At 44.5% G+C, this 54,345-nt stretch overlaps 1 long non-coding RNA gene across 1 annotated transcript; it reads left to right on the top strand.

Annotated features, from left to right (window-relative positions):
- The first annotated feature begins 39,449 nt into the window (after positions 1-39,449).
- Positions 39,450-53,870, top strand: LOC130151796 (uncharacterized). Its single transcript, XR_008822717.1, has 2 exons — positions 39,450-41,856; positions 49,375-53,870. It is a non-coding gene; the product is annotated as an uncharacterized LOC130151796 (long non-coding RNA).
- The last annotated feature ends 475 nt before the right edge of the window (positions 53,871-54,345 follow it).

Below are 54,345 nucleotides of genomic sequence, written 5' to 3'. Positions count from 1 at the left end.
GGCCCTGCAGAGACTCGGCACCATCCGGTTGTTTTTACAGCAGCGTCCCCTGCGCGCTCAGTAAATCGATACTTTGCTAACCCTGTGGTATTTGGATTAAAAAGAAAAGAAGGGAATCAAAAAAACAAACCCTGACTGTGCTTGAAGCGCAGGGCTCAGGGTTTTGGTCAGATACTGAGCACAAAGGAACAGCAGCACTAATGCACCCCCGCGGGGTGCACCGGGGCTGAGGTGCTGGTGAGCAGGGCAGAAATGAACCGGTGCCAGCCAGAGGCCTCCATTGCTCACAGGCCTTGCTGGCTACCCCCATGCAGGGATAACTCCTCTGCTCTGGGTCTGCCTCCAAAGGGGAACACAAATTCTGCCCCCTTCTGCGCTGGGAATCAGATGGTGATCTCCAGCCCCCCTTTGCAGCCATCATTCTGCAATGCTCTCCACCTTGTCCCCCATCTTCACAGGGCAGAAAGGGGAATGCAAAGCAAGAGCAGCTGAGGAGGGTCAGGGTTTGCCCCTGACTTTCAGAGGCACAGAAGAACAGAGGAACAGTAGCTGTCCTAAAGCCACACAGGGCTTACTCCTGCATCACTTCAGATCCAAAGCTGCAGCTACAAACTTACAAGCTCTGCAGAGGTTAACAACTGTGTGGGGCATGGTGGGGGCAGAGAGCATGAAGCTATGGTGTGCCCATGTGCCCTCTGACACCAGCTTGCAGAATAGCCTGAAGGGCAAATGCAGGTAAATGACAACCACCTGCAAGCTGCCTTGTTTAGACCAGTTTTAGATCAAGCCAGACCATCAATGGGAATGAGAAGGACACAAAAGATCATTCATCTCCTTTTAACCCTTTCCCATTCAATTTTATGGTTTTTGCCAGTTTTGCTGGATAGCAGGATGTCAGCATAGGGCACAGAGCCATAACACTTGATGGTTTCAAATGAGGTCATAGCCAGACTGGTGTGACCTCAGCTTGCAGCCTGCTGTCCAGTATGCTGGTTTGAAGACACACAGCACTTTGGATGACAAATACTAGATCCAGCTTGGTTCCCTAGGCCAAACCAGAAGCCAGGCCTGATTTACATCTGTCTTTGGCCACTTCGTGCTGCCTGAACTCATACACATCCATGTTTATGATATATTATCAAGCTGCTTGCTCCACGCCTCTCAAGATTCATGTTTATAGATCAAAAATACATCTTATTTTCATTTGAGAAATGTTTGGAAAACTGACCAAAGCAACTGAAGGCTGTGGGGTGGCAAAGGGGAAAAGTATCTCTAGAAGCAGCCGAAAAGAAGTCAAAAGCCAAACCTGCTTCTCCTTTAGAAGGTGATTGTAGTTAGCAGAGAGAGGTTCTGTTTAGTCCTGGGCTGTTTATGACCACACCTAATCACGATAACCTTCTTCACTGCTTTTGGATAGCTCTTGTAACATCCCTGAGCATTTTCCTGTTCTTATGGTTTGCAAATAGTGGTCAACAACCTGAGGTCATATTTTGATATGTAACACCAGAAAACAATAAACCACTTATGGATTTGGTGGTCATATCCCAGTTACCATTACATTTTCTTCTCCTTGCTATTTTACCAAAATCTCAAGGATGAACAAATGTTTCCCAAGGTCAGGAAGAGACAATACAGCAATTATGTTACCTGTTGGCACAAAACTAGGAACAGGAATTGCAGTGGATGTGGCAGTAGGAGGTGGTGTGCTGGCAACTGATGTGGATTTATGCACATCCAGTCCAGTATATGGAGAACAAACTCAAAGTTACTCTGGAAGGCTGTTTAAGCCATTATTCATTAAGACTGGTGCTTCATTTTACTAGGTCCATCCATGCTTTCTTTTCTACATTGCAAAGTCCTTTCATGTCAGGATTTAGCTTTTACAGGACCTTAATGTGTAGAAAGAACAAGTTGAGATTGTATATAGTGAGGCTGTGAATACTGGGTCAGGACTTAAAGTCACAGCTTAATTTAAAGACAGATTTTAGCCAAGCCTTAACTGCAGCCAACAGCATCTGGCAGAGGAATTACACAGGAATATTTCAGGAGTGGAACTCAGGGTTTCTTGGGCAAGGGAGAGGTGAGGGTGTTCATTCCATCAAACCTTGGGCATCTGACCCAGAAAAGAGACAGGAGTTTCCTGACAAAGTTCCCAGAAGACAATGAAGACTACTTTGATGCCTCACTTAATACCACCATCTGTCCTCACAGAACATATCTTTAAAGCTATGTCACTGGCATGGGAATTATCTGTGCAATAAAGGATCAGAGTAAGTAAAGGAAATTCTGGACCCCAGTAGTATCATTCACCCTTTGGCACCACTTTTTACCTGGGCGAAGGCAGAGCATTCTGAACTCAGCATGGGTTGTAACTTGCATAAGGTAAACCCTTTTATCTAAGAGTTGTTTTCTTTTCTGTTAAGTATGGAGAAGCTCTACAGTGACCAACCATGTGTGGATTTGGGAGATGGTGTAAAAAACTGGCAGACTGGACTGGCTAGATCCTCCACAGGGTGTATGAGACCAGTGTGCAAGTGCAAATGCCCAGGAGAGCTCAGGGGTGCTAGACAGATGGGTGAAAGCCAAAGACAAAGGGTGAGAGGGCCAGTGTTATACAGTGGGAATGTATTTGCTGTTCACTCCATTTTATAGTACCCAATCACCAGTTAGAATTTAAAGTTAGCTACTGTGCTCCAGACCTCGCAAAGCAGATACATGTTGAGCTTTGCACATTGCAGGATCAATTCTGGCATTCTTTTCACCATAAGCAACATGCTCGTGCCCATGCTGAAGGGATGATCTGCAGAGAATAGCACTGCCCAGGATGACCCAGGCAAGGAAGCCTCTTTGCGTGTCAACTGCCTGGTGTAGGAGGGCTGCGGAGGGCACAAACCATACTACACCCTTAGACAGAGCCTCACTCTCCAAACCTTGATTTTTCACAAATCTGACCAGGCAGCCTGCCAGGGACGGAGAAAATGAACCACTGTGGCTCCAAAAGTTGGGAGGGTTTTGTTGAACAGATGGCTGCTGTAAACAGAGACTTCCAAACCTTGGTAAAACACCTTCCTTCTTATAACACAGATGGAATTACGGGGAACTTAATTGTGCTTGGTAATCAATCAAGCTGTTTAAAATAGCACAAGAAAACATCAGCTGCAATGTCAGTGAAAAACATTTGCAAAAGTGCTGATGAATATGATTTTAATCCCATATAAAATTGTGGTGAGAAAAAGGAAATTTCTACTGGATGCTCTCCACAGTAAACCTTACTTTTTGGTTGGTATTAAACTTCCCTGAATATCTTGTGGTCTGATTATATTCTACAATAATGTGGAAAGGCACACCAGGCAAGTCATGCACTGTGCTTTGTCCAGGTAGCTTTTCACATGAAAGAACAGGAAATTAACACTGGAAAAACAAAAATTTCTTGATCTTGATTGGACTTTCCTGATCCTTTTAAACATTTCACAATCCCAGAGGAGAAGGTAGTAATGAGTAAGCTGTCCCCCACTGGGATACTGTTACATTTCACAAGCAAGCCTAGCCCTGCCAAACCCTTGAAGGGGACAGAAATTTTGAAGAATAATTTAAGGTTCTGGATTGGCTTCTTTTCCTTGAGGGGGATGGTGGGGTGTAACTGAAGTTTCAACTGAGTTTTTGCAAAGCTAATGCAGAACTAAATATAGCCAGGGAGTAAATTGCAAGAAAGTTTTAGTCTGGCTTCCATTTTTGTTCTCCTAAGTCAGGAAATTAGATTTCCAGGGGGAACATCTACGTGGGCCACAATATGGTGCAGAGATACATAAACTTGCCTTGAACAAGGTGACCTGAGTACCAGAAATAGTGCAGCCATTGCAGCACGATGTTCCACATTGATTGCTTTGCAGATGCCTGGCTTGGCTGAGGTGAAGCTAACTGAGATGTCTTCCTCTTCCCCATAGGCTGTGGGGCAAACCTACTCCGCTTCAGTCCCATCAGCCTTTTCCTCAACAGCAGAGGCCAGTATGCAGACGTCAGTCCTTTCTGTGTAAACATCCCTGGGGACCTTACATTGAAGTTCCTGAAAAGTGTTGTAATTACAGGATGCAATGACAGACCAGGCAAGTTCCTTACTGCTAGGAGTGCTCTTCGGACCAGCTCATCTGCACTGAACTCCAACTACCCTGAACTGTTCATCCCCCTCCAGAGCTCTGTATTATTTAGGGGCCTTTCATTGACTAGGCTGGATCCTTCTGAATGTTCACCTGCTGTCAAACCTGCTGCCAAAGCTGCTGTCACCTGCTGACATAACTGTAAAGTACATGCCAGTGCCAAGGAAGTAATACAGAGAATAGGACAGTAATGACAAGCTGGAATTTTGTTATTATTTGGTCAATCTTGGGGGAAGAGTCATCCCTTACAAAATATGGTACCTTTCAATAAGTCCAAGTCCATACTCTATAGATGTCTGATGTGAAGAGTTGTCAATTGACTACAAAAAAACTGTTGTAAAACAGGCCAGTGATATCAATCAAGTTTAGGTAAATCCACACAGTGTTTTTATGGATATTTCATTATATGGATGCCAGGGATTTTACTGGACTCAAACTGACACAAACCAGGTTTAAACCAATGGTAGAGACTGAGCTGGAAACTACAGTCTTTGCCCCATTTAGTCTAAATGGAGCACCTTAGTGTGCTGATTGGGCCTACAGAGCAGACTGCAACATTTCAGTTCTTTTCTCCAGACTTCTGAGGCTTAATCTCTTTCTAACCTGGTTAGTACTCAAAGCCATTGACAAATCAGACCGCTACTCCTAGAATATTAGGCACAAGCTGCTGGGTCTGTGCAGTATATTACTTACATCTGTCCTTTACTTTTAAATGCAGAGCAAGGAAAGGTCTTACTCAAACGTACGCCATGGTCATAACCATCAAAAATGTTTTCTGCCATCAAGAAACATTTGTCAACAGTAACTTAAAGATTTTTTCCTGAGAAGCTGACATCACTAAGTCACTTAAGCACATTTGAATATTGGTCATCATCTCTCATTTTTGTGGCATTCACAGTCAAAACAGCATCATGTAGTTCACTAAGTTATGGATCTGACTTGTTTTAAAGATGTAAGAATCTCCATTTGCAAAGCAGTTAGGATTTGGGTCTCTAAAGCAAAGATGAGAAAGTTAAGTACACAAAACAAAAGAAACTGCTTTCCCAGATTTGAATCCTTCTCACTTTACACTTTGAATATGAAAGGAAAACTTGGAGGAAATTGGATTGGAAATGGCAGTGCTCTTTCAAATGACAAATTACATTTTGTTACAGGGGCACCGGAAAGACATTATCAGCAGGGTGTCTATCATTTGTTGACATGTACAACAATTTGGAATTATGCACATTTTTATATAGATACTTACTTTGATCACAATGTGCTATCAAGGATTTTCATGCTGGGATCTGACCTCTTCTGCATGAGAGCTCTGTGTTCCCTAGTACTGAAACGGTTTGTAAACACTTTTAGCTGCCCTTGTGGGTGGAGCTGATGATTCTGCACTTCAGTGGGTGGAAGTTCTATGAAAAGCCACATAGCCCTGTAGCTCTTTGACTCCAGGCATCTCTCTCCCTTAGATTTATTTCTTCATCTATTTGTGCAAAATTTCAGTTTTTCATTACTTCCCCATTTGCACTGGCTTTCCTGTGGGGAAAAATCAGGGTAGAAAAAAACCTCTTTCAAAATATCTCATTTAATTGTGTTCTGTTCTGTCCCTCTACAACACACTCTGTGACCACTTTAAATCCCTAGGACAAGCAGAAGTTTATCAAGTGAAACCACTGGTGTTTCTCATTCTTTAAAAGACTGTAAGAGAAGTTGAGAGAGAGATGTGCAAAGCTGCATCTCAGATTTGGCCTTTTTATTAGTACACATCTGCAGGAAGCTGTTGGTTTCTGCTCTTTGTGGTTGTTTCATGTTTTCACACACCACATTCAGCATTAAATCTAGTACTGGAAGGAGTAGACAGCACCCCATTTGATAATTTAGTATGGTTTAACTTCTACATTTGTGTGATATCCATTGAAACATGCATTTGGCCTAGCACTGTCCAAGCAGTGGGCACTGCAAGAGTCATGACTCAGCTTTAGGAAGAGACAGAGTTTCAAAAAGTCAGGTATGTGAGGGGACCGGCTATCAGTGAGTGACATGCTTCCAAGGCGGCACGTCACACTAAATGAAGGAGGTGAAATACACTACCAGTACACAGATCTGCCACAACTATGAATGATCACAAAATCAGCAGGGAAAAGCCAAGCAAAAAATTGTCTCAAGATCATGTTTCATTGAGATTTTCTTAGAAATAGGTAGGAAAGCAAAAGGGGAAATCTACTAGAGGCAGCAAAAATCCCTGCTTCAGGTGTTTGAGTTTGACTCAATGCAAACCAATTTTCATCATATTCTCCCAGGCAGGCAGAAGAGTCTGAAAACAAAAGATGAAATCTAGGTTGTTTCTAAACTACTTGAAATGAGAAATTGCTTTAGAGGACATTTCTAAAGAAAGCTGTGGGAGAAAAACAATGCCCTTTATAAAATTGTCTTCTTTTTCCCAAATGGGGATGGCAACAAGCAACTTGATTTGCCTTGCTTAAGTCTCTGGGGCAGCCCGAATTATTAGTGAATCCCACATCTGCTATTAGCTTGGACAATTAGGCAACACTGGGCTGAAAAGATCACCTGAGCTGCTGGGCCCTGTCCTTGGGGCTGGCCGATGGCCAGGGAGATGCTTGCACTGGAAGGGCTGGCAGGCCACATGTGCTGCAGACCAGCAGCCGTAGCATACTGCCCAAGACCTTACAGCACACTCCAGACCTTCGGCAGGTGAAGCCAGAAGCCAGAAAAATGACCATATGCCTCAGGAAAGCAGAAGGCAAAGGCAAAGGTACTGTCAGTGTCCTCAGTCCATGCAACAGCAGAGAATTTGTGAAGTTAAAATAGATATGGGCATTTCACCTTGCTCCAGAGTTGCAAGGAAACTGTAAAACAGCTGGAGTTGCTCTTCTGCCATTTCTAAGTTTGAAACCTGGAGGAAGCAAATCTGCGTTACCAGTGCTCGCTGAGCTGCCTGCCACATCAGTCTGTTCAGAAGGGGGATTGTTTCCTTTGCTTCACTTCAGAGGTCAGAAATAGTTGGCAGGGCTGTCCTGCAGCGATCAGGAGCAAGACTTTACTCCACACTAAAATGCCCCGGGGCAGGGTATGACACACACACTGTGTGCACACATGCCAGGCTGTGGCTACCCACAAGCAAGATACGGTGCAGATTTGCCATGTGCACCTGAACCTGCCCCCAGCCAGATGAACTGCAGGGTGGAGATACACACAGGCACAGGCCATCCCCAGCCTGCTCCCCATGGTTTTCTTCTTGCCAGAGGCATGCCGCATCTGTGTCCCTTGCATTCGAGCTCTCCAGGTGCCAGAAGTGAAGTGGGAGCTGCTGCTGCCTGCACACTGCCTGACATTGCTGGCACCCCTCCGCCTTCTGCTGTGTGGCCAGTGGGTGAAGTCATGCAATTGTCTGCAGCAGAGAGGAATCTGAGATACCAGCCCGGTTCCAGTCTGTAAACACATCTTAGTGCTGTTGTCACTACTGTGATTAAAAGGGGGAAAATGGAGAGGAACAAAATGTCTGTTGAAGACTAACTTGATGAAAAGGGAAAAAAAAGAAGAAAAAAGAGCTTGATTAATGGACTCATATCCAAGCCAAGGGATAGATACACTGAGAAGTGTTTTGATTCATTCCTCTTCACTTCCCATTTTGATGCACATTCAGTTCATCAAGGAAGGGCTTAACTACTTTATGCCGTGTGCACACTGCTGCTGTGCCAGCAGTGACAGTAAGGTGGTTACACAGATACATATTGCCCTGCCATCTGTCCTCCCATGGCTTTCACAAGAGGGATCTGCACAGGGATGGGAAGAGGGCCCTGGTAAACCTTAGTGTTATGTCCCCATTCCCGACATTCTTGTTCCCAGTTCCTTGTGTCCCTGAAGTGACTGTGACCCAGGATGAACAGACAACACTGCCACAGCAAATGATGAAATGAAAACTGCTTTGTAGTCACTGGAAACTGCTTCACAGTCACATTTAGGCATGATATTGTGCCTTTCCCAGAGTTATCATTAGTATGAAAAAATGGGACGCCCAACAATACCTCAGCAGCAATGGAAGTGCAGAGCTCTGAGCATTGCTTGGGAAAACCTTCAGCTCCACTGTCCAAAAGAAATGCTGAACCTTCATTTAGAGAAGCTTATCAATAGATTATCTCTTATGGTGGGCTCTCCTGCCTACCTGGATATTAACAGCAATGGATAAGGTGTGCTTTTCCCTGTGTAAGAGTCACTAAAGACTGAAAACAATACCACTGAAACGCTCCACAGGCAAAACTTGGCTGGATAATGAAGCAGTGACAATCATTGTCACAAAATTTTGGCTTAGTTCCCAGACAGCTGTTGAATACTTTTCTTTCCGGCCATAAAACATAAGGTTCTAGTGTTACAAGCTGGAAAACCATCAGGGTTTTATCCAGAGATTTTGCTTGCAGTTTTGTCTTGTTAAAAGTTTGATTTGTTTTCCACGTCAGAAGACTTTTTCTAACACAGATTTAAAGAGCAGCTAGGCTGTCAGCAGTATTCAAAACGATTTTTCCGACTTGCCATTTACTAGAAGGGCTGACTTCTCTACAGCGTTAGCACAGGAGAAGGCTGTGGTAGCCTTAGAGTGAATGGACAAGCCTTCAACCTACTTTTCTTGCAACATCATGTCACCAATACATTGAGGGCCCATTTCACTAATTGACTCCAACCCTGGAAGACATCCAGTCATTTTACAAAAAGAACATTTCATGGGTTTTGCTTTTAAAGAATCTGCAGATGGCCTGGATGCCCAGAAGAACAGATGCTGAGGCTCATCAGTAGCTTGAAATCAAGGAGCTACAACTGGCAGGCAGAGCTGTGAGAAGTTAACATAATGGAAAAAACAACACATTTTCCATGTAAACCTTCTCTGTTAAACAGAACATGGTTGCACAGATTTTTTAAGCATTAAATAGTCTTCAAATCCCATTCCATGTCCTGGAGAAGAGGAAGTATACACAGGCCAAACACTGGGAAAAGGGAGAAGATGGAACGGGTGACTTGCAGTCTGGTTGCAAGGAGACCTCTGCACCCTAGGCAATCAGAGATATGATGTTGAGTACACACTGTTGAGCATCTTATCTGGCAGGTGCAGGCCATGGGACCAGCTTCTGGCTGATGTGAGACTGGCTGAACCGGAGCGTGTTCATGCCAACACGCAGAGCTACCTATTTGCACATCTCAGTTATTCTTGGCATGACATATGTGATCGGTCCTGCCTTCCCCTCCCCACCCAAGGTACATAAAGCTATTCTTGTAGGCTGAAATGCCTCTGAAAGGCATTGCCTTGAATTGCCCAACCAGCCGCGCTGTCCAGCTGGTGTGACTGGAGGTAGTAATTTGGAGGACAGTTTCCATTAAAGTGAGAACCAGTTATACAAACGGAGGCTGTCTCACATGACCTTGCCATGCAACCCTAGGGAAGTTGCTGTTCCCAAATCTACCAGCCCAGCAGCTTGTCAAGCTTGAGCTACCACCCATGTTAGGCACAAATACTCCTGGCTTTGCCTTTCCAATACACATTCCCAGCCCATCACTAGAGCAAAACCCTACCTGTTTGCTGAGGCTGCTTGCAGCGTGGTTTGCACCAGGCCTGAGCCTCTCACTCTTTTCTTTAGATGAAAAGGCTTGACAGCTCTTCAGTCTGACAGCTCATTTTCACATGGCTTTAATGAAGCCTGTAATTGTCTTGGACTACAGTAGTTAATTTTGGACTGTAGAAGCAGCCAGTAATTGGATAGGAAAAGAAAGGGTCTTTATATTGCCTGCCAAACTGACCTCCCTTTCTCAGACACCTCCCAGTGTCTCAGTTATGATTTTCTTCAATTTCTTCTCTCCTCACTGGCTCCAGGTACCTCCTTGTCCTACCGTGGAGGTCCACATGGTGCTTTCTTCCCCTATCTTGCCATAATCCTTTCCCCTAGTCCCTTTCCCAGGTGGTGCCAGACAGCATCTCCACCCAGTCCTGGTCCATTCTTCTCGCAGCACAGCCCCAGGCCAGGACATGCAGCAGTGGCAGGGTGCTGGTTGTACCATGGCCTGCAGGGCCGGGTCAGTCGAATGAGAGATATCGGTCTGAGTACATTTTCAAATTGCCTTCATTTTTTAAATCTGACTGAATCACACGGGCACAGCTCCACAGCAGGGAAGACTCATACTGTTAAGCAAGCAACAGCCAAGGAAGGCCAGAAACCTTTCCAAGTGCAGAAAATGGTTTCAGCTGAATGAAGCCACCTCCCAAGGCTCAGTACAGCACTACACAGGTATTTTGTGTTAGGGAAGTTATTAAGTATTCTGCTGCTTCAGGGCTTCAAACTGTGCAACTTCATGAGAGCAAAGAAAGAGGTCTCAGCAAAATGGAGCCAACTTTCTTTTACAAAACTTGTGACATCTTGGATACAGTCTCAGAGAGAAGCTGCAAAGTATCAGGGCATGTATGACTTCCTGTTGCTATCAATGTGTTTCTGTGTCGAGCACATCCCCTCATGGGGATTGCTTGCCTTGAGATGAATTTGGTAAATGAGAACTCCTGACAGGAAAGACAAGTTTTGAACTGTTTGGAGCAGGTGATCAGAGCAGAAAAGGTAATTTCACACGCAGGGCCCACTGTAAAGCTGTGCTTTATTCTGCTCTGGGGTGGCAAAATGAAGCAGGTCTGTGTCAAATTTGTGGCTGCCTTGCATCAGAAAACAACCGGGGCAGTGCCGAGGCATGGGGCTGTAGGCAGAGCTGAGCAGGCAGGGTCTGCTCCGCAGTCAGAGGCTGCAAGCACCTGCAGCTTTCATGGTGTGTCTGTGGGCTACTGGTTTTATTGCTTGTTTTAATTTGGTTGGTGCTGGTTTCTGCTCCTTGCCTATGGGACTAGTGTTAAGTTTTGCTGGGCATGATGTTTTAAGGCGTTCTGCAGATTTCTTTGTTAAATTAAGCCCTGGCAATCTCAGTGCTGAGACCTGTTGTTGGTTTGCTCAGGCACTCTGAACTCAGCAATAACAACGCAAATGCATTAAAAGGCTGCTGCTCGCCACAGGCCTGCAGAGACTCCAGCATGTCTACTGGGCTCATGCAGCGTGCTTAATTCTGGTTTTTTTCTTCTGGGACTTTTGTATCATGACAGTGTAATGGAAATACCCCTGTGGAGTCTAAGCCCCCGGCAGGCTTTTTGCATTACAGCTTCTGCACTTTTGGAGCAAGTGGATCCATGGGCACTTTGAGATGAAAAGTGATGGCTGAGCTGCCAGGTGCAGCTGCTCAAGCCCCTGGGACTTCAAAGAACAGAGATGAACCAGGAGTCAGGGAGAAAGAGGGGATGTGGAAAGGGGCTTACTATCTGTCTCACTTGGCAAGGCATTTTACAGGCAGTGTCACACACAAGCCTGATGGTATGAAGCAGCCAGGATTTCACTGCTGTCCCATGCAGAACTTGCACAAGTGACAGGGTGGTTGTTTCTGGGATGTCCTGTTGGTGCTCCTGAGGTTTGCGGGGGTCCCCAGGCTGGCACTCTTGGCCATGCACAGAAGTGCCTCAGTTTTCAAGTACCAGCCATCCCACAGACCAGGAACAGACCATGTTTCTTCTTGAAATAAGCCCTTTCCACACCTGTCCTGTTCCACTTTGGTGGATAAGGCAAAAACCTCTATCCACATGCTAAAACCGTGAGTGTGCTCTTTGCATGCACAGTGGTGGCACTGTGGGCTGGAGCTGCTCCGTGACAGACAGGGTTGGAGCAACCCCCTATGCACTGGTTTTGCCAGTCCCTGTAAGCTTTTTTAATTTTTTTTGCAGTTCTCCATCTCAACAGGTACCTTACCACCAGAAAACAGAGATGGGGGATTTACTTTGAGGGGCAGCAGAAGGTTGCCTCCAGTTTCAGTTTGCTGGCTGCTGAGGTGCCCCTGGGGCAGGGCTGTGCAGGGGAGCAAAGCCAGCTCCGGTGAGCTAGGCAGTGGGGGGTCCCTGTGCTGAGCTGTAGCTGATGCTGAAACCTCATTCAGTGAGGTGCTCTGCACATCAGCCTGCCATGGTCAGTGAGTGAACACCTCAGCTCTGCAGGCTTGCACCACAACTTGGGCATCATTGCATGAGTGTTATGGGAGATGATCTTTCCTTCTGTTTTTAATTTGCTGACAGGTATGTTGCTACCTGTCAGCAGGACTTGTTTCAGAAAGCATTTGAGTGACTAGCTTTGCCTCTTAGTGACAGTAATTTATCACGAAGCAGTGCCTCTGGTGGCAGTTTTGGAGTCAGATCCCCAGTTTCCGAGATAAATCTCATGCATGGGTATGTCTGTTTAACCTGATTCCTTCTCAACAGAGCTGGTGCATCGTGAGCACTTTCCTGCCTCTGTCATGTCTTGTCAGCAGCTTTGCTGTACTGAGCTCTGTAGAGCATAATCAGATTTGACCTGTGCATTTTTCATGGTCATTTTCCAAATGGTCCAGAATGGAGTATTATGACTTCTTCCAGTTCTTCTCACAAGTACAATTTGTTGGCCACATTTGATAATGGGCTAATAGTTATCCCAGCAACACACCCATGGATCAGAGACACAGGGCTTGGATTCCTCACTAACAAAGGATGCTTGTTTTTGCAGAGGTGTTTCAGCATGGAGACAATCAATATCCAGCTCTTAACATTGGGGAATGGCTGGTTTCTGGATGAGCCTCACTTTTTCCTGCATGCTGTATTCTCATAGCTCCTGAACAGACAGGAAAGTTTGGACTCCAGAAGTGGAATTTTTTGCTCTGAGAAGTGTATTACTAGAGACACATGACATTGGATCAGAACATGTAAAGGGTAAAACATTAATTTCTGTTTTAAAAATGTGCTGTTAGAAATTGCTTTCCTAGCAACAAAGCACCTTTGTTTGCCAAGTGCTGAAACTTAACAACACCATATTTGTGCTAATTCCATCTGTTTGAGTTTAGTTCAAGACAAGAGTTACTAAATGAGTCAACAGCAAGTAATGTGGCAGTTTCAGAGATTTAATAAAAAGTATAATATCATTGCCATATAACCTGTCATCTCTTTGAAAAACTGAATTATAGTGATTGTCCCAAAGCTTCTGGATCGCATGGAAGAAGCATGCAAAGGAGGGAAAACACTGGTATGAAGTGTTAATAACTTTATGCTGTTCACTGATACACTCTTGGACTTAATGCAGTTATAAACCTCCATTTTTAGGTGTTTCCCCAAAGTCTTGGCTAACGTAAACAGAAGCAGCTGAATGGCTGTATGTACAGATGTAAATGTTTTCCTCCTCTTTATAGTGTTCCTTTAAATAACTTTGGATCTCTACTTGCTACACGTGCTTTCCTCAAAGAGAAGACACTGTGCTAAAGTTTCTAAAGCCTGCAGTAGTAATCATCACAGCAATTAACTTCAGCCATGGGCAAGGGTACATTGCCTACCTCAGTGAGAACCCGCCTGCAGCTGGGGGATTGGGTCTCACCAGAGGCAATTCATGTTTCTTCTAGAAATCCCTTCCATCTTCTCCCAGTTTTAATTGCTAATTTCAGCTAACAACAAGCAACTTTCTTTTCTTGCTCTGCTGTGGCTGGTGTCCCTTCTTAAACTGTAACACATACTGCTCTGAAAAGAAATGGGGATGGCATAGGAAGTAATTTAGTAATTCAAATTTTAATATTGACCTGGTACCCTCTAAACCCTTAGGTGCATCTTTTAATGCCTCTCTTCAAACCTCCTGCCTGCTGGATGTTTTTTGACACACAAAGGCCTAACAATGAATATGCTGAAAAAAGTTTTGAAGAGAAGTGCCAAGGCTAGAGATGGATCCATTGAGGACAGCAAGGGTATTCTCCCAGGGCTGCTTTACCCAGCTGCAGATTTTTCTCCTTGGGGTAAATCTATGGGACCAGAGACACACATGTTGAGAAAGGTCTTGGGAATTTAATTTGGGGTACAACACAAAGCATCTGTGGCTGTAGTGCGCTGTGCACCTGGGCAGCCCTGTATCAGCAACATGCGACCACATAAGAAGGCAGAAAGTCTCTGAGCACTTGCAGAGCTGAGGGAGGAAGCGAATGCCTGTGGTGTCTCCAGAGGAGCAGATTTCACTAATGTTGTCAATTATAAGCTTATGTTTGTTATTGTTGTTTGTTTTCTTTTAAAAGATAAAGGGTGATATTAAGAAGCAGTAGGAAATCATTATAAGCTTAAGAAGACTCCTTTTGCAAGTGCCAGCCTGGCACAAACAGGTTCAAATATTCCTCCTTCCTTCTTCCCTGTCATTGATTGCCCTTCAGGAAGAGGTGACTTTTTATATACAGACGAACATGTGTCCGTTTGGTGTGAATGGCCACAGAAGAACGTGCTAGAGCCTGTTCTCTTAACTTCTCTAAAAATGTTACTGTTAAAATTCACTTAAGAACTATTTGTAATAGTACCCAGGGAAAGTCATAGATCAGGGAATGATTTTCACATGCTCACACATTAAATAAACTGAAGATCTTTAAAATCCAAATGTTAAGAAGTGTCTTTTTCCATAGGAAGACATGGTCTTGGGCTTATTTATTTATTTATAGTTGGAATTGACATTTAGAATTGTACACAGCTGAAAATGTCAAGAGTTATAGGACTGTGTGATCTAATGCTGGTCGTGACAGAAGAATCATGCTTCTCACCCAGCAGAAATAGACTGCAACTGGCATAATAAAATAACTGCTTTTAATCTCATTCCAGATGAAGTTCAGTTTAGTCATATTGTTAGCTGAGCCTTCCATCATATGGGCACTAATGACTCCAAAAGAATACTTGCAAAGAAACAAAGCAAGCAGCTGGGTACAAGGAAATTGATTCATATGTTCTCCAGACAATTAAACATATGCACTCTTCACAGACTCAAAGACTATACAAGCAAAATGCACAGCCTTTGCTCCAGCCTCTGGTAGATAGTTTCAGTGCAGTAGTCAGCCACAGATTAATTCATCTGAGCAAGACTCCCAGGGGGCCTGCCTTGGGCAGTGCCTTACCATGGAAGGCACAGAGAGTCATGCCCTGCCTGGGAGCTCCCAGCCTGCGGCATTGTGGTACAGACCCCTATCACCTGCAGTAAAGCAGAGTCACCACCTGTGTTGTTGATAACCGGTACTCACTTCTCCAGTGTGGTGTGGGGAGATGGCCATTTACAAGTATTTCAGAAAGAGGGGGGAATAGGAGTAACTTCAGAGACTGTGGTTTGAAAAGAAAATATTGAATCATGATTATTGCAGTGCGGAAGACTCAGACACATCTTGCCTGTGTACTAACACTAAATGGCAAGGCTCACTGGCAGAGAGTCTACAGCAAGCGGCCTTAATGACAAAAGCATCAGCATCATCCACTCTCTGTATGTGAAGCTGCTGCAGAGATGTATGCTCCTTTTGTGGCCAAAGGTCAAAGTATTTTGTGTAAGAATAGGTGGACAATCAAGTACCAGCACAAGAAAGAACTGTGCGATGCAGCACTGAACTTCTGAACTTGCTCGTTGAGACCTGACTGCACAGTACTCACCTGGTTTTACATGATTTACCTGATTTCCACATGGAATAAAGCCACATTTTGGTCCTGCTCTGACATCTGAAAGCTCTTTTGTAGTTACCTGAAATGCAGCAGACTGTGACCATTTTCACTTTCACATTTCAAGTACCTTAGAGCAAGTTTTATCAGCAGAGCTGGTCCAAATGACATTAATTCTTTCTGCCACAGTTTATTACATAAACAAGGTATTAATTAGAGTGTATGATAGGAAAAGAGATAAAATGGGTTAAAGGAACCTAGCCTAAATTTATTCCCTGTCTAGACTGCTTGGTTTAGGCTCATCTCAAAGTGAGGAAATGGAGGTGGGTCGCAGCTCACTTTCAGTGACAGCAGCTTGTCATGACATACACTCAGGAGAGCATTGCTCAGTCGTGAGTGTGTAACAGGCACAGCACACAGCACCACCTAGGTGGGATGCATAGTGCTTCCAAGAAAACATTCCATCTCTATGAGCTGGAAAACAACTCTTCCAGATATCAGAAGGGCCTTGAGGCCAAACCCAAAAGGAGTTTAGGCAGTCACACCTGGGTTAAAAAATAATACAGGATCACATGTGCCTATTAAGGAGTATTTAATGTTTGTAAGTAATGGAACCTCTTCTGAATACTGTCCTGCACTACTGAACTGACAGCAGCTGTTTTATTCCTCCAGCACTTCTCAGATTTTAGGCCCCTGAAATAGATTTTCAGGTCTTTCCCAAATCTATTTCCTATTTTTTCTGAGTTTTCCTATGTATTTATAAAGCTGTTTCTAAGGAATATTTTTTTCCTGTATTTCCTGCTTTGTATCATCACATAGTGATTAATATCAGCCTCCATAAACTCCTTTTTTTAAGACACTCTATAGTTTACATGCAAAACTCCATACCAGCTGAGTTAATAGAGCGTATGTTTTTTCCCTCATGAGTCAGTTCCCAGTAGGCTGTAGGCAATAAATGTATATTTACTTCACAGTATGAAGGCTTCATAAACATCCTTTTAATCGCACACTGGTACTCAGCAGAGATCATTCAAGACTGCTCATTTTGGTCTGTGTGGCATTGCAGGCATAAATTTTTCATCTACTCCCATCTGTTTTCAAAATTGTTTTTTCTGAAAAAGTGATAGGGACTTTAATAAAGCCTGTGAAAGATCAAAACCCAACCTCACTAATTGAATGCACCCCTGGGAATTGATTTGGAAATAATAATACTCAATTTTTGTCTCCATGTCTGGCTGCCAGTATTGAACCACAGAATTATAGCAGCCCACTAAAATAAGACGGCTTGTGTGTCAGGTCCAGCCACAGCCCTCTATAAACCTTTCCAGTTGCTGATACCAGAGGAATAATGGAGGGGAAACATGCGGCTGGGGTGGAGTGTAAGGATGTGCTGAAGGTGGCTTAGCTGGATATGAGAAATGCCTTCCTTGTGGTAATAAGCTCCTGCAAACCATATGTGAAGGACCACAGAGTGAAAGGAAAAGGCAAAAGACAGTTGTTTCAGAAGAAAGCTGTGCAATTTGTTCCCCTATCTAGGGCTTGCAGGGTACAGCTTTCCCTCCAAGTGTCTCTTTTGGCCTCAGCTTGCAAAAACCTCAGAGACTGAGAGAGACAAGCATGTGGGGCTCCAAAACCTGAAGCAGTGGATGACAAGCAGTGCACAGCCACCACCGTCTCTGTTGGTGGTGGCTCTTGGCTAGGCAGGAGCAGGGCCACCACCATGGTCTCAAAGGGAGGGGATGCATGCAGCACCATGACTGACTGAGGCTGACCTTATCCTGCCTCTGTCAGGGGCTGTCGGCTCGCAGGACTGGTGCAGGGTGAGCTGCCAAGTTTGCCAAGAAGCTGCATAAACAGCAGTTAGCGTGTCTCCTGGTAGCTTATCTTACAGTGAATAAAAGATTGCCAAATCCCACACAATCTCCTGCAAACCATTCCTTCATCATCTTTGGCGCTCCTCCAGGCAGTGACAGCTATGGAATGGTCCTCCCGTAACTCCAGCCTCAGCGATGAGCTGACATCCAAATACAATGATTTTTTTGTCACCTGCTGACAAGACCCTTGAGACATTCAGTCACCCACAGGCACAGCCACGGAGACGCCAGCCTCTTTAAATTTCGTGCTGGCAGACCAGGAATGACATGCCATAAAATTAGATCATTTTAGGGTGCTGCCAAACTTGCTATTAAGCTGAAAAGCTTAGATCTGAGTGAATGAACAAACATCTTCAGATACCAAAATGGATTGTATAGGAGTATTTGAGATTTTCAAGTTCTAGGGAAAACTTATTTTTAAGAAGTGAGATTGGCCTGATGTGCTTTCCTTCAGTCAGTTTGCTCTCATTTCTAAAAAGCCTCTTGAGAATTTTGCTCATGTAGAAAAACCGGGAAGGATTAATACTACAGGAGTGCCAGATCCATAAAAGTCCAAGCCATAAATGAAGCCTTTGTTAATTGTAGGAATACAGGGATTCATACTTCTAAAGGCTGTTTTCTTGCACTATAGACTTAACTAGACACTTGAACATGGTTTTCACAGCCTTATCAGTGTTGTTGCAATGACTCAGTTTTATGGGATTTTATACCCTGTCACTCCTAGCAGCATGGGAATGGTTTGCCATTATGAGTGGTAAAATGACAGTGATCTGTATTCACGCCTTCTGAAACAGCCCTGACAGACGCTTCGACAGGCAGAGTAGGACCCATGTCAGGAAATAAATGAATTCTTTGTTTCCACAGTGACAAAAAGGAGTTTTTCCTGCATGGCAGAGCTCTTGCCGCCCCCCAGGACACAGGTCACTGATAATCTGCTGCTTCCAGGATTTCCCATTTGAGGCCACCTCACCCTATCAGTAAGGCACAGGCTTGACACTCCGGTGCAGAAACACCATTCCTCCAGAGCGTGAGACAGTGTAGGAAAGCTACTCAGCCAGGCACCACATCACATGCAGGGAATCATGCTATTTGCAGCACTTCTTTTGGGTGAGTTAGTTCCCAGCTCCTACAGCTGGTGTGGGCTGGGGCATCCCAGCAGGGCTCTCCCAAGAGCCAGCACTCAACACTGTAACCTGCAGTTGAGCTCTGCTCATACAAATGTGCCAGGAGGATTTTAACAACGTGTAATTGAAATAAATCATAATTCACCAATGAAGCAAAGTAGGACAAATAAGACTCTGGTCTTGCTCCAGAGATAGTTACGGAGAGCAACAGACACCTGATTACAACCAAGTGGGCATGGCTCCACTGTGAATTTTTTCTGTGCTGGGTCTGCCACCTCTGGAGGGATGGGACAGGAGGGATGGGAAGGTGACAGCTGTGGGGATTGTCATTTGCCATTCTTCCTCCCTTTTTCTCTACTGGGACAGGCATGATAGGCCTTATGGACTCAGACCTGTCCCTCCCTGGGGCAGCCACCTTCAATTTTCCTCCACTTTTGTGAAGCCCTTCACAAGCTTTGGCATGACTAGTTCAGCTAGTGAAAATGCTGGCTGAGCTGATTTGCTCTGGCTCTACAGCTCTCCTGTGTGAGAAGATCAATGGGGCACGCAAAATGTCCACTTCATTGCTCTTGACATGGCAACCAGAGGTGCCAGGAGCAAAGATACACACATGGACATGCCTTTGAAGAGTTTCTAAGTGAATACAAGAAGGTTTTTCTTTGACCAAAGCAGAGACGCAGCATGACTTGTTTGCCTCTGTGCAGGGAGAGATTGGAAATATTGTCTTTTAAAATCAAATCCAGGTGTAGATTTTATAAAATAGTCAATAGCTCTGGGTCTTCAAAAAACAGATGTCCTTGGTGCAGCTGTGGGATCCACAGCTGCTGTCTTAAAGTTAACCATAGCAACATGGGACTAGTTCAGTGCTGGGAGATCAGACCTGACAGATGTTCATCACATCTGCTCTTCAGAGCTTCCAGTAGACAAGGGCCCACCATCTCTCCATCACAATCTTCCCTCATATTGATCTGAAACCTCCTTTGCTGCAAAGTGGTTTAATTCTTGTCCTCCACTTTAAGCTATGTAGGGGAACTGGTGAAAGAGAAATGACAAGTGCTACAAGGCAGACGTCAAACTCACAGATATAAAGAGGAAAACAGTCAGCCAGACAGGAATGTTACAGACAAAGGTCAAATAGCTATACAAAATTAAAAATAAAAATGAGGCAATAATGCAATTTTGGTACTGTCTCTGTTTTATTAAAATAATTTTAGATTTGGTGCCTGCTCTTGTCTGTCTTTTCAATAAATTTTACAGGAGTTCTGCCTATGCCCAGGTCCAAATTGTAAATAAAAAAAGATATGGAGCAGATCTTTGGATTTCCTTGTTGGATAAATCTGCTGGGCTGGAGAGCATGACACACAGAGAACTGCTCCTCGCACATGGTTATGCAACCAGTTGTGCACAGTGGTTCCACAGAGACTATTTCACTTTGCTTCACAAAAGAAAACCAGAGTGGAGAGTGTAAGAGACTCAAGTCAAGATAATCTTGCTTGCTTCCCCGTTATTCTCCAGGTGAATTATCCCTTCAGAGAAAGAAACTAGATTGCTCCGAGGCAGTCAGTTCTTGACAAGATCATGCTGATGTTTTTTTATCCCCTCATTCTCTTTCAATCCTTATTAATTGTTTTGTTAACAGCCATGGTCCCATGGACATCATGCTGATGTCTGAGTCATTAAAAGAGCATATGACTGTCTGCTTCCCGCTGCTCTCTTTTGATGAAGGGGTCTGGGTCCTCTGGGGCTAAGACAACAGATGCTAGTGAAACACCTGCCAAAAAGCAGGAGGGGATGGAATGATGCATGTGGTGGTATCCAGCACCAGAAAATTAATAAACCCCAGAGCCTGACTGTTTCATCACTTCAACAGAAAGCCACAGCTTAAATGGAGATCAGAGAGGACCTTAACACATTCTTGTGTGGCATCCCAGGCTTACTGCAAGTGTCTTTCCAAACCAGGGAGTTCTCTCCAGAAGGATGCTGGTTTGGACAGTGTCTCTCAGTAAACACAGTTTTTGGTGCCACAGATGACATGTGCTCTGAGTCACCCGAGTACAGTGTATTTACCCAGCTCACCGCAAAACTCAGTGCACTGTACATTCCGATCTGTGGGGATGGCTGGGCACGCTTATGGCCCCCGCAGTGAGAGGGAAGGTGAGGAGCAGCAGGGCTGGGGCCGGGCCGCTGCCCTCTGCCCACTCAAGCTAGGCAGGCATGCTGTCCCTCAGGTGACTTTCACTTCCCATCGCATTGGGGTTCCTGGAGCAGCTGGCAGGGCAGTGGGGGGATGTTTCCTGCAGCAGGAGCTACTGAATACATGTGAATGGGGCTGTGAGAGCATGTGTTGCTGCCTGCGCCCTTCTCAGACCAAGGAGAGCAGAAACAGTGAATAATGGGTTTGTAGATGCCCCTTGGGGACACCCCAGGCTAGAGGGGACTGCTCTCACACTCAAGTCAACAAAAGATGTGAGCCATCTGTAACACCTTTTTATGCCATGCAACGAAAACTGTCTTGGTCCTCACATGTCCTCACAATTTCCCTGCTTTTGTGCTCTTAAGTTCAGCGGGCTCCATACCCTGAGTGGTTTGGACTTCCATAGCCTTATAGGTGGAAAATACTCTTGACACTGAACCTGAACAGAATTGTGGAGTTACATGGCTGGCTTTCAGGCTGCCAGCATCTTGGCAAAGCCCTCAGAGGATAAAGAACAGAAACTTTTAACAACTGAAAACCAGACTTCTCAAAATGACTCAGAGACAACTACCCTCACGGGTATGGAAGGAATGGGAAGGGGACCTAGAAAAAATGAAAACAAAACAAAACAAAAAAGTATGCCTCTAGGGGAAGTGTCAAGTCCTGCTACTGTGGGCTTCTGGAGACATGTCTCTGCAGAGTTCTCCAAGATTTGTTCCAGATTTATACATCCTCAAATGTAAATGCAATTGACGCAGTGTCTTTCAGAGGTGAATACTAAAATGAGGAAAATTTCCCAAACAAAACTGCTATGTTTCAAACAGTAGCTTTACTAACGGTCACTCCTAATTACTTAGTCATGAGGAAGCTGGAGGTCCAATTTGTACTCAGATTTTTAAAACCATTGCCCTGGAAGTGTTGCAATACCTTTCCCCTCAAATGCTAACATCAGCATATACATTTTCTTGCACAACTGTAGTAGAATATTCCTAGAAGGTGCTGCCTCCATATAATTTGGGTAACAATGTCTTAAACATATGAGCTACCTTCTTTCTGAAACAGTTTGCTGAATAAGCAAATTCTGGGCAGAGTTCTTCTCTGATATCATTAACTGTCCTATTAGCTTTAATGGGTTGGAATGGGCACAGTTCTGTCCCCTGTAAACCAAATTAAACTCTTGTTTTCGGGACATAGACTGCAAGGACAGAGAAATCCAAGCCTGTGGTACTGGCAGTTCCAGGAAGTTCAGGAAAACCACTCAAAAATCCTGTCTGAATATCTTATGCCTTATTAGCACCCTAAGCATGTATAAAAAGCATGGTAATATTTAAAGACGACTGGGAAACTGGGAAATCAGATTTCAACATGAAACTTAAGAAGTCCTTAAAGGCAATCTTTTAACAATGAAGAATGCTCAAATGTTTGTTTCGTAGGTCATTAGGTCCTGAGACTTGTGTAATTACCAAAAAGTTGTTTCATGTTTGTGGGTAAACTGGAGTGATATAAAGTAATGCTATAAAAATCTGGGTGAGGTTTTCAAAATTACTTGAACTGGATCTAACATAGTTCCTTCCTGTATTGCATTGCATCTTGACGCAAAATGAATTGGAGCCAGACAAGGCTTTTGAAAAGCCCTTCATACTTTCTCCAGCGTTCAGTTTCAGGGTTCCCATGTAGGAAAATAATAGACTTTCTTACCTTCAGACTATAAAATTGTGTATTTCAATCATTAAGATTGAAAACAAGTGTAGTTAGTCTGACAATAAAGACTGACTTGCACCTCCTAATGACAAAAACAGATGACATCTGCATGGAAAAGACCCTCAAAAAGTTGATAATTACTCAACATTTTACTCCAAACCTGTAGCATAATTTCTGAAACATAGGGTGGTCCACCCATACTTCAAGACCACATAGGTTCATACCTGTATTCCTTCAACTTCTGCTTACGGCACTTGAAAGGACCAGAAAGACAAATTACAAGATTGTTGCAAGATACATTGCTGAAAGTCTGTAAATGAGAGGCTACATGAAAAAATTATGTAAAGACTGCAGCATACTCAAACAAAAAAATCTGAAACTGAACATTTTTTCCCCTTCTAAATTAAGTCCACTAAGTTCCCACCTAGTTTGTATGCTGCAAATCTAGATGATTCATGCATTGGTGGGTAATAGTGCCAATGAAACCTAATGTCCTGGTTTCAGCTGGGATACTTATCCTCTTAGTGGCTGGTGCAGCGCTGTGTTTTGGATTTGGTGTGAGGACACTGTTGGTGGCACACTGATGGGTTTGGCTGTTGCTGGGTCATGTTTATACTCAGTCAAGGACTTTCCAGGTTCTGGGGCCCTGCCAGCGAGAGGGCTGGAGGGGCACAGGGAATTGGGAGGGGACATGGCCAGGACAGCTGACCCCAGCTGGCCAAAGGGATACTCCATGCCATATGACGCCATGCAGGGTATATAAACTGGGGAAGAGGAAGGAAGGGGGCGGGGGGACATTCAGCATTATGGTATTTGTCTTCCCAAGTAACGGTTACGGGTGATGGAGCCCGGCTTTCCCGGGGATGGCTGAACCCCTGCCTGCCCATGGGAAGCGGTGAATGAATTCCTGGGTTTGCTTTGCTTGCGTGCGCGGCTTTTGCTTTACCTGTTAAACTGTCTTTATCTCAACCCACGAGTTTTCTCACTTTTACTCTTTTGATCCTCTCCCCCATCACACCGTGGGGGGAGTGGGCAAGTAGCTGCATAGCGCTTTGTTGCCAGCTAGGCTTAAACCATGACACCTAATCTGCTTTAATTTTCTGAGGCTGAACCTTGGAGTTTCTGGGCTCTGATGTCTAGTAAGAGAAAGGCTGTGCTGAAGTCTTCCCTTCACTTGGCAGCACTAATAGGCTCAGCAGCTTCTGTACAGACATCTCTTTACCTGAAACATGGTAGGAACATAACATCAGCATCTCTCCTGTCAAATATGAGAACAACTGGTTAGAATATTTAAAACTTATTAAGGACATATGTGCAAAGATATACACCTATACACCGTGATTACAGAAACCTCAGTTCTTTATGAACATAGGCTAAAGGTACGGCAACTAGGCTGAAACCAGATTGAGTGAAGAATTCTTGAAAGATTTTCGGCAATCCTAAATGTGTTCTGATTTTATTATGTTTGGAAATATCAAAGTTACTGACCTGTGGGAGGAGGGGGGAGACCTTTTATTTTTTATAATATTTGCTGCAAGGCAGTGGTGAATAGTCATGTAAATACAGTATTTTCAACAAGCATTTTGCTCAAGCTGCTCTGTAAGCATTCAGAGGTGGCTGAAAAGATATGCAATAACATATGACTTCGGATAACAAATTGTATAGCTCAAATATTTGATCTCAGATATGTGAAAAAATAGCTCTGGTGAACAACTCGTGAGTCAGTCACAGACAGATGTTTACTTGTGGAAAAAATTCAGCTAATAGCAAGTATTTCTGGGGAAGTCATGGTCTGTTTACAGGCAATTTCTGGCATGAAATTCCATTCATCAATATATTCATCAATTAAAATGTTTAGTCTGAATTGGTTTCCAACTGTAATTGAAACTAAATGAAGAACTAGCTAATCTGGGTTGTAGCACTTTTCTTTTAAAAAGCTCCAACGCATATGCCTCTTCTTGATATATTGGTAACTATGCATGACTGTGTCCAACTTTGTCTTTTCTCAAGGGTGTGGTAAGCCTGCTGCTTGACCTTCTGTGATGGTTGACAGCTCCTTGGTGAAGTGTCTCTTAAAACTTAAGAAAGAAGGAAATTAATAAGAGCAGGGAATTGTAGCATGTCCGAATAATGCTGATTATATCATAGAGGTCTGCCAACAAAGGCAACTCATAGCTTGCTGCAAAGTGGATGCCCAGTTTAAGAAAGAGCATCCTCACCTTGTGCCTTTCCATGGACACTTTGCTCTAACAGGAGCCTGGGTGGGACTCTTTGGCAGGCTGTACCACTCACTCTGCTAACCATAGCCGTCATCCAGCCGGGGAGACCCTACTTTCCCTGGCACATTTCTTCAGTATCTGTTGCTGCTTCATGTTGGGAAGGAGAAACCTGATGTCCCACTGCAGCTATGTAACAGAACTAATCCACTGGCTGCAAAACCTCTGTAAGTACAAATACATTGCTGACAACAAGAGCCTTGGGGTAGGAGGGCAGAAGGACACTGCAGTTCATGTATGCTGCCAAAATTCCTGGCAATCTGTGGAATGAGAAGGCCCTTGAAAGGTCTGCCCCAAAGAGAAAAGGCATTTGGAGTATGGGTTAAACCTCAAAATCAGGTTAGAGGTACAAACACTAAACACTGCTGTTGCAGTCTGGGATATGCCTTGAAAACAGCATGCAATGTAAACTCTGCTGGTCCTTCCCCAGGGATGTGAACCAAGGATCACGTCAGCACACACTGTATGGTTCCCTGGATCTCAGGAGTCCCCAAGAATCTCAACCCACCACAGAGAAGTCCAAAAGCTCTTCTCAAGTGGGGCTGTCCATAGGCAAATGCCAGACTGGGGCAAAACGAATGGGTACCCGTTCCTCCCTGCTCTTGTTTTCATGCAAAAGAAACCCAGGCTGGCTTGGAGATAAATGGTGCACTCCCAAAACAGTTTAGGCTACTGCTCCTCAGATCCCTGCCTGTAAAACAGAAGTACCAAAGATTCATATAGGCTGGTGCTGGCAGCCAAATAAGTAGTGTTGACGAACTAACTATTGTGGCTGCTCACTCTTGTGATTTTCCAGGCATTTGAGAACAGCTGGATCTGTCTATAAGGGAAATGCGACACACTGTCTCTTAGTTTTATTGTTGTTTTTGGCAACATGGAAATATCTTCAGCATGGCCCATTACCCAATACCAGAAGACACACAGACTTCTCATTAAGAATATGGTTTCAGATTGTATCTTACAGTGTAATGAGCAAGACAGATTTGAAAAATATTACATTTAATGGCAGTTTAACTGTATATACAGTCTTTGGAAAGCATCAACAGCTAAAGAGAAAACCAACATTGGTACTCAAATGTCTCTAAAACCACAGAGCCTGTGACTGCAGCCAAGAAATAAAGCCAGTGTTCCCACTCCATAAGGATTAAAACAAGAATCATTTGGGAACCAGGGGTGCTGACTGGGCTGCACAAACTGTTGGAATGATAGGGTGTGCTGGAATAGTCAGAGACAAGGTAATCTATCATAGAGCAAAAACTAGTTGGTGCTTTTTGGATAAACTTGTTACTGAAATGCTGGAAACGTCTTTTTCTTTTGTTTTAGTAGGAAAGCCAGACGCAGTAAATTAGGTTGGTTTTCTGGGTGCAGCTCTCAGAACAAAGATTTTCCTTTTTGCTGACTTTATTCAGGTTTCCACCATGCTAATGATGTCAAATATCAGAGGTCTCAGGTGACTAGAAAAATGTGAGTAGTCTTCCACAAATGCGTCCCTCAACTCCACAGTGGAAAATGAATGGAGTAAAGAGAAAGAGCAGTCACTACTTTAGTGCAGTATCCAATGACATTTCTTCAAGACACTGTTCCATGACAGTGAGGAAATGCTGGCCTTGATTTTCATTAAAAAAGGATCCAGAACAACGCAGGCTAGTAAAACACAGTCTTGAAGGCTCAAAAACCTAGAGGCAAAAAAACCCTACCCAAAACCACAAAAACCCACCACATACATCATTTTTGAAATCCCATGATTTCCTAAACTAACTTGACTTACAGTTTCTGGGCACTGGGGCTTGGCTTGCACAGCAGGCTCGGACAAGCCACAGCAGTAGGAGAAAGAGGAGTGGAATGGGTGCTCATTTCCCTTGCTGGATTTGCAGCAGTGCTGGTTCAGCTGGTAACACAAACAGAAAGCAAAAAACACACTGAGCTTCTGCTGGTAAACAGTGTCGACTTATTTCAGTAGAAAGAGTGATCCTGAGCATAGTGAGCGATTCTGGGTGAAGACAAAAGCTTTCCAGGCAGAATTAGTAAACGAAGGAAAGTCCAAGAGGAAATTCCTGTGGGAGTGCTGTCAGGCATGACTGTGATGGATGCTGGTTGCAGTTCCAGGCACAGGTCCATACAGCCCGGACACAAACACCCTTCAGGCAAATACTGTCCAAGCAGTGATGCCCTGTGCCCCTAGAGAGCCCCAGTGGCTGTCCATGCAGAGGTCTGGCTCCACTGGTGTCCCAGTCAAACATTTCCATATCTACTGGTTTGTGTAGCCACCAAAATACTGCTGTAACCCAGAGCTGGCCAGAGGTCAGGCTGACTTGGAAGCAGGGTTCCAAAGAAGGGAGCAGGGCTTTTCTAGCTCAGGGGTTTAGAAGAGCACAAGTGAAACATTGGTTCTTGGAAGCCTGATCAACATTTGTCAGCTTGTTGGTAGCTCTCTGACAGAAAAGCAAATATCTGAAGCTCGATATCTTCTAAATTTTATACAATAATTGTGAGATTGGAGAGCCAGGCCACAACTGTAGCTGTACAGAGCTCTTTCCCAGACAGCTGGAAGTGTGCATGTGTGGATGTTAGAGACTTTCATCCCCTTCACAGCCCAAACACCTGCTTCTTCCTTGGGCTCAGCAGGGGAGGAGAAGCGGGGCTGAACTCAGCTCAGGTACAGCCTGTCCTTTGAAGGTATATGCAGGCTGTGTGTGCCAGGGGAGTGTGGCAAACCCTGTGCTCCCAGTACGCTTTCCCATCTGGCACCAAACTTCCTCATTAGTTTGAGTGACAGGGGCTGTGCTGCCAAAAGGAGATGGTCTAATTACCGTTTCCCTCCCTCCTCCCTTATGAAGTGACTGTAAAACTGCTCACTGCTGAACCCGAGCCATCCCAAGGAACTGAGTGAGTGAAATATTTAAGAGGGCTATTTATTTAGGCATCAGACCCACTGTCTTCCTTTGTAGCTGTCTGTATAACTCTGAAGCCACCAAGTATTTCCATAGCAAATAATATGATTTAGGACTGTCTTAGGTTCCTGTGCACAAACTCTCTCAACCATCTCCATGGATGGATAGTGCAAAATGGAATCAAATACCAGAGGAGCTGGTTCAAATCAAGGGACATCAACATGAGGCCACCGCAGACTGGAAGGCACTCAAGCATTTCTGGGCCGTTCTTGAACATAACAGCTTGGATAAAATGTTCAAGGGTGGGACAAGATGGCATTAGTTTATTGGGAGACAAGGAAGTCATCTTGTGTATACTTGCTCAGAGTGATAGCTTGATCATAACATCTCTGGAAATTTTTCTTCTCACTGAAAAGTCAGTTTAACTGTTGCAAGATTAAAATTCCCTTGCACTATCTGCCACAGTGTATGGAACATGCTGGTAACCACCAGCCTGGTGAGCCCCACCGCAGGGATGTGGGTATGATTAATGGACAAAGCGACAGATGGGAACAGACAGCATGAGATACACGGACCACCAAGAAAGGTGTTTGCCCAGATAAAAAAATACTGAAGCATGACCACACTGAAAGCAAGGCTTGGGTCTATTTATTGAACTTACTTTGCGGGGCCCGGTAAAGAAAATGCAAGGAAAGCGCTTTTCTATCTCCTATATGGGATGATCAAGACAGGGAAGTGAATGAAGCATTGATGCTTGCAGAAACGCTTGGAACACCTTGAAAGAGCAGATAGAAGCACTGGAGTGTTGTGACTTGAAACAGAATTCAGAGATGCAATCAGACTATTCTAAAACACATTTCTTTTTAAACCTTAAAGCAAGAAACAGAGATCAAGAATTCAGAAATTATCATTATACTTTAGCTATCATACCCATGCATATTTTGAATTATCAAAGCAGGATCATATGTAGGAGTGGGATTCCAGCCTTCAGGATGAAAGAAAATAAATCTAGCCCCATAGATAGGCTTCCAAATGACAAGAAGACAAATCCCAGACATGGTGGTCATATTGTGCACAAGGCCACAGACTCAGTCTGGAGCAACCCAGGAAGCAAGACAGAGACACACCAAACTAACAGAGCCTGAGGGAGACAGACTATATTCCTGGAGACCGAGGAAGAGCAAACATGGTGCCCTTCCTTTAAAGGAAGAGATAAGAGAGACAGAGAATTATAAACTAACAAATACTATTTTAGTTAACCAGGGGAATATGAAAGAAATTATCAAATTATTTATTTTCAGGCTCCTAGAAGGTGAAAAGTAGATGAAAAGCAATTGACACAGATAACTCAATATCAAGTCATTTCAAATCTCTCCTCATCCCTTCAAGAACAGAGTAAGAGGTCTTGAGAGCAAGGTGAAGCAGAGATGTGATACATCCTGACTTTATAAGGCTTTGCCCCAGTGTTTTGCAAGATATCCTTATAAGACAGCTTGGGAAACAGGAAATAAGTGGGTCCAAAACTGGTTGCAAAGCCATATACAAAGAGCAGCTGTCAGTGGTGCAGTATTGCATTGGAAGTCAGGTACTGAACAAAGCTCTCCTCGGGACAGCAGTATTTGGTTTTCCTCAATGACTGGAAAGATGAAAGAAAGAGCGTGCTTATTAAATTCAGATCTGCTGCCAAGTTCTCAAAATGCTGGAAGATAGGATGAGAGTTCAAAATGATCTTGACAAGTTGGAGCAGAGGTCTGAACTGATGGAACAGGGGGATAATTTGGGAAGGAAAATGTAAAATGCCATGTTTGGGTAGAAAAAATTGTCTGGTTCAGTACAGGACAGGATAAGCTGATAAGATAGTAGGCACGTAGAAGAAGACCTGGGGATTACACGCGATATCAGGTTGCCTGAATCAACAGCATCAGATTGCTGCAGAAAAAACCCATATATTTTACCGGGATGTGTAGGTAGAATAGTTGCAAGGCATGCAAAATTAGGCAAGGTTGAGAGAAAAGTGAGAGCCTTGCCAGAAGACTGAAAGGAGATGCCCTAGCAGTATTCAGATATGTAAAACTGCACAGAGAAATAGAATTGGCTCTTTTCTGTGCCCCCTCTAAGTAAGATAGGGAGTACTGGAGGAAACTGAAGGACAAGAAGTTTGAGGTTAGTTATATATTAAGAAATATTTTCTCAAAGCAAGGCCAGCAGCTACTGAAACAGATTCTCTAGGAGGGCTGTGAAATCTCCACCCTGATTAGAGGCCAGAAAGTAGATGGAGCTCATCCTGCCCTGAGCAAAGTGCGTGGATACGTGGTGTGGGAAAATCACCTTGAGGAGGGGGGAATTAGAGAAAATTGGATCCTAACAGAAGCGTAGTATTACAGAAAGCTTTTTAGGGTAAAATACAGCTATCACCTTCGGGATGGCTGGCATGCACAGAATCTGCATCGCCACAGCTCCCTAAGCAACACACCCTGCCAGCTCAGCACATGCTGGTGGGAGTGACGGAGGGTGGAGCGGAGTGGAGACCCCACGGCCAGGCTCTGCTGTGCTCCCTGCAGGGGTGGGAACCTGATGGCACCCACAGCTGAAACTGCATAGCAGCTGTCACATGCAGAATCCATGAGATGTCCACTGCTGAGCCAGCCATTGTGGCAGAATTACTTTCCTCAGATGAAATGATCTCACTGTAATAGCAACGCACACCTCCACCCCAAAGTTACCTGCCTCCAAGGCACTACCACACCTCACTGGGCACGTGATACCAGTTGGTAACAACAATATGTGTGACTAGAGCCACTCCAGCTCCACCTGAATGTGATGGAAATGGGTTAGTCCTGGTCTGAAATAAGTCCAAAGTGGGGAAATTGTTGTCTAAATTCCCAGCTGATTCAGTGTTCACAAAGTTAGGTCAAGCTGACTCACTCTCTAAAGTTGTTATGAAGGGACTTCTAATCAAGGTAGTCAGCCTTGGGGAGGATGAGAAACAAAGGACAGATGGTGGAAAGGACACCATTACCTAAGTTACACAGAAAGAAGCCTTCAAGTGAAGCAAGTTCTGGTTGTGAGAGAAGACAAGATGATAAGGTGTTGCAATCCACTGACATCAACAGAAAATTAATTGAAAATAAGATGAAAATAATTGTGGTATTGAGAGATCATAACCTCCAGCTCAAATAGCCCCCCCAGAAGAGGGCAAAACCCCACTTGAGCAGCATGCGCAGTTAGCAGAGAACTTCAGCAGTGCTATCTGAGGATGCGTACTGAGTTGCATCAGAAGCGAAAAACTTGTAACCAATCCTGTGTATGAAAAATGAATATGCAATGGAGTATAAGTGGACAGATGAGGGGAGAAGTTAGGGAAGACTCCATCGTAACTTCTGGGAACAAGCTGACGGGCTGAACCTGTCTGCTCCCCCATAAGGATGCTTACTGGGTAAGAATTTTGTTTTGTGCATGCTGAATAACTAACTCACACTAGCTGTTATTAATGATTATAATTTAGTTGTATGTAGTTTGGTTGTATACGATTTCAAGCTTGTTTTTGCAGACAGTCCCTGTCACCGGTGATCACTAACCTTAATTTGTCATGATTTTATATTAATAAAGAGTGTTATTCCGTAACCTGTTACCGTTAGCCCTTTGCGGGCGCTAGCAGCTGCCAGCGGTGGGTAACACATTCAGGTAAAGCGGGAGGACCCGCTGAGGGTCCCCCTGATGCAGCTGGGGTGTTTCCCTGAACAAGGCAGTCGAGTTGCCCTCCGACCCAGCGGGACTGTTCAGTGAAGGGTCCCTGTAACGGGACGCTGACAGACTGGTCGGGCACAAGGGTCTCGGCTTTCCTGGGGCGCTGACAGACAGATCAGACACCTGGGGTTGAGAGGATTTTGGCACACACACACGCACCCCAATGGTTTTATGGAAATGCCTTTTCAGCTTTGTTTTATGTTCTTCTGGGGGCAATAAAACAATGACCAAAACAGGGGCAAAACCAATTATCCAAGCTGAAGTGTGGTAGATAAGGTGCAAGATAGCTGCAGGTTTAGGATTGAGAAGCTTGTGAAACCGAAGACAGCAGACTTGGCAAGGCAAAGAGCCCACAGGCCTGGGAAGGTGGGATTAGGGGCAGCACTGGTAGGACTGGAAGGCTGGTGGGCAGTGGTGCAGCCCATTGCTTTGGCCCAGCGAGTATGCCCTGCCCACCTCCTTGCTTGCCACCCAGCAAGGGCTGGGGGTGCCCCAGCCCCGCCACCCAGCCAGCCCCGGGATGTCTGCAGGAGACCTCGGCCTGTCAGCAGGGAGGGGGCTGCGGTGTGCAAGGTGGTGGAGGCTTGACAATGCAGGGGACAGCAGGGAGCAGGGCATGCCCGTCCCTTGCAGTGCTGGCTGATCTCTGAACGCTTGCTTTGATGATATGGGCTGTCTAAGGTTGTCTAAGCTTTTCCACTCTTGAGACATTATCTTTGGTGACCTCTAACTTTCCAAAGTTATCTTCTGGGAGAAAAGCTTTACAGTCCTGAGCTCAGATAAGAGCAAATTCTCTGTGACCCTTTCGGAGTATTGAGGGGATGGGGACAAAGAGCATTTTCACCACTATGCAAGTTCAATAGTCTGCTTTGAACACATGCTTTGGTCTGCAAGGCAAGCATTAGTTTTGATATATGTCAGGAAGACAGGGAATAGTACAGGTCCTTGGAAGTCTACTGATAAATGATATGTAGTTGTCAGGCTATGATGTATGTGGTCACTTAGGATTTTAATAGCATTAGGCTTTAAATAAATCTCCAGCACCTTATCAAAACAGCACTTATGTGCGAGTGTAACATTGCTCAAATCAGCTTTTGTGTCTTAACTACATTCACTGTCTCACCCTTGAGAAACCTGTCATAGTGGACAGAGTGCTTTTGTTCGTGACAGGGGTCAGTGGCAGCACGGTCAAGTTGGTGGCTGGGGCCAACAGAGATTTGAGGTGGCACTGAGGAGCTACAGGGCTTTTAAAAGCAAACTTAGCACAAGACACCAATTAAGTTTACCAGCAGTACCTTACTCATGTCACACTTCGTGCTTAAAACTATAGGCATGGATACAAGTTCCCTGTTGCTTCAGGTTTAGCTACAATTAATCAACACCTTTCTATATCCAAGGTTCCTGCAGCTCCTAAGAACATTGGCAAGAATTATCACACATGATAAAGGGCTTGCTGTCACAGACAGCTGTATGATCAGCTTCTTTTCCAACTGACTGCTGCATATAGCAAAAAGTACCTTCTGGTAAAGCAATTGCTGGAGGAAAGAAGTTGAAGTAATTTAGGTCTTCAGTACTTTGTTTTGTAAAAGTAGCATGCCGGGAGTCCTGAGGGAGGTCAAAGGGAAACTGCTAATTTGTGAAAGAAGAGTCAGGGGCGGAGGGGGGAAGGCAATAAGGAATGGTTGTCTGATACACATCACTGCAAATAGGAGAGAATAGGCACGGTTCTGCCTCTCTCCTTTCCCTGGTGGCCATGCAGCCCAGAACAGTGCTAACATGATCAGTGAAATCAAGTGACAGACTTGCAGGAGTTCAAGGGGCCAGACCACGTGCATGCTATTGTGGTGGTGTGGTTTAACCCCAGCCGGCAACTAAGTACCACACAACTGCAAGCTCACTCCTTCCCCGCCACAACGGGATAAAGAGGATAATTGGGGAAAAAAGTAAAGTTCACGGGTTGAAGCAAGAACAGTTTAATAATTGAAGTAAAATAAAATATAATAACAACAACAGCAATTTTAATGAAGAGAGGGGGAGACAGTGAGTAAAACCCAAAAGAAAAAAAAAAGTGATGCACAATACAATTGTTCACCACTCAGACAGCCCTTGAGCAGCGATCGGCCTGCCCCAGCCAACTTTCTCTAGTTTATATATTCAGCATGACGTTTTATGGTATGGAATATCCTTTTGGCTAGTTCAGGTCAGTTGTCCTGGCTCTGCTCCCTCCCAGCTTCTTGTGCACTTGCTTGCTGGCTGAGGATGGGGAACTTGAAAAGTCCTTGATTTAGAGTAAGCACTACTGAGCAACAACTAAAACATCAGTGTGTTATCAACGTTATTCTCATACTACATCCAAAGCACAGCTCTGTACCAGCTACTAACAAGAAAAATAACTCCAACCCAGCCAAAACCAGGACATGTTACATGGAGATATTAAAATAAGGAATAAGCACAAGCCATTCACGTGTGTGCAGTTTCTCTGATTTCCCTTAGAAGATCCAGGAAATGTTTTGGTTTGTGTTTTAAAATTTTCTTTTCATGGGGGTCAGATGTTCTTATCCATGTCGGTCCTCCCGAGACATTTCTCGTGGAAACTGAACGAGGAGTTTCCTGCCTCAGACAACCAACAGTGAGCTGGGTGGTCCCCTCCCATATGCCAGCGTTGGAGGGTCAGCTGGTACAAGGGCACCCAGGTGCCCCTGCCAGGGCAGCCTGCCATGTCTGTGTGGTGGCACTGCAGAAATGGGACAGACACCATGGTGGTGCAAGTCCCTGGGCTCTGTATGCATCCAAAGCATCCCTGAGAGAAAGAAGCAGAAATAGTACAGAAGTCAACTGAGGGCTGCAAAGCAATCCTTGTGGTGGGACATCAGCATATTCAGCCTTTCTGATGGAGCGTAACAAGGTCCGATGGCTGCAAGATGGAAGCAGAAGAATTCATACTTGAAAAAAATTCCTACTTTTCCAAGCAGGGAGAATACTATAGTGTAGATTCATTACTGCCTGGGGTCTTGAAGGAGAGATCGGGTATCTTTCTAACAGACGTGCTTTGATGCAGGATAAATTTCTTGCGATCTGTGTATGCAGCTGGGTCAAGCCCGATCGCTGCACTGACCGTTTCTAGCGTTGGCATTTTACACGTTCTCCTTCTTCAAGGCCTTGCTGTGTTACCTGGCTGGCCACCTCATTCTTCAACTCTTTTCTAAGCTGAAGATTGGAGTTAAAGTACATGTTTTGGGAGGTCAGTTGATCCCATGTGGGATATGTGAGAAGGAAGATTTTACCCTACTACTTCCTTCTGCAAAAGGTGAGAAGGAGCGTAGCTGGGGACAGCGTTTTGCAGGATGCGGGGGGTAGGGACCCCAGCAGCCAGCAGTGTCAGCACAGCCCCAGCTTGGGAAAGGGAGGGGTTTCCTTCACCGTTCCCTGCCACATTGGCCGCGTCTCACCCCGCGGACCTTTCCCCAGGACTACTCAGCCGTGCGGTGGGTGGAGGGCAGGGAGGTGGGGTGGCACGGCCAGCAGCTCCCCATGCATGGGCAGGTGACCCATGCCATGCCTCCCCTGCCACCGAGGGACATTCCTGCCCATCATCTCCTCACCTTTCCGGTTTCCTTCGGAACGTGGGCCCGGCTGGAACCACGGCCCCTGTTGTGAAGGAGTGACAGGCAGCGGCCCGTGAGGCACGCGGGGACCGGGGAGGCGCCGTCTCGGCGGCGCTGCGGGGTTGCGGACGAGTCAAACATCCGGTGAGCGCCATCTGCCGGCAGCGCGCGGCGGGTGCTGGGCATGGCGGAGAGGCGGCGCGGCGGGTCCGCCCTGCCCTTTCGTGCTGCTGGGCTGGGCTCGCACGCCCCGGCTGCCGTCGCGCCATGGCCACAGGAGCAGGTGACTAGCTAGAGGGGACAGCAAGAGCCTCCTGTCATCTTCTGCATTCGGGAGTTGGTGCTCCCTACAGCTGCGTGCTGACGGAGATGGACAGCCAGCCACTGTTGCTCGCCCGATGAGAAGGAAAGCTTGTCTTACGATGCGTAGAGGTTTGTGATATTTCTGAGTCATTCTAGGAGTTTTTAAACCCGTGACTGCGGTGGTAGGTGGAAGATGCACAACACCCTACATGCAGCACAGGGTCCTTACAGCCCACAAAGCATGTGCAATGGGTCAGATCTCGTAACACAGCTTGGAGGCTCCTTCACAGTGCTCACTGCTCTGTTTTAAGCCAAAGCAGTAGAGAATTTTAGAGTGCATGTGTGGGTGTGTATGTGGTTTCTATTTAGTTTATTGACACACAATCTAAATAAAACCATTGCATTTATCTTTGTCGGTGAGAACCTCAAAAGGTAAGAAAATAAATAACAGTCACCAAGCATCATTTTTTTGTGCAAATACAGAGGTATAACAATGCAGAAAACCCCAACCCTTTGTCAGGCAAAAGTATTTCTATGCAGGTACCTCCGACCCAAAGGCCCTGTGTACAAGCATTCCGTAGGAAGTTTTTGCTAATGGATCTGAGGACTAAACAGCACTTTGGAGAGGTCATTTTTGTTCACCAATGGGATGATAAAAATCACAGTAGAAAATAAGATAGCCATGAATAATCTACAAGATAGTCACAGATAGTGAAGGAAGACAAAAGCCTAATTATATGTACCTTATCAGCTAAAAGAGCTGAAGTATGGAGTTGACTTGGAGCGTACTAAACTGCGAAACATTTTTTCTGTTCTAATACATACATATTACCTTTTTAATTTGGAAAAATAGTTGTTTCCTTCCTGCCAGTTTTTCAGGAACGCTGCTGTACTCGGTTTGCCTGAGTATGTTGGAAACTCCCCAGAGAATAAAAACGTGAGCAACGCTTATGAAAAACCCTGTTCATAATTTTCAAGTGAGCCTAAGTTAGGCATTGCTTCCTTTTCTAGAGGAAGAGTGGTGGTATATGAATCCACCAGCACCATAGATCTGATCTTGAAATAGATTTTTCTGACTTGAACTATGCAATAAGATGTAAGTTTTAAGACCAAAGTTGAAGAAAGTTGTCAACCTCAAAGACAGTATTTCTACTGTTTTGGCTTGAAGTCTTACTGGAATGGTTGTTTCAGATTTTCCAAACCAGAAGTAGTGGAGCAAACACTTCCTGAGTTAATATCTTCAATGGACCTGTGAAGCCATAACACAGACAAAATGGGGAAAAGAGGTTTTCGACCAAGTCCTCCAAATGCCAATTTGGTCATCTGCTGAGTTAACATGTTATGGGCAATGCCTATAAAAACAGTGTTGCCACAAACATGTTTGGATACATGGGTTTTGTAAGATTTTATAAAGACAATAAAAAAATTGGACAGGGAAAAATCAAGAAAAAATTATTTAAAACAACTTCCTAGGCAGGATGCTAAGGAAGAAAAGAAAATTACATTTCAAAGAGTTATTTTCACAGTTAAAGCAAATCAGTGCAGGCAAGCTGGAGGGTGTCTGTTTGCATTCTCAGAGGTACAAGGGGCTAATGCAGGCTGAAATATTTAAGACTGATTGTCTACTACTAAACTAGGCAATATGAAGGAAAAGCAGGAGATGTGTTCAGAAATGCCACTTCGAGGCTTCATTTCAATGAAATAGCAATCAGAAAAACTCCAGGTCTAACTAGGTAAGAGAAGAGAGATGAATGATGAAGGGCAACATTTTGGAGTGCTGCTGAATTGGCTTCGTGGACAAGAAGATCCTAAGTGTGGGGCACTGAATGTCCCTAGGAAAAGGTTAGGGAAGGCATCTCAAGTTAAGTCTATTTCTGTACAGACTTTTGTAATTTGTTTTGTGATTTGCAATGGAGAATTTAGCCAGCAGCTTTCTATGCTGAATTTCCAAAAATCTCTGCTTTTAGCTGGGCTGGTGGGATGGGTGCATCTGTTGCTTGTGTCTGCACGGCTATTTGCATGCCCTCATGCTTGGACAGGCGTGCACTGTGATCTCAGGTGAATCTGGCAAGAACAAGTGTACTGTTGCTGCAGAAGCAATAGATCTAAAATTAACAGTGCACCTCTAAGTGCACTGGTTTATTTAGATCTAAATAAACAGTGCCCTGGAGGTGCCTGCCTTAGAGAAGGGTTTGGATATTTCAAATTCTGGTCTACATGTGCCATTAATCTACAAAAATAAGATTAAAGACTGGAATTACCAGGTGTCAGGTGCTGTAAAGAGACCTCTGGCAGATGTAAGGACCACCAGCGGTGAGACAGCTCAGAGCCGTAAGTGGCAGGATCCAGGCTGTCACCCAGACAGCAGGTGGCTTTAGTGCTGTGGAGTTGGGCTCAGCCCTCCGCTCTCTCACAGCACAGACAAGCTGAGGTTTCAAGCCCTTTTCAATCTGTCCTTACTTTTGTGGCAAATGCAAACACACTAAAACCTTGATGTTGTCCTCAGCACCTATATGTGTACTATAGCCATTTAACATGTTCTTGCTATACCAGCCTAGCATATTGTTTTCCCTACAGGCAGCCTGGAACTGAAGGTGGATGATGTTGCAGCATGGTAGGCCAGGTATTGAACTACATGGCTTTCCTGATGCACTTAATCTAAATCATTCTTGGTTTGGGAACTGAGATTCAGATGGTCAAACCACCACATGTAGAGATGGCAGCAGAGAGGTGGAAAGTTGATATGTGGCCACTGTAGTCAGCACAGATGCCTACTGAATGGGAAAAGGCAAGTTATGAACCACCAGGTCAAGCAGAACTTACAGCTCTGACCCAAGCTGAAGTTGGTAGGTGTTTTTTCACTGGCTTCAGCAGGATCTAGCCTTTGCTCTAGTATCCCATGCAAGTCTACACAGAAAAGGAATGTGGTGCAGAACATGCATAGTATACCCCAGCACAGACCCTGATTTTGCTCGGGGGGCCAGGTGAGAACTGTTAATAAGATGTTCTTTACACAAGGGTTGTATCTGCAGGTGTACATTTGTACTTGAGATCCCAGGTGAGAGAGGAAAGGCTGTCAGTGCCCCGCATCCATCCTGGCTCTTCAAGCTCTGTGGTTATGGAAACATGATGGATTAAGTAAACTGCTTGCCAGCGGCTAATGTAATAATCTCTTTCAACTCAATTTATTTATATAGAGAAAAATAAGAATGTAAATTTCTTCCACAAATATTTACTGTTTATTTTTACAATATGTGTTTTTAAAAAGTTAATTAATCTCCAAGTGCATTTCATGATTACTCCAGTAGCTAACTATTTATGTTTATATGGTACATGTACAAGCAGTTAAGGCAGATGCATTGTGAAAGGGACTTGATTCTTTGGGATTCATTTGTAAGCAGCTCAGACAGGAACTCACAGATGCTTCTAACTGAGAAAGACAGAGAGATCCTAGCTATACAGAGTCAATTAAATCTCTTCTAAATGGCTTTATACTCTGTTTTTTAGAGATTGCACACAAACAGAGATGCCTTGTTTATAAACAAACCTCTTCATTTCAGAGAAACATGCATGTAGTTGTAGACAACAGTAAGGTTTCAAGAGGTTTCTGCTGTTGCTTTTGTGATGTCATGTAGTTGTACACCCAGTTTCCTGTTCCTCCATGCTTAGAGTATTAAATAATAGCATATCAAATCTGAAGTTGTTGAGAATAAGAAAAAGCAAAGTATGTTGGACTGGGGTTTTGTAACATTTCCCCCACTGGGAATCTGTGCTGGTTGAAAACGGACAGACTGAATCCAGTGCAACACAGATCAATCTGTGCAAATCCCAGCTTTGAGAGAACAGATGTGAAAAGCTGGACTCCTAGAGCAGGGTTCGTCTCCCCTAGCCTTAGATGTCCACAGTGCATTTGCACAGAACAAATCACCTCTGTTTTAGAAAGAGCTAAACTGTGCCCATTTCTTACTGTGTAAAAGCAGTCTGACCTACTCATTCAGCTGTTAGGTGAGGTGGGTTCGTAATGCTTTGAAGACTTCAAAAGTGCCAAGCTCCATGCTTCGCTTGGGACTACTGACTTTGGTCACTGGGAACTGCCTTTATCTCCCCTTCTCCATACTTTCATGTGGCCTCTCCCCAGTGTTCAGATGCACTGCAGGGCTCTGTTGACACCATAGCTATAGATTTCTGTTGCACACCTACCAATCTGGGGAAACACCAAGGTTTCTCACATGAAAGTGCGTTTTTCTGAAGACACCAGCATGCTGCTGCCCTCCATGGGCTTCGCAGCTGCCTCTGAGCAGACCTGTCATTCAGATAGCCTCACCATTGACACTGAGAGTTGCCTGTAGGTGCCAGAAGTGAAGCTCTAGCACGGTCAGGAAATACAGTTGTCTAAGTGTACATGTTTCCTAGACAGATAGTTTTAGTCAAGCTAACTGAAGAACAGTGAATGAACTGGGGGGCAGAGACTAAGAGGTCCCTCAGGATGGTGCACAGGATCCAAGCAGGCTTGCAGAGCCTGTGCTAAATGCTACACTGCCCTTAGGTCTGCCATACCCTGCCCCATCAGAGAGCCCGGGGGCCATGGCTGTACGCCCCGCTGGGTGAGGTGGGGTGTGGGAAGGCAGTCCAGCCCACACAGGGAGAACTCTGCTCTTCACTAGCATCCCACTGAGAGAAGATCCTTCACAGATGGGAACACCCTGCTGCTCTTGGTCTTGGAAAGGTCTCTTTGACACATGTCTCACTGGAAGAGTGAAAAACTGTTTCCAAACGTATGGCCTAAATTTCTTTCCCCACTCCCCCATTTACATGTAGATACCTCTTGCCCTACAGTCCCTGTACGCCTCACCCTGAACTTCTTATTTGTGCAGGACCAAAAATAGAAAACTAAGATGGTTTACTTAATTTTGAAATTTTACAATTTTACAAACATGGATAGCTGGATTTTCTGGGGGGGGGGGGGGGGGGGTGTGTGTGTGTAATGTGGGAAAGAAGATTGTTTTCATTTTGTGATAAATTTTTTGGACTCTGTTGCAGTTTCTGTCTTTTCCCTATAACTCTTGGCAAAAAGACTTAAACAAGATGAGGAGAGCTCCAGATGAACAAGCCTGTGTGAAATTAAAGGATTGTTGGTTTTTGCGCAACAGAGGCTAATGAATTAGTATGTTGGAATGATCTGTTCATGGTGGACCAACTTCTGTTTTCCAAACACTCGGTTTGGACATTGGAGAAGACCTTTGTACAGAGGTCCTTGTTTTGAGTACTCTAGTTTTCTTGGATGATATGAAAACCAGGAATCCTGAACATATTGTAATCATTTTCAATGTAGTTGTGCTTTTCCCAGCAGATGTCTGAATGTTTATAATGCACATATCTTTATGATGCACATAAACATCTTCAGCTTTCAAAAGTTATAACAGATAAAGGAAGAGTCAGCTTGCGTTGCTCCAGCAGTTCTGCATGCACATCTGACACATCCTGACACATCCCCTTCTGCACCAGCAGACAGACTCTGCTGTACTGAATAAATGACCTTTAAATGGTCCTCTTGCATATAACACCATTTCTTCACTTAGCTTGAAGAAACATCATCCAAGAAGAAATGTGGATCCTAGATCCAGACATATAAAACAGATTTAAGAACCTTGATGAGGGGTAAAAGGAGACAAAAGATAAGAAAAAAAGTTGCAGATGAAGAGATAAACTCCAAGAATATTTGATAAATGAGGTAAAAATAAAACCTACATCTTGCTTTTTACTGAAACTGGAGGAGCCAAATCCTTAAAATGACTCTTGGAGATAACAAGAAGATAACATTCATCCTTTTAACTGAACCCTTTGGATGCTGATGGGTCACATTAGCAGAACTTGCAGCTAAGTTGTCCTTCAGACAGATACAAGAAAGGAGAGTGCAGCTTCTAAGTTTTAATAAAAACCTGAACTTCCTTTCCTGATCCAAAGCATGGTGGAGGAGGTGAGGGATAACCAAGGAATTGCCCCTGGTATGATCCCTTTCCAAGTTCCTGTAACCATCTCTGGGAATAGAGATTCCCTGCTCACACACCCCTACATCCCCACACCTCTCCCCCTAAATTTCTTGTTTACCTCATTAGAGCCTCACCATGGCTCTTGGTGGGAGTTTACAAGTTGGTTGAACCAGTTTTTGCTGATCTGCTGCTGAGCTAACGTGTGGGTCCTTGTTCCCAAGCAGCACCAGGAAAAGCAGCTTGAGATCAAGCAGCGGTGAGATGCTGGCTGCCTCCTTTCTCTGGGGACTCCAGCTCTTGGACTCACCCACACAGAGCAACGGAGAGCAGGAGAGATACTGCTCCTACGCACTAAAGTGTTAACACAGGGCTTAGGTGGAAGGAGTTAAAACCCCCTTACACCAGAAATGTGAAGGTTCAAGCAGCAGTGTGGAGTCACACAGTGTGAAGATGGCAGTGCACAGCTGGTAAGTGTTCATGGTATATAAGTGTGGAATATGTGCTGTTTACTGAACTGGAAAGGAAGGGCAGTGATCACGCAGGATAAAACTCAGGTCTCCTTTAAATTAGTTTTATTGAGTATAGATGCATCTGTGTATATGATGGCTGGAAGTGATCTTTCTAAACAGCCTGGTAAATTTAACATCATTGATTGAGCCTTTTCTAACATGCTTTTTTTCAGTTTGTTCTCATTTTAAGTGTGCAAATTTTATCTTAATTTCCTAATCAATCTTAAAAATCAAATTAATCAAAAAGAGATATGTGGTTTAACAGTGTCATTAGAGCACTGTGTTCGGCAAACAGAGGAGTTAGCAGTGGGCACCCAGAGTAAGATCTAGTTTCAGTGAAGGTCTGTCCGTGTACACCAGGTTTGCAAGGTCCCATCATAGCCCACGGAGTTGAGTGAGTCAGCAGCACCTTGCTAGCATGTCAGCTAAGCAGCTACCACCACCAGGTTTCAGTTGTCTATGCACAAGCATCTAATGCCACCTGAGACACCTCAAGGAGTGTGAGAAAACTGCACAGGGCTGATAGATATGGTGCAGAACCTACAGGACACCCATACCTTGCTAGATTGGCACATGGGGGACAGAAGGGATATATGACGACACATAAAATAAAACGTTTAGACAATCCTAGATCTCCTTGCTTATATCATGCCTAGGCAAGAAAGTCTCACCACACTGTGTTTCCATGAAATTAGGCAGTCATCAGAAATCCATGAACCTATCTGTTTCCAGCAAGTTGCATTCAGGGTGTGTGGAAAGCTACTCTCAAAAATACTCTGATTTAATATTGCATACACGTATTTGAAAGCAGCATTTGGGTCAAGCAGTTCTATCATTTGGATCAAGATCTATCTTAAGCTGGCTGTTACTGATTTTTGACTTCTCAAAGAAAGATCAGATTGAAGGTCTTGGTGGGGTGAAGTCCCTGAGAAAGGAATTACTTTGAGATGAAAGTATTCTGCACTCTCACCCTGCTTCTGTGTCCTTCCCAGCCACCTGCAACTGGATGGGGGCACATAATAGTCCCTCTGTATAGGTAGACTTTGGGTCTGATCCAGCATGCCTACTGATATTTTTTTATCATAATTTACTAAGAGAATTCTCTTATTAACTTTGGACACTTAAAAGTACAGTGGTCTGAGACACTAAACGCCCAAGCCTCCTTCTATACCCAGTGAAGAGAAATAGGTATCCAGGTGTCTTAATGCAAGAAGAATTGCACCTGAAGGAGGCTGTTTCTCCCCAGGAGACTTGAGGTGACAGACCTGGGCTCAGATGACTAACTTTATGTATGTAAGTGAAGTGATAGGACTTCCACCCTTCCTATGCCCAGGCATAGAGAGAGGTCTGGGGGACTCAGAGGAGAGGTTTTCAAGTGCTAACAGCTTCCACTCGGCTCACGAAAGCTCTTGGCACCCAATAAAAAGAATAAAGAGTATGCTTGATTCAAAGCCTTTCCCTTCCACCCCCATTCACTGGCCTTTTGATTTTGAATCTTCCTGCCAGGATCTGAATAATCTACAACATACTGACTGGCATGGTTCCCTCCAGCTGAAAGACAAATGGGAGGGAGAGAGGAGATTACTTCTTCATCTTGCCAGCAGGCTTGCTTTAAACGAAGTCACTGCATCCGTCTGTTGTTGCAGCAACGCTCCTGTAAAGTGCTGTGTGTACAGACAGGGAGGCACAACTGGTGCACCATATGGATGCCAGCCAAGCCATAATCAGGTATGCCACTAACCAGTGAGTAGCAGTGGTGGGCATGCACTGTTCCCCTCCTATCTGTTTGCTCAGCAGGCAGCACACTGCAAGCTGGGCTGGAGTGAGAGACCAACTATGTGGGTTTCCATGTAGTTAGCACCTCTATGTACGCTAACCACAGAGTCAGTGGGATTGTTCACACGCTTAAAATTAAGCACGTGTTTAAGACCTGATGGCCCTCCTTACCCATAAGAGGCCCTGGATGCTGCTCAGGACTGCACAGCTCTTGAACTCTTGGAAGGGTTCACCACTCTGCAAACTGATGGTGCTCAGCTGTACTGTCCAGGCCACTTCCCTGGAGTTAGCTACCCCTGCTTTGCAGTGTCCTTGTGTCTCCAGAGCCCTCGGACAGGGTATTCAGTGACCCACCCCTTCCAATGTTCAACCTGCAGCACTCCTTGCATTCATTTTCCTACAACCTGTTGTGATCCCTCCCCCAGATATCACAGCCTCCTAGCAAATCCTTATCATAAAACTCTAACCATGATAAGAATGTAAATCCTTATCAACACAGTGCCCATGAGTTAACTCGGCCTTCTGCTGACACATCTTGCCTTTTAACGAAAAGCAACAGATGCAGGCTCACTGGAACAGAAAGCCTCCTTCAGCTTTTTGTCTTTAAATCATGCAGTGCTGAAGGAGGAATTAACCTCTTAATCCTGTCCTATAGACAGGTGTTTTGCACAACTACACAGAAGGAAAAAGCTATTATCATCAAAAACAGCTGCTGTTGCTTTTGGTTAGACTTCTGCTATCCCACAGAAACACAGAGCAATTCAGCATGTCTACTGAAGGTCCTAACAAGTCTGGAGCAACTGATCTTAACAGCGTCCTCAATGGATGACAAACCAAAAATGACAAAACAGATGTATGCAGTCTTAGGTCAATGCCCATCATTTCCAGGGTGCCCTCCCCTGAAAGGAGATGGTATGGGTCAAACTGTTGTTTTCCCCAGCAGAGCCAGGCGTGCAGCCCTCCTTAGGGAAGCAAAGGCACCTCTCTGCTCAGACTCAGCAGTGTAATTTGGTGTCAAGCGGGGAGAAACATGCTCGTTCAGATAATGTCAGAGAATTTCAGGTTCTCAAGGTTTCATCCATTGTGAGACAGATGTTCAAATGCAAGCATAAACTGTTTAATTTATTTTTTTTTATAAACTGCACCACCTCCTTTGCTGGTATAAAATGCTATAGCTATGATCTAAGCCATAGAAGTATGTAGTTTTACATCATTTGAAGGTCTAACAGTCCAAGCCAGCCCTTGTGAAAGAAACAAGTTTGTTCAGTACAGATCAAGACATTATCCTATTGACACTTTAAAATAAAGTTCAGTAGCTAAGATAGGGTTGGCTTCAGTATGAAAAGGCAAAAGCTGGTTTCTTGCCCCCAAGATAAAGGCATAATTTTTCTTCTGTGTGTGAATACTAATAAAAAAGGAAATGTCTTTCTCGTTGATCAGCATTTCTAGGAGGTGATATAAGAAAAAATGCTTAGCTTCAGATAAGAGCAAGATAAAATCTGAGGTGTGGGGCCATATGAAATCTGCATCAAAAGATTTCTTTAGGCAGCTGACTTCTCAGACTTGTGCACAATTTTGACTGGAGGGATGAAGAGAGAAAAGGGAAAATAAGCTACCCATAAATACTTTTTTATGTGCCATTTTTTAATATTTCAGATATTTTAAAATAATAAAAACACACAAAACTTTTCTAGATATCACTGCCAATTATTCAAACATTATATTTACCTACAAATGTCACCTACCATGTGTATTTTTGGTTCAGAGAAAAGATTCAAATATAGCTGGCCTGCCTCTTAGCTGTATGTGGGGCTTAGCAATAGGGCGTGCCCATTGATTTTTTTTGACTGAGCAGTGTGAGCAGATGAAGAGCATCCACAGGGGTAATCTGACTAGCATGCTCAACCCATCTGGATCACATCAGCTTTTTTCCTTCACATAAGGACATAGGCGAGAGGCAAAGGAAAAACTTGATGAATTGCTCCTTCAGATTAGCTGGCCACTTACGTAAACTTCAGGCTCATTTCATAAAATATGGCCCCAATACTCTTCTAACCTCACCATACTTCATGATCTTCAACTCAACCTACTCAAAAGCCTATTTAGCATCTAGGATGCTTAATCAAGCATGTGAGCAAAATATCCCTGAGGATCCCATCACACAAAGTACATTCTAGCAGCTCTTGATGAATACTTACTGACTTAGCTCAGCTACTTTAATGTTTTACAGTCATTTAAATAATCCTTTTGCTTATTCAGGACCTTTTCAGCAATGAGATCGTTGATGAGAACAACACATGAAATCTCTGTCCCATTTGTTTCTGGCCAAACGTGTTCCTCTCATAGAAAGAGAATAGAATGAGTGTCCATTACATTCCCTACCCTCGGGTAGGGAGAACAAAGTAATTGCTGACTGGTGCTTGTCTAATCTCTTTCTACAGACCTGCAGTGATGGAAACTGTATGGGCTCCATGGGATGTTCAAGGAGTTCACTCCATGTTCAAAAGTTTCACTGTCCATAATGTTGTGAAGTTCTTCCTGATGTCTTTTCCTAGTTAAGTACTGAAGAGCTTGGTCAAGAGTTAGAACCATTTTTTTTTTAATCATTTCAAGAATTCCTAGAGTAACCTTTTTGAGGCAGATGAGTCAAATTTCTTCTGACAGTGAGTAATGTGTGGCTACATTTTTACAGAGATTCAAAAGAACAAGTAGACACTTAAACAGATGAAAGTACAAAGCTTTGAAACCATATTCCATGCACAAGCTGAATCTGTAAGGGTTTCAGCAGGTCTGTCCGCAATTTATGTAGTGTTGCATTGCCTGCTTGACCCTTTCTGATTAAAACACATTATCCGATGATGGACAATGTTTCCTTGACATGCAATAGCATTGAAAACTCTTCATTCACCGAAAGCCCTATTTATTCAATTACATCTGTACCTGTCCTCCTTTATTGTAATGTGTTGGGCTCTATTATATCAGACTCCTGAGACCCAAGCTCCCTTTTCTCAAATGGTTCCCAAGGAAGGGTTAAAAAGTTCTTGCCTTGAACAAACCAGTAGAACTAATTTCTGGTCTTCTTAAAATGTTACCATATCGTGGGAGCTCATGAGATACCCCAGGTTTGGATGTAGTCACTAACATATACTTAGTCCATGAATACAATATTGCAATATCCAGCACACAACCCCAGGGATGGGTGCTTTCATCCAGCCCCTATGGTTGTGGCAGTAATCCTGTGCTTTATCACATCGACAGAATTGTACGTGTGGGCAATACTGTGAGGATCACAATTTAAACTCCAGCTTTGGGATACGTGCCAAAATATGTTCTTCACACTCCTTCCTGCTTTTGCACAAAAAAGAAAATGGCCCTGTTTCCTTGTTATAGTGGTTAAAGCCACAATTCCCAGCAGCTCTAGCACCAAGGTTTTCTTATGTAGGAACTCCTCCCTGGCAGACACTGATTGCTGGTCCCTTCCTTCTCCTTCCTATCATGCACAACAGCTGGGACTGATATGTTTGAACCCATCTGTATCTGCTCTTTCTGTACAGAGCTGAAAGGAAAAAACGAGCTATAGGACTTGGCATTCTTTAAGCAGCAAAACATGGCTAACCCCTGGTCTCATGAGACCAAGAGAGCTGATACTCCCTGTCACAGGATGCTTCAGGAATGGAGACATTGTCTAAATTGAAGAGGTCTGGTCCAAAAGGTTTCCAAGAAGGAAGAATGAAAACTGGCCTGTGTAAATGTTTTCACAAGAGTTAATAAAGCTGTACATTTCTGGACCATTTTTCACTTGCTAACCAGTGCTAAGACCTCAACAGCATGGGATCAGTTCACACCCTTAGGGAGACGGGGAGCTTGAATATATCTGCTGACGTGCCAGCTCCAGCCCTTTTGGGGGAAGACAGCTGCCTCCACAAGCCTCTTGCCCCTCTACTACTCTTGTACTGCCTCCCTCCCCACGCTCTGTGGTGTGACAGCTGGGGAGCTCTGCTCCCCAGGTTGCTTAAATCACTCCCTTCCCAAGGTCACCTCTGCCCAAGATCATCTCCTTCCAGAGGGGACAGAGTCAGGTTCCCTATTGAACCTTTTCCCTGCCTGTGTCTCCTCAGGACGCTGAAGCCTTGCTTGTGAGTTCCTGCCCGCTGACCAGTTCATGACTCCAGAGCTGTAGCCCCTAGCAGCTCTGTGCCTCTCCTTTCTCCTTCGTGTACTGCCACACGGCATGTACTGTTCCTAGTGTTACTGAGGAGTGAGGTGTGTCTCAGTGATGGACCAAAACTGACTGGAATCTGTTGCTTTCTGAATGGCAAATGTGGGCAAGCACCTGCCTGTACACAGTGCCCTAAACTTCAGTTTCCTGTGTCAACGGAAAGTAACATACAAAAAGACAGATATTTTAACGTAATACTTTTTCCCAAAGTCCTGAATGGTCTGGAGATAAATAACTGTGCAAAAATCTTTCTTTTCAGCCCATATACAAGCTAATACAAGGCTTTGGAACTCAGTGAAGCAAAGATAACCTGCATATGACGCCTTCTGCCCATAGGAAGTCATTATCGATTTAAAGCACTGTGGGAATGAGTCAGGACTTCAGCACCTATCAGTGAAATACCTTGCGAAAACAGTTTGTAAGACTTACTCCTGTCCTTTCTAAACACACATTGTGGGGGTCCTCCCTCTCATATGGTGTACCAGTTCCCGTTGGCATTTTAACTTGACCAGTGGCTGTCTCTTCAGCAATCAGACTGCCCTCTGGCAAGAGAGAAGCAGGCCAGGTAAAATCTTTGGAGATCCTGCTTTAAGAGTAGACCAAGGGCTCTACCCTGGATGAAACCAGAAAACCTGTGCTAAGGGATGGCTGTAGATTGCTCATCACTGGCAAATCATGGCTGGCATAACTAGATGTGCTCCAGCAGCTGCACCTCCAAGTACACCTACAGATGTGGGACACGGCAGATGTGTGAGCAGCTCCCCTGGCAAGTACTGGGAGCCACCATAGTCTCTGGCCGGCTCTGTGCCAGAGAGAAAAAGGTGTCACAGCACTATTTCCCATCACCTCTGAATATTCCTGTCCTTTGCAACACTTATCTTAAGCTTAGCCTGATAAGGGTTGAGCCTTGAGCATTTCTCACAAGGAAAGCTGGTTTGCTTTAATTTGTGTATTGAACAGCAGCTCTTTTCTGTGCCGAAGGCTGCTTGTAGCAGTTGATTATTTTCACATGGCTATCTACAAGCCAGAGCAGCCTGTCATGAATAGCAGAAGGATAAGGCACCAGCAGGGCCAGGGCTTGGCCGCATGGGGAGGGTAACCAGGTCTAGAAGAGAGCAGACAGGATCAGGGCACCCAAGCAGAGGAGGGAGGTCCACAAGGCTACTCGTGTTGCTTCTCTGTCTGCTGAGGCTGAACACTTTCCTACGGGCAAGACCAGCATATTTTAAACTATAATTGTACAGCTAAAGCAGTACAACCCCTCATATGGATGCATTTACTCCTGTGTAATTTATTTACAGAAAGTAAGAAATATAATTTATACTGATGTAGATACTGGTAGCCCCATCGTTGTTTTTACCTCTTCAGCCACACTGGCTGTACAAGCTCAAGTCTCACATTCCATCTGCTCTCTCTCTTTTATTTTACAATGTAAGCCTGTCTTGGACAAGTTGCCTAATCTCTCCATTTTTTCTCCCCAGGGCTGTCATCAGGCAGAACCTTTCTTTACTGCTACACAGCCAAAATAGCCTACTTACAGACACCTTCATTTGGGAAGCAGGGACACAAAAAGGTGAAGCCAGGCACGTCCCAAAGCTCTGCCTGAAGCTACCCCTTGGGAGATGCTCTAGCTCTGGTTCTCTACTCTACTACTCCACAGAAACCTTTTGCCAGTACTGATGTGGAATTTTTTCTTCTTCTTTCTTCTCCATGAACAATCTACAGTGCCAAAACACAAGTGAAGAACATGCCTCTGTCAATGTGCTCTGTAAATCTATCTCAAAATAGTCATCTTGGTCAAAAGACATTTCAGTACTTTGGTTCAAATGTGGATGATCTCATAGGGGGAACTGAAACAAAATGAAGCCATTTATTAAAGGCAGAAGACCTGGAAATCGGTTAAAACCCTGAAACTCAGGAAAACATATGTATATATGTCCATTCAACATAATTTTCTTTTATTTGTTCCCAAATCCCTGGCCCCTTGCTTAGACACTGCTCAAAACATTCATGTTATCCCAACTCTATTCAACATAACAGAGGCCAAATAACAGAAAACTGTATTTTTCCAGATACTACATGGAAACTTCACCAGATAAGTAAAAGGTGGCCATACACATAGCCTAGTTTCTGATGCTTCGTATTCATCTTGGCAAGTGTTATAGGGTGCACGTTGCTGTCAATAATAACAAATTTATAAACTGCACTAGCACTTCTGGGAACACAGGTTGCACAGGTTTCGTATCAGGATTGCTCAGTAGTCACTTTAAAGGACAAGTAGTTTTGTAGGAAACTTTGGGTTTAAAGCAGTTGGTTGCCCTACTTCTATAAAATACTTATAAAATCTACCAGAGTAAAAACAATGCAATTCAGTCACTTTAAAAGGCTTGGGTTTTTCTATCAACTCTCACCGATGAGTGGGCAAAAATATGAGCTTAAGATCAAAGTAGCCTAAAAATTTTGCAAAGTCAAATACAGGCGCAATATTCACTCTCAAGCGTTAAATTTATCTTTCATCACTTCACATTCACCATGGTCTAAATGAAGGACTGAAAAACGTCCCAGCTGACATGGAGTTGGCAAGCAAGTAAAAACTAAAAAAAAAAAAAATAATGCCCAGTCATGGACCATTAGCCAGCACATGGCACACCTACAAGGAAAATCCAGGAAGGCTGGGACCCTGTACCCCAAAGGGCAGGATGCTGGCCAGGAAGGTTCCTATGGCTGCTGTGAATTTCTGTTCCCAGCTAAGTCTAGGCTCTCTCTGTGGACAGGCAGTGCCCCCTCGTAACAAAGAGGGTCTCATGGAGATTTGGGAAGAAATTTGTCAGGACTGTCAGTTTGGGCATCCACGCACCCAGAACTCAGATGTATGCCCAGATGCATAAATGTAAAAGACCGGGACTCAGATCCGAGAAAGGCTAGAAAACCTAATCACAGGCTAAGGAAATGAATTCCTGGGAATCACTTTGAAGAGGATTTTCTCTCCCTGAGGGCCAGGGAGTGCTGCCTGCTGAGGAGGAAGGGTTTCTGCCCCAGAACACCTGGGTTCCACTCAAATGATCTTGGTAATAAATATCATGAAAAACGATAAATTATACCTACTTGAGCTGTGTGCCTTAAGCAGTTGACATTTGCAAGGCACAATGAAATCCTCAAAATGAAAGACAGCACATGTGGTGCGTGAAAAGAATGATACCATTGCCTAATTTCGTTCCAGAGGAAAGCTTCTGCTACCCAGAATTGCAGTGTGTGTGCTGCAAAGCACAGACAACACGTGGGTCCTTTCTTTTTGTGGTGGACAGGTCTTTACCATAACCAAGTTCACAATGTTCTGCTTTCTCTGGATCTTTGAAGGAGGACTAGGGAGACATCTTCATCTCCAATAGAGAAGGCATAAATTCTAAAATTCAGGTCTGTCTATAGATCATATGCTTTTTCATGTAAGGTAGCTGCTGCGATTTCCCTGAAATTCACCAGTCTTAAAACAGACTGAAAAAATGATCTTACAAGTAGGCAACAAGACTTGAGATGCTCATGCTTACTTCTGTGCCAGAGATTTGAGATTCCCCAAACTGCAGCAATTCTGGAGGCTACAGCTTCACCCCATGCATGAACATAGACACCTTGGTGAGTTGTGGGTGTCCCCATTCCCTGTGACCACAGGGGAGGAAGCAGTCTTCTCCTTGACAGATTCCTGCCCTGCATATGAGATCTCTGCAGTAGCACGGGAGCACACTGAGGACTGACACACAGCTCCTTTGCCTGGCTTTTGTCCTTGGGTAGATGGAGAGTGCACATGGGAACTTATTCCTTTACCACTTGTCTTTCTGGCTTTCAAAATGGGCTGATCAGAAAAACTCTCAGAGAAGTTACCTGTAACTGTACCTGTGTGCAGGAGCAGTGCTGTCAAGCATCTTCTGCTGGCGCTGAAAGCAATGCCTCCTGAGCTCTTACAATGAGATTGACTTGCCAGGCAAGTACAGCACTTCGCTGCTGTAAATTGGTTCCTGGCAAAGAGAGGATAAAAGCTTATTGCTGTGCATGCATCATGCCAGTCCTGGGGTCACCTTGGCATGGGTCCATCTGATCCAGCTGAAGATTATCGCATGTGTTGTAGTGGAGGCTCCAGAGCCCGAGTGGCTGGGCTCTTGGTTTTGCAGGCAGGGAGGCTGGGAGGGCACGGGAGCAAGGAGCAGGGACAAGGGCATGGGAGAGCTTACTTCTCAGGTCACAGCTGCTTTACATCATTATCGCTCTGCAGAGCTGCTGTGGGTTGGCACCCCTGGCAGAGAGAGCAGGGGGAAGCATGGGGGCTCACGGCAGCAGCCCTGAGCGGGGGCCAGTGATGGCCTCACCCCACACCAGTGCCCAGGCACCACCAGCTGCATGCAGCGGGCAGCCAGCCTTTCTGCCTTGCCCTGTTCCCACCACTGAGGGACCTGCCACAGAATCTGTGCTGGAGCTAACCTCTGTATGTCAGCTGCCTTTATAGTCAGGTTGCTACTGTCTTGCTCATCTGCCCTGTTCAAGACACCTGTTTTAGGAAGAGGTGAATTGCACCATTTCTCTCCACTTTTCACTAATGGGTCGAGGATAACATGCATGGAGACAAAGTGTAGACACTCACTTTTGGTCACATGAGTCCAAGTCTTGATCCTGAACCTTCCTAGTCTATTAGATACATCCTGTGGTCAAGCTCCTTCAACATTAAGAATAATGTAAGAATAATTAAGAATACGTAAGAATAAGTACCTGAAAACTACATCTGTACTGGTTTTTCCTTTTCAGTAGATGCCCTTCACCCTGTATGAAGAAAAAGTTCTGATCCTCACTTGGAGGTACGTTGGTCTCCTGAGTCTGAAGATGCCTTTCAACACTTGCCTGGAGGAATTGTAAGGCCCTTTTTCCAGTCCATGGGGAGTCCTTCCAATAGCTGCAAGAGACTCTGAAGAAATGCTGCAGACATGCTCTGCATCCCACTGACCACGTGATGTTCTCCAGGAAGATGAGGGGTTCCTCTGCCTATGTGCCCTTGAGACAGGCTTCAAGGGCTGAAAGCAGCAGGAAAACTGAGGCACTTGTATATCATCAGTGAAAATGCCTGTAGCACCCTGGCAGCAGGAGTGTCACAGCTGGGATAAAATGAATTGAACATAACATGAAAGATAAGGGCTTCTAGGGGATTTGCATGGGCTGTGCTATTCCTTTTCATAGTCCATTCCACACTTTTCTCAAGAATCCACCGAAGTTCTGAAGAAACCAGGGCACCTGGTCAGCACTGTTATCTGACTTGGCAGGAAATGACACTGCTATGGGACAGACTTATGAGGGAGCCTAAAGCTGGTTTTGTTCCAGACTGGGAAAAAGCCAAAATGCTTTCACAAAGCAGAATAAAGTCACAGCTCCTGTCTCCATATTGTTCGCCTTCCTCTCAGTACCTCAGGAACCATCTCATCAAAAATAATTTTGCAAATACTATATCTTCACAAAACTTTTTCACCATCAAACCAGTATCTGGATACAAAATAAAACCAGCCATTAGAATGTCCAAACCAACTATCCGCTGTAGGTTCATCTGGCTGCAGGAACTGCTTTATATTTCCCAAGTTCAAAACATTTTTTTCAAATCTGTGACTGAAAAATGCAGAGTATTTGAACACTAGAAGAGCGCTTGGTACCATGCACATTTGGACATAGTGCAAAAGCACCTGACCCAAGAAAATGCTTTTCAAAAAAACACTTTTTTGGTCAAAAATGCTGTTTTATTGAAAACCAAACAGCTTCGTGTCAGCATTGGCCAACCTTGTCTTAAGTCCTGGATAAAATTTTTTCTGGAGAAAAGCCTTAACCCCAGAATAACCTGATAACTCAAAGCACGCACGATCCCACTTCTTGGGGTCCTGGTAAGGACAATAATCCCTTGGGAAAATGTCTTTGGCTCTCTTGTGGTTTTTTTAGTAAATTTTCAGACTGACTTGTGTTTTCAGCTTTATTACTGCAATAAGTAATTTAAAAAGCCTTAGGTTTTCTCAACACAGAGTTATTTTCACTGCAGTACCTGAGCCGTTGTCTCTAGGGAAGGTCCTGGCTTCCCACCACAGTTGATGGCTGGGACGCCAAAGGCCCAGCATGTTCACACTTGCTCACAACAGCCTTTTGAAGCAGAAATCTACATCTCTTCCTTAGCAAACAACACACACTCTGCTGCCACTGCTAGAGGCATGTTTCCAGTCCCGGCATGACTGTGTCATCTCCATTTATCTCACTGCCTTGATTGAGTTACTCTTCGATAGCCCGTAGGGAAAATGGGGCCTCACCTAGTGTCTGTCAGGCTGTTGACAGCAAAACAGGGTCTGTTTCCTTTGGGTTTGTGGTGTTTTGGTTGGGTTCTTCCTAACTTTCACATATCAATCAAAAAGCCATCCTTACACGTGATGTTTCAGCAATTC

Source organism: Falco biarmicus, chromosome 6 (genome assembly GCF_023638135.1).
Source record: "Falco biarmicus isolate bFalBia1 chromosome 6, bFalBia1.pri, whole genome shotgun sequence".
NCBI classification, from domain to species: domain Eukaryota; kingdom Metazoa; phylum Chordata; class Aves; order Falconiformes; family Falconidae; genus Falco; species Falco biarmicus.
The sequence above is the reverse complement of the archived record's forward strand: the minus strand, read 5'-3'. Positions and strand labels throughout refer to the sequence as shown.